The 72,089-nt window shown below is 40.8% G+C and overlaps 1 long non-coding RNA gene across 2 annotated transcripts; it reads right to left on the reverse strand.

Moving 5' to 3' along the window:
* Nucleotides 1-15,643: 15,643 nt before the first annotated feature.
* On the reverse strand, nt 15,644-50,836 carry LOC140479473 (uncharacterized). Of its 2 annotated transcripts, none has more exons than XR_011961053.1 (3): nt 50,729-50,836; nt 50,513-50,588; nt 15,644-16,573 (listed from the first exon to the last, which is right to left on the reverse strand). It is a non-coding gene; the product is annotated as an uncharacterized lncRNA (long non-coding RNA). The 2 variants fall into 2 exon arrangements; XR_011961054.1 differs by having other exon boundaries at nt 50,513-50,591.
* Between the last annotated feature and the right edge of the window lie 21,253 nt (nt 50,837-72,089).

Genomic DNA, 72,089 nt, shown 5'->3' on the forward strand with positions numbered 1-72,089 from the left:
TAAAAAGATGTCCAATGTACTTTGGGGCTCTGGTGCATAGATGCCAAATGTAAGACTGTCCTTTAATGTGTTTGATTGCCCCACAAATGTGCAGTAGGATACACAAATCCATTAAAAAAATGAACAGACCAATTGCAACCCCAATAAGTTTAAGTGTTGCAATCTTGGCCATTAGCAGATTTTGAGAGTCAGCACCTTTCAGTTAACTTCACATGCATGCATTAAATGTGAGGTTTCAAAACTCACCATTTTAATGGCGATAGACCTCAGGAGCAACTTTTCTGCCTTGACATTTAATCTATAAATATAAATCACTTTGTGGTGCTATTATTTCTTAATTACCATGCAGATTCAGGTACATTAAATGACTGCTCATCCATGATGAATGTTTGATGGAAGTGATCTGGGGTTACTCACAATCATCTATTAATATATTTAAGTTTGCATTTTAATACTCATTAAAATTCCAGTTATTTACTGTACTGCTTATAACTCATTAACTGCAAAGAAATGGCAAGTGGCATAATGACAGTGACACCGGTCCCAATCACAGCTGCTGCTTTCCCCTGCATTAACTCTTTCGATAACCAAGGAAGACAAACTCAGGCCTTAGAAAGACAATAGCCACCCGTTATTCTCTGTGAGGAATACTAACAATGTCCCAGTGTAGCTATTGGTCAGAGGTAAATTCTTGACAACGTTTTAAGAATCAATCTATAAACATAACATGCCAAGGAATGTTGTGATCAAATCTTGAGATTATTTATAAAATATTTTAACTGTTTGTATTGTTGCTTCTGCAATTTAGTAGTTGATGATTTAACTAAATCCAGCTGATTTCATCAATTTATTTGAGATAATTTCCCAATGCCTCTGTTCTTACAATCACTGGAGAGCAGGTAACAATAGAACTAAGATAATTACAGCACAAAAACAAACTCTTTGGCCCACTAAACCTGCACCATCACATGATGCCTTTCTAAACTAAAAGCCCCTTGCCTCTACACAGTTCGTACCCCTCTGTTCATCTGTCTATCAAGATGTCTCTTAAACATTGCTATTTTACCTGTCTCCTCTGGCAGTGCATTCCTGATACTTATCACCTCTGTGTAAAAAGCTTGCCTCTCAAATATCCTTGAAACTTACCCCCTTTTACATTAAACCTATGTCCCCGTCCTGGGGACATTTCCACCCTGGGAAAAAAATTCCAACTGTTCATTCTATCCATGCCTCTCATAATTTTATAAACTTCTAATGCATAGTCCTTCAGCATCTGACATTCAATCTCTCCTCATCACTGAAGCCTCCAAACTAGGCAATCTTGGTAAACCATTTCTGTATCCTCTCCCAAGTTTCTACATCCTTCTGATGGTATGGTGACTGGAACTGCGCACAGTAATAGTAATACAGTTTTTAGGAACCAACCAGAAACAGTTAGCAATTATCTTGGGGATGGTATCAACAAACTTGAAAAGAAGAATCGAAAACAGAAATTGCTGGAAAAGTTCAGCAGGTCTGACAGCATCTGTGGAGAGAAATCAGAGTTAACATTTTGGGTCAGGTGACCCTTCTTCAGAACAGATGGTAAGTAGAAAAATGTTTTTTATGGAGACACTAGGATGTGGGGAAGGGGTAAGGAATAAATGATAAGTGGAGATCGAGTCCAACGAGAGAGAAAAAAGGTTGGATACAGAGAGGAATGGATAACGGTCAGCATAGGTGAATGAATAGCTACTAATGGGTGGCCAACCATGGGTTGCATGTAATAGCATATCATGTGATAACAAGGCCTGGCAGAAGGACATGGGAGAAGGTGCCTCCAGCCATAAAATTGTTGAACCCGATATTGAATCCAGAAGGCTATAAATGAGGTGCTGTTCTTCCAGCTTGCGCTGAGCTTTGCTTCGCTGGAACACTGTAGCAAGCCTGAGACAGAGATGTTGGCCAGGGAACAATGTGTTGAATTGTATTGAAAAGAAGAAGTTTTAGAAGAATAATTTTGAAGATTTTTGGAATTAATTAGCCATAAAAAAATGTTAATTTATAGATGGACCAACTACCTCTGAACTACCACAAGGTCCCAGCTGCACAAAGTTCACTTATGCTTAACATCGCCTTGTAGCATTCTCTAAGATGAATACTGATTTTCCTCTAATGACCATGAATCGAGCACTACAAGTCCAAGTTTACAGATGAATGTTTAATCAAAAGGTCTCGTAAATTGAAAAGCAAAAACATTGGTAAAAAAGGGCATGCTCAGCAGTTTAATACAATAAAATGAAAATGAATAAGTATCTTTGAATTTAAAAATTCCAATATAAATAAGAAAGCACTTAGTGGCAGATTAATAGAAGGATGAGTGGGTGAATGATAGACTGGTGCAAAAATACCCACTTATATGATCCAAATTTTGCAAAAATGTAATGTTTGGTTTCAGAAAAAATAAATTTGTAAAAATACAAGGGGATTGAAACTCTGGAATTTAAAACATACCAGATCGCCTAAACTACATACACATCATGTGTACTTACAAGGTCAGATTAACAAGAATGAGAGGCATAATAATGGCATGGTGATTTGATTTAGCTTTAGAACTGAAGACAGTACATCTGAGAAAAATTGCATTGCTTTGTTAGGAATATAACTAATTCTCCAGATCAAACAAAGATTTTATAAGCATATGGTGAACAAGGCAAGTTCTTAAAGTATCTGTATGGTTTTCAGATAAAAGAAGAAGCTTGAAAATTGTGAATGATTCATGGAAATCTCTTTTTGGGGCATCTGTCACATTGCCAGTAGGATAGATGGCACATTTTTATTTGAGGTTCTCTGTGTGTTTTATCACAGAAGGAAACAGTCAGCCTGGAATCCTTGAGAAGGCAGTTGTGTGTCTGCCAGCTGTCAGAACAGAGAGCATGGAGCTCATAAGGACCAAGGGCGTTCCTGAATTGGAGTCACTAAGCAGGAATTGCAAGGAGCCAGCAGGTCTTGCAGTTTTGGCAGCTCCCAGTCCCAGTAGCAGCAAGAACTCAGGAGTGAGCATTGCTGGGACTGGAGGAAGGATACAAAGGGGGGCCAGTTGACCCCAGGAGTGAAGTGAGTTGAAGGTAGTGAGTGGCCAACTGAGGAATGAGACAAAGAGGGCAAATGGGAAATAAGAATATAGAGTCCTATTTTTGGGAGAGGTACCCAGCTAGGCACTCCTCCCCTATCAATTTTACTCTGTTCAAATCACACTTAGGGTGATCCTATAAAATCCAGCCATTACTAGTGCTACCTATATTGTTTAATTCTTGTACAGCAGAAGTTTATGTTTAAGATATATTCTTTCATGTATTAACTGGGCGTATGAAAACCTCCTTTTGAAAGCTAACAATCTCGTTCAAGATCATAATGACGTAAGTCATTAAAGGACAGACTGCAGGTACAAAAATGATAAATAGAGTCATAAAGATATACTGCATAGAAATAGACCCTTCGGTTCAACTCGTCCAAGCCAACCAGATATCCTAAATTAATCTAGTCCCATTTGCCAGCACTTGGCTCATATACTTCTAGGCAAAAGTGAGGACTGCAGATGTTGGAGATTAGAATTGAGAGTGTGGTGCTGGAAAATATGGCTAATCATGTTAGTAAAGAGCTGAGAAAATTGACAGAGTGTGTAGGAGCTAGATTCTTAGTCAATGGCAGATTTGGGAACAAAGGTGGTGCATCTCTGACTGACTTATTCCCAATTCCCTTCTGCTCTTGGGGGAGAAGGTTTGCAGGGCAATTCCCCAGCAGGTTATGAGTAGCCAATTAAGCTTGTTAAAAACCTATTAGATGATGTTGTTAACAAAAGCTGTCTCTCGATAGCACCCTTCACTTTTGATGGTTTGCATTGCCCTTTAGAGCAGTAAATATCCAGTCAGCTGTACGGGTGTTGTACTGGTGGTGATGAGTGTTTGAAAAGGAAAACAAAATAATCAAGAAGAGTCATGGTGATTTTGGTGGTGGAAAAGTCACTCAGTTGTGTGTCAGTAGAAAAAGAAGAAACGAAGACTGGCTGGGATTTCTCAATTTGCCTCCAGATCCCAGCAGACAGCAGGGGAACAATACTGCTTTCTGAGACTGGTACCTCAGTGGCAGTTATAAGGAGCCAGGATTGCAGGCAAGCTAGCTTGTGCTGAGGAATTGTTTTCCATCTCCACCACTACTATCACAGAGGTTGCCATGCTACAAATGCCATGCTTTATCTAAAATATGTAAAGGTTGAAGACAGTGCGTGTGCCTTCTCTGTCACTTACCTACAACATCCCATTGTTACTTTCAAACTGTTGCACTAATGAATGCCCTCCAGTTTCGAGAGCCTGTCCATCATCCTTAACTGGATAGTAAACTGACCTCTGGCTACTAACTGGTACATTGAGGAACAGTGGATCTCTTCACTCACTCACTCCCCTTCCTCTGGCTTGTGAACCCTATCCAGCTTGTCATCAACAGTAGTACCGGGGGTGTCATGCTGGAAAAGCACAACAGCTAAGGCAACATCTGAGGAACAGGAGAATCGATGTTTCGGGCATAAGCAATTCATCATGATTCCTAATGAAGGGCTTATGCCCGAAATATCAATTCTCTTGTTCCTCGGATGCTGCCTGAACAGCTGTGCTTTTCCAGCACTACACTCTTGACTCTGACCTCCATCGTCTGCAGTCCTCACTTTCTGCTAATCAAAAGTAGTGCATTTGGTAATAACTTGGAAATGGAAACTGGAATAATGCATAGGATATGATATACAGATTACATGCGCAAGGCTTTAGTGTTATTTAGGAATAAGAGACTCTGTATGGTAAGCCCACTAAAATATGACTTTATCAGAATGGGGCAGTTTACCTCTGTGTTACCTCAACTTTTCTGATGCTGTAGCTATAAACCCTGGTCATGTAGATTTTTTAGTTGTACCTATGTAAGCTCTGCTTACTAGAGATTTCAAAAGGGAGACTGAGCTTAGTGTGTTGGTCATAGCCAGCTTAGCACCCTTCCACTTTCGCCAGAAAGCAATGCAATAGCTACAGGGGCAACAAATTGCTTCAGGGTCTCAGCAGCATGGATTTATAAAGCACTGACAGATACTGTCCCCATTGCTCATTACTATCCATGAAGCACATTAGTGCACACATATTATATTCTCTTGTACACATGTTTCTATTTTTTAATGCAAAGCTCAATCACATAAAAATAAAAGGAGTATATCATAAAAACTTGACTGAACCATGTAGTGGTTTGGACCTCACACAGTCATGGAACAAGTTTCAACGCTCTTGGCCTTCTGGCCTATGAATCACATTCAATTCTAAATGCCAGATCGAGTTTTTGACATTTAATTTCAGTCAGGTAACAGAGTATTTGAGAATAACTCTGAACCTCTCCACAAGAAAGTTCATCTATTGGAGTAGCTAGTCTTGAAAGATTCCTCCCTAGTTGATATAGTGCATTTATATTTTCATAACAGGATTGCCTATTTTAAGGTAGATTAAGAGCTAGCAAATATGGTCTGTTTCTAGCTATATCCAGTCAAATCCAATGAATGCATGAGTCATCTCCTAGATAAGATTAATTGACAGGTGGATAGGCTGTGCATCTGTCAACACGATCAAATTAAAACACTGACATACTGCCCATGGCAAGAGAAGAGACTGTTCAGACTATTCCAGAAAGCTAGTATAAATTAATAATTTTCAGTATTATTCTCACCTTTTTATATATTTTTAATAAAATTATCAATAGTTCAATTGCTTGAACATTGCTTGATGGAAATTATCATCTCGATTTTAACCCTCAATGGGAACTAGGGGTAAGAGAGCAAAAATGGTTGATAACTTGGCCCCAACCACGTGTACACCCAAATCCTGCAGAGTGGGAGGCCAGAGATTTTTATCTCATGTACCTGTATCAAGGCTGTCACTCCAACCTGTAGTCAATAGGAATTACACAGGGACAGTGGTGGAGGGGGTGGATAATAGGGATGAGGAGGGCCCTCAGAGGCCATTACTGGGTACCAGAAGTGATCCCTCGACACTATGCCCATTATTGAGAGGGTGGATTAGTTCATAGAAGGAGATTGCCTCTTCCCCCCTCCCCTCTCAAGAAATCTTTAAAAAGTAAAATAACGCATCAGTCTCCAGCAGCCTGGATCCTGCCCGCTTGATGCAAAGTTAGAGTCTGCGCAGATCTTAATTGATATAGCTGTTGAAATGGCATTTCTTATTCATAGCATTCGGATATGACTTTATGACTTGATTTCGTTCTGCAGGTCTTTGTGAGTTTAAGATTTATTGACCCCCTCACTCAATTTCTCCTCTCATGTCTTGTGTGAAAACATGGCAAGAAAATAAATTTACAAAAAATAGGTTACATTAATACGGCATCTTTAATACAGTACTAGGTGCTTTATTAATGCCTAGTCACAGAAAGCAATGTTAGGCCCTAACCTCTTGGTGGAAGGAGAAACAGGAGGAGTGAAGTGTTGTAGCCAGAAAACACCTTTCCAAGCCTCAATTCAAGCAAATGGAGTTGGCAAAACACAGTGAAGAGGCTCCTGCCATCAAAGCTCCCGACTTGCATCTTATCTACCACATCAGGTGGATAAACTTTAACCATACAACAAGGCCAGACACAAAAAGACACTGTCTACAATATCAGATTTTATTTATGTGTCTATCTGGTAACATTGGCACAATCAATGGCAGCCTTCCTATGGTCTGAATATTTAAGCAGTCAGCGCTGCACCTTTCTCAAGAGGTCATAGCGTAAAAGTAACGAGCCAAGAAAGTTCTGATTCCAAAGAATGGCAATAATCCAACTGAGCTTATAGAGGGTACTAAAGCTTTCAATTTCTGAAATAAACAAGTCCTGGGCAGTGAGATTGCACTTTGGAAGTTCAACACACTGTGCCAATGATTGTTTGAACACAGATGCTTGATTATAATTTCCAACACTGATTATTTCCTGCCTCAGCTGCACCACAATGAATCTTCAATCAGGGGACAAATGAATCCCCTAATCGAAAGACAGGCAGATAACTTGGAGAACCAAAATACGTGGGTTTGTGACCAAAATCAATACTTTAACACTCCTTGGAGCCGGTTGAATGGCTTTGCTCTCAGCCAGTTGATGCATAGCATAACACAGCAAAGAAAATACATCCAATACCCCAACTTCAGTGTTTGCAAGCTCAACTTCAATTTCATTCTGCAGGTCTTTGTGAATTTGAGATTGATTAACCCCTTCACTCAATTTCTCCCCTCATGCCATCTGAAAGCATAGGAAGAATTTACATTTATAAACAACAGGTTGTATTAATGTAACACCTCTAATGTAGTACTAGGTGCTTTGCAGAAGCAAACTTTAATGCCAAGTCACAGAGTGAGATATTAAGCAGAATCTTGTAGTGCTCCTGGCAGCAGGAGGCAAGGCAATTGGGGGAGCTTAATTATACAATAGGTCGCAGATCAAGTTCCTGTTGAAGGGCTCAGAGTTTACAACTAAGTCCTCAGAAGATGGGTTGTTTCCCAACAGCAAGCTTCAGGATCCTTTTTCCATGTCACATATGTTCATTGATAAGCCAGCTCGTCAAACGTAAGTTCCCCATCTCAATTTAGTCATGCATGAGCAAACAATATGCAGTTTTGGATTCTTCACCACATATAGGAAGTACACATCAGACAAAGTGGATAACTTGCTATACCTTAGAGTGAGCACCTGCTGTTTTATTCTTAGTGGGGAATCATCTGTCTCTGCCAGACAGACCATGATTGTGATCAGATGGCAGTCACCAACATTTGTGAACATGGGGGATGACCAAGAGAAGGAGGCTGCAATGTAATGGGGAAGCCGATCAAGGTCGCAGGTTTACCTGGCCAAGAGTGGAAGTCTCTCTGAGGATGAAAGGCAGGTTGACCAGGGAAAGTGCAAAAGGACCAGAATTCTCTAGCTTCAAGCATCTTCTTCAAAAGCCTGAGGGATGTCCCTGTTCTGCAGGAAATGAATGCCTCTCTGGGTGCCCTTGAAACATGTGCAAGGATCTTTGGTCCAGTGAGGTAAAGGTGGGGTGTTAACCTCCTGCCTGCCCCAAAATAGAAGAGCTACTCACATCCATGCTCACCTCCAAATTGGTGCTGAAGAACATAAGATTTTGCATATCAATGCAGACATGTCAGAAGGCTGTCAAGTCGAGGATGTAGAGATAGGAAGTGACTCCATGGAGGTATTTGAAAACAGAGATGAAAATGTTTAAGAATGAGGGGTTACTGAACCAAGAACTATGATAAGCTAGTGAGCACAGAGCTAGAGGGTGAAGAGAGACCATGTGAGCTAGGATGTACATGGTAGAGGTTTAGACAAGATCAAAATTATGAAGGGTAGGAAATGAAAGATGGGCAAGTGTGCATTACAATTGTCAAGTCTAGTATTAACAAAGTCCTCTGGATATCTATCTTATGGCATTTTCATGGCATTTTACATCCAAGAATAGTTACTGTTTTATTAGAGGAATTGTGACAGTCAATTTGTCCAGAGCGAAGCTCTAATGTAGGACTGGTCACAATGACACTGTGACCAGAATCCGCTTGCATATTCTCCATTTGGTTATTCTTTATGTGTTAGCTGGACAATGAGTGTCGATGTATTATTTGGGAACAGAAAGCCAAGTCTGGTTCCATCCCCATCGATGTCCACGCATGCACACCTACTGATAAAAGTGCTTTGCAGTGCTTAGGGGTGGAAATTTGAATGTTTTGTTGCTGCTCCAGCTGGGATTCTCAGAACCAACTTTCAAGCACCTACTGTGAGGAAAGCACAGAAGAACGATAGCAGTGTTAATTATAATATGAACAGCGGATTTTCAGTGCTCAGAATGTTGCGTTACTATAGAGCCAACAGCATGTTTGAAAATGGTTGAGCAGGTGCTTGAATCTCAGAAATGTCTGACATGATAAGAGAATGTTGACCACACGATGAAACTTATTTCCCACTAATCCCGTCCAGGACCAGGTTCATTGTGTGAGGTTGTGAACTGTGTGGACGAATAATAAATAAATTGCTGCTTCATAAATGCACATGCAGTGGAAGCCAACCATCTGAGTGTTCTACACTAACACAAATCTTACATTTTGGGAGGATACTTATGTAACAGCTTTTTGCTAACCTTAGAAGCTGAACTGTATAAAGATAGGTCAAACCAAGAAACTGCTGGATTGCTAAGAAGTTTAAGGACACTCCAGTGAGTGGTCAGAGGGTTTACATCAAAGTTCATCTAAGTTAGTTACATGAGAATAATGATGATGGATCAGAACCCTAAGACACCCCATGGTAGACCAGCAAGAGGCTAGAAGAACACAACAAGCCATGTATCATCAGGAGATGGAGAAATTAACGTTTTGGGTATAACCCTTCTTCAGGAATGGTGCTGGGTTTAAGGGGACCCGAAGATAAAGGGGGTGGGGTTGGTTGGGGGAGGGGCAGGGTGATGAGGTAGGGATAGGTGAACACAGGTATAGAGTATGACCTGGTTGGTCGATGGGAGGACTCAATTCGATTGGTAGCTGGAAAGAAGGGTCGATCAGAGGAATGGAAGAGAGGGGGAGGGGCTGGGAAGGGAAGCTATTTGAAATTGGAGAACTCAATCGTGAGTCCTCTGGGTTGTAGGCTGCCCAGGCAGAAGATGAGGTATTGTTTCTCCAATTTACAATTTGATTCACTGTGACAATGGAGGAAGCCAAGGATGGTCATGTTGGAAAGGGAGTGGGAAGGGGAATTGAAACGGGTGGTGACTGGGAGAATTGGGTTGGCCTCTGTGGATCCGCCTGAGATGCTTGGCAAAACGTGCCCTGAGTTTATGTTTGGTCTCCCAGATGTAGAGAAGACCACGTTGGAGGCACCAGATAGAGTAAACAAAATTAGAGGAGAGGCAGGTGAACCTCTGATCACCTGAAAGAACTGTTTGGGGCCCTGAATGGAGGTGAGGGGAGTGGTGTGCTAGCAGGTTTTGCATCTTTCCCAGTTGCAGGAGAAAGTGCCTGGGGTTTGAGGATTAGTGGGAAGAGTGGTGTAAACCAATGACTGTCAAAGGGAATGGTCCTTATGGAAGGAATAGAGGGATGGGGAGGGGAAGATGCGTGAACCAAGAATTGGTGAAGGGAATGGTCATTCCTAAGATACCATGGGCATTGTTAGCTTTTCAGTCCAAAATGTTTTTTTTAAAGAAATCAGCTGCAGCCAAAAAAAATGACTGCAGGTGTAAACTCAGCCACTGTTTGGAAAGGTCCTGAATGGGGCCCATGGAATGTCATACTTGAGGCTCTTGGTTTTATTTTCAGAGTGTGAATACTTGGTGTTAGAAGCCATCAAACGTCTGGAATGGAGAGGGCTGTTTTTACCCTGAAGTGAAAAGCACCTCAGGGCTGAAGATGGTTAATTTATTCCACTTTCTCAGTTGCTGTAAGTTGTAATTTCAAATCAAGAACTAGGAGATCTTGTTAAGTGTGCATCAGTCACCCTGTCCCTCTTGCAAACAGGGGAAAGTACCTGGAGAAGGAAGATTGAGGAGCAGCAAGCCCTGACAAACCAAAAGGATAATTCCATTGAACCCTGGGGATACAGACCATTGAACTGTCTTCCCAGTCTTTCCCTGTACTAATAAAACCCTCTTTTCTTTTCTGTATAAGTAGATATAGGAGATTTTTGGGCAATTAAGGATAGCTTAGCCAGTGAAGCCTGTATCCCATGAATTAAAAAGAAACAAAAAGTTACCTCTCAAACATAAATACCCATTCTAACTTGATGAAAGGAAATAAACTACAGAAGAGACCACAATAAAATACATCTTAAGCATCACAGTGAATGTGCTCCAATCTAATTAAATTATTGGGCAATAAATAAGTATTACACACTAACGAGCTCCAATTGTCAGAATCAACATATATAATGAGCAGCAACTCAGATTAATAGATACATGAATAAAATCAACTGAATATTTGTGTCCTTCATGGGTCAAATATATAATTTAATAGTTCATAGACTACAATAGCTTCAATGATGACAACAATAATGTGGAAGAAAACAATACAACCTAAACAATTTTTTTTCTATTTTAACTGCCAATTAAACAAGTCAAATTCATCATTTTATTTGTTGGAACATTAAAGTGGTGCGAATGACAATTTAACAAAACTCTTTAAGACTAGTGCTCCCCATTTCTTTTCCCAGTGGGAATGTTGTCAATTTCAAGTCTTTTTCATGAACTCAAAATTAGCTGACTGGTCAGCAACTGTTTCAGAATGATTTAGAAGTACTATCCTCAGCAAATGGATTACTGCAATAAAACTAGCAGCAATTTATTTTAAGTCACATGAATAAAAATGCAATTAAGCAAGTTGTTAATGTGTAATTTCATTAGTGCCATGCATCTGCAATGCAAAACGTGATAATGAAGAGAGTATTAGCATACAGTAGTTCCATTTATATTGCTATTATTTATTAATTTATAACACATTAGTAATTGCAGAACTACAAAAAGACTATGAATTAGTACTGTAGTTTTATATACATTATTTGTTAATTCCATCATAAAGTTTTAGCTTAGAATTTCAGAAAGGGTCTTTTTGTATTGATTATAGCTATATCATCCCATGCACAATCCTGAAACAGGGATTGGATTTAAATACAGTTCCTCTATCCCTGCCATAGATATTCAAGCTCATACTGATGGCATTAGGGTTTCTCTCCCTATTAGATATCCTGATTGAAATTAAGTCAAACTAGTTTAGGATGTGTCAACCTGATACATAAAAACAAACTGCCTATAGCCCAGTAGAAGGAGAAAGCGAGGATTGCAGGTGCTGGAGATCAGAGTCGAGTGTGGTGCTAGAAAAGCATAGCAGGTCAGGCAGCATCTGAGGAGCAGGAAAATCGACATTTCGGGCATAAGCCCTTCATCAGGAATTAGGCTTGTGGGCCGGGGAGCTGAGATATAAATGGGAGCAGGTTGGGGCTTGGGGGCAAGGTAGCTGAGAATGTGATAGGCAGATAAAGTTGGGGGCGGGGGGGAGAGAGGTGATAGGTTGGAGAGGAGGGCGGAACGGATAGGTGGAAAGGAAGATGGAAAGGTCAAGACGGCGATGCTGTGTTGGATGCTTGGGACTGGGATAGGGTGGGGGGAGGGGAAATGAGGATGCTAGTCCAGTATAAGTCTACTCAGCTGGCAACACTTTCACAAAATGATGTTGAATCCAAATTACCTTGAAGAAATTTTTCGACAATGTCCCAATGCTCTCCAGGGCATAGGTTTCCTATTGGAAAAAGTGAGGACTGCGGATGCTGGAGATCAGAGCTGAAAATGTGTTGCTGAAAAAACGCAGCAGGTCGGGCAGCATCCAAGGAGCAGGAGAATCGACGTTTCGGGCATGAGCCCTTCTTCAGGAATGAGGAAAGTGTGCCAAGCAGGCTAAGATAAAAGGTAGGGAGGAGGGACTTGGGGGAGGGGTTTTGGAAATGCGATAGGTAGAAGGAGGGTGAGGGTGGGGGGGAGTTGGGGGCGGAGAGGTCAGGAAGAAGATTGCAGGTTAGGAAGGTGGTGCTGAGTTCGAGGGTTGGAACTGAGACAAGGTGGGGGGAGGGGAAATGAGGAAACTGGAGAAGTCTGAGTTCATCCCTTGTGGTTGGAGGGTTCCTAGGCAGAAGATGAGGCGCTCTTCCTCCAGCCGTCGTGTTGCTATGGTCTGGTGATGGAGGAGTCCAAGGACCTGCATGTCCTTGGTGGAGTGGGAGGGAGAGTTGAAATGTTGAGCCGCGGGGATTTCCTATTCTTGACATCAGTTTAACTCAAAGATTATTAAAGGATTGGACATTCTGGAGGCAGGAAACATGTTTCCGCTGATGGGTGAGTGCCGAACCAGAGGACACAGCTTAAAAATACGGGGTAGACCATTTAGGACAGAGATGAGGAGAAACTTCTTCACCCAGAGAGGTGGCTGTGTGGAATGCTCTGCCCCAGAGGGCAGTGGAGGCCTAGTCTCTGGATTCATTTAAGAAAGAGTTGGATAGAGCTCTCAAGGATAGTGGAATCAAGGGTTATGGAGATAAGGCAGGAACAGGATACTGATTAAGGATGATCAGCCATGATCATATTGAATGGTGGTGCAGGCTCAAAGGGTAGAATGGCCTACTCCTGCACCTATTGTCTATTGTCTATTGTCAAAGATCTCTATCTATCCAGCAGCAGTGATAAGCAAATTAAGCAGACAATAATATTGAGGTATCCTCACAGACAGCAAAACAAGAACTGAAACCAGTGATTAGAATTTATTTTAATATTTAAAATTTCAGTTGTACTATGACAATCCTAAATTATCATGAACAAAACATAATTTTGAAAAAATGAGGATTTGCTTTTATACTAAGAGAAATTTGAGATTCCCCAAATAGATTATTTGCTTTTCAGATGCAATGAGGTTGGACAGGAGTAATTATAAAGATAAATAATGTACATAAATGTTCAAAATATATGGGGGTGGAAGGGTGTGGTTGATGATAGAAAAATTCAACCTCAAAAGTAAAAAAAAACCATGGGGTGACCAATCAGAAAAAAAAGTCATACACATAGGTAGAATCTGTGAGGAGCTGATCCACTGATCAGAGACTTGTATAGGCTCATGTTGGATCCATCAGCAGCAAATGCAGAAGAGAAGTAACTTATAACTAGAGAAGCAGCAAGGCCAGAATTAGTGCAAGTTGTGGGGATCAAAAAGCAAAGCTTGCGAAGTTAAAACCCTGGGAGTGAGACTCCTGGGTAAGGAGGAGCGAGGCTGGAGGTTAGAGGAAGGATAGGAAGTGAAACTGACTGAGGTTACGAATGGGGAGCCAGGAACGCAAGCTTGGAGGAAGCAAGACTGAGGATCGCGGGTCTGGGAGAACGTGAAGATGCAAAGTGGGCAGGAGCTGAAAAGTGGGAGAGGAGAAGAACATTTTTAATCTTTTCACCAAAGGAATACTCAGCTAAGTGGAAACATGAAACTGACAATGAATTCCTTGCAAATGAATGTGGAGTCACTGTGTTAAAGCTATAGGAGTTCAAGACCTACTGTAAGGGCAATAAATGTTGTGGATGATATTGTAATGAGTAATGTTTCAATTTGATAATTTAATATTGAAGTTTTATTTAATAAAGATTTACATTTATGTGCTATACCTTAAAACATCTCATCTACTGTAGATAACATGAGGTGCAGTGACTGTGTTAGGTATAAAAATGACTTCACCAGTGCTTGAAAAGATATTGAGGCAAATAGATTTTTTTGTATAGAAGTCCATGTCAGTTATATTTTTGTTTTTAAAAGCATTAGTTTTTATCCTCTGCCAGTTTTTAATGCCAATTTAACTGCTATGGCATGAAGGAAAGTTACATTTTCCTTGTATGATGAGACTATATGTTTAATGAAATGGTGATGATTATTAAAGAAATTGATTAATTATGTTAGTTATGTTTCTGAGAAAATCCAAATCCCCCATATATTGACAAAAATACGGAAGGTATTACCATTATGTGATTGCATCATCTAAAGAAGCAGTTAATGAAAATGGAAAAAGAACGCCTAAAAACCTAAAAGTAGCTTCCAAACATCAAAAATTAGCCATCAAGAAAACCTCAGCAGGAACTCTATGAAAAAAGTGACTCTGCTAATGCATCATTCAAAACGCAATAGTATTTCATTCAACAAGATGCAAATTTTTGAAGGATTTTCACAACAAGTGAAGTACCACAGAAATGACATACTTATCAATTTACTGAATGGTTGGGGGACCTCAACAGTAAATCTGCTGCTAAAGTATAGAACCACTGACAACAATTGTCAATTTCTGAATTGTTTTGCATGAATGCAATCGTTAGATGTTGCTTTCAGTTTGAGAGGAGTGACGTTGAGGAATGCTAACAATTTTCACTGTTGTTAGTACTGTAAAATCTACATCAATCTAATATGACACTTCAGTACAGTACTGGGACAGTGCTATATTTTGGTAACTGCTAACATCCTGGATTGAGTTGAGAATTAACTGCCTTTGGAGTGGATGTAAAATACCTCAAAAATGTTATGGCCTGTTGAATGAGGTTAATTAGATTTTTAACAGTGTACTAATGTCATAATTACCCCTGGACAGCCTAACTGCCCAGTAAATCTGACCTTTGTACAATGTCAACTTTTTCCACTATGATAAAAACAGTCACACTTCTCAATTATTTTAAAATTTGTTGATGATATTTTACCTACTTTAATTATATTATGTATGTTCAAAACATTTATATGTGTTATGATTGGAAAAGTCAGATCACACAATGAAACTCGGCTAGACATCTCATATACTTTTTATTGCAATCTTTCGTATGGCGGTTAGTCACTGAAACATATTCTTTCAAGACTTGAAATGTTTGTTAACAACAGAACATGCATTTACTACACAAAAAAGTTCTGCATATATATGTATATACATACATATAATATATACTAGTTAGAAAGGTCTTAACACAAATATCCATACAGTTTCAACTTGCTTCTCAGTACTATTTATTACAGAGATTCAAGTCCATAAAAAATTATAACTGTATCTTGACACTAAGTTTCTACCTACCTGACATAATCTAGTTTCTTTTTCAATGATTACTGAAACAATTTCTTGATTCCATTCTGAGTCTGCTGACATTATGCTTTCACAATTCTGAGGCCCAGAAAAGTTTCAGTTCTAACTACTGGAAGAGTTCTATACAAACCTTCTTGTCTCAGAAACTCCACAGTCTAGAAAATACTTCTGCTGTCATGTCTGGCTTCCCTAACCTTAACTATACTCTCGTTTTTTTTCTGAAGTGAACTAATAAATTATTCTTGTGCTCTGAAGTCAAAATAAAATTGATGACTTTATTTTTATACCCTGACTATCATAAACCAAACAATTTAAACAAGCTATCCCTTAAAATCACAGAGTCTTCTGGGCATTTGGCTGAAGTCATCTGCTTTCATAGAAATGATATATTTAGGCCACTGTTCCAGAATGGTTTTCTAACCTTTTTTAAAAGGACTTTCACAGAACTGGCCGACATTCCTCTTCCTCTGTTTTAAATTACAACTTCTAAAAATAATAACAATCTATATAATACATATATCATTTTGCAAACTATTATTAAACCTTAAAAAAAAACAATTTTTACTTCCCAGTATATTTCTCTGAGATCATTTCAATGTGATTACTTGTTTACACAGCTGGATGCCTGGAGATCTCCTTTGGGTGGTGCTGGATTCAAATTGACACCACAGAGATCGCTGGGTCTTTTTAGGTAGATTCCTCAGAGGTCTTGGAATGCAAAATATCATGAGTTCGGACCATTTTGAATACATCAAATAGGAAAATTATCCAAGTCTCAGCAACAACTTCACAAAAATTGACAATTCAAAAACTGCCCCAGGATGTGAATATAGATAGGTCACAACTGTTTTGAAATACATTTTCTTCATTAATATTGGAAAAAAAGTAATGAAGCCATGGACACCTGAAGAGAAAATCCAAACATTTAATTATAAATTGGCATTACATTTATAAAGGATGATCTGGAGAATTTATAGCATTTCTATGACAATAATAAATGGTAAATCTAAGATTCCATTTTACAATCAATGACTAAAATCTAAAAATGGAAAAAGAAAGTTTAATTTTTGCCAGTCATTAAGAACAATAAATTCCCCAATAATTATCTCAAATTTATTTCTCCTACATTCAATCCTCCCACCTCTTTCCACCACAGTTGAGAGGTTTGTATTTGTAGCGCATAAATGATGCAGTCACTGCTTCCTGCTACAGATCTATACAGCATTTCTAAAGCAATAAAACATCTTTAGGCACTTCACAGGAAACAAAGCATGGTACCTAGTCACTGAAGGAGATATTGAGAAAAAGAACCCTGCAGATTAAATCCAAAATAATGCAAGGGTCAGGACCTAAGCTGGTAAATAACTATTCATTTTTAGCTGTCTATCAGCCTGCTTCCACCAGACAGGTAGGGTTAAAAATCGATCCCCATCATGTCAAAGTAAATTAAAACAGCAATGACTTACAAAGAACACAAATTATTCTGGATGTCAGAGAGTATTAACTTCAGGCAGCCATTTCCCCGGGTACATGGAGTGAAAATTCATAGTTTGGAACCACCCAGAGGACAAAGATGCATTTCTTAACAGTTTTACACATGTTCTGGGAATAGTGTGTATTTACAAAACTTACTTATTCAAAACAAACAGTAATTCAAAACTTTGACACCAAGCATAATCTGATTTATGAAAGACAATTATACCACTAGCTCATCCAGAAAGTGAGAACATGTTCTGAATTATTTGTCCAAAATATCAATGAACTAGCCAAATGTGGTGAATTTGGATCACCATAAAATGAGCACACTCAGAATAGAATTGTGATTGAGTTTATGCCAAAGGTTCGCCACAGAATCTGCAAATTAATTTCAAGTTTGCACTTGATACAGCAGTCTGAATAGTCTGTCACTCAGAACTGATAAAATGCCAAGTTGCAGGTCAGAAGCCAACTAAAGAGTTGGAAGAGGTTGCATTGAAGTCATTGTTTAAAAGTGGAGAAGAAAAGGAACTGAATAATTTGAAGAATGAGAAGCCTCCACTGAGACACAGTATACCTGAACCTTGTGCATGTTGTAATCACAGACACAGTTGAGAAGAAGACTTTACAGTGCACATCTGAAGGTGCAGGAAATGTGATAAACTGATACATTTTTAAATGATCTGCCACACAAAGGTTGTTAAAGCAGTGATCTCTAATAATAACTCATCATAAGAAATGGTGAACCGAGTCAGCTTGTGCGATGATGACAGACAAATAGTGGCGGATCATAGATGGCAACACTACACATTTAAGATTGATAATTGTACACGCATTGTTGTAGTAGAATTGAAAGTCTTGCGAGCAATACAGCCAGAGAATTGCAACATTCTAGCCTCTCAACATTTAAACCCAGGGGGGACATCGGATAGCAAAAGACAAATTACTGCATTACACTCAAAAGAACAAAAGAAAGTGCACTGCAACTTCTCAGAAAAATAAAACCAATAAAATATGTTGGCACGATTAAGGAAAATAATTTATAGATTAGCACAAGCTAATTGCATGTTGAAAAATCTGTCTATTCTCTGAAGGAAGAAATCATTGTGCATCAGTTTAGTGCAACTCTAAACATGCTTGCCTCCAAGTTAAAATGTTAAAGGTTAAAGTTAGCTACTAGACTGAAGCATCTAGGTTGGTTAAAAATCTAGGTTGACAGTACTAAGGGCTATTGCACTGGCAAAGATGCTGTTTTGCAGAACAGCAGTTAAAGCTGTAAATTGACATAGAAAAAAAACTATTGCAGTATATGGAAAGAGCAAACATTTATATTCCAACCAACAATCCTTGCTCTACAAACAAGTGAAATGAATTGTATTCATCCACTGTCTGCGAACAAGTTAATTACTGTGTTTGTATGCATAACTAAGGTTATTGCGCTTCAAAACCAAAGTTATGATTGGATGTAAAGCACTTTTGTAGCATCCAAGAAAAGTATTCTAGTTTCATTCTAGTTTCTTTTGTTGGTAATAGAAATAATATTCTTTTCCATTCTTTTAATTTTTGAAAAAGAAATTAATAGTGAGATTATATAAGTGGAATACAAAAGGAAATTCACATCTCGAGAGGAGAAATTTGCAGAACAATAGAGAAAGGAAGACTGTTGGACTAACTGATGAGCTCTTTCATGACCACAGTTTGTGAAAGCTTCTGTATGTATAGAAAAAAGACAAAGTTAGATTGAGATATAGTGGAAAATAAGGAAGTGACTGACATCAAACAAATACTTTTGACTTTTATTGGGTGACTTAGGACAGAGTCAGAGCCAATGATTATGGAGAGGGTTGTGAGAGTCATAAATACAGTGCGGACACATTCAGTTGGAAACCCATTTCCAGATTATTCGAGCAGCACGAAATTCAGATGACAGACATTGGGCATGGACATGTTGACTTTTTAATTAAGGTAACTAAATGGCAATTTTACCACACTTTCCTAAATTGTATCAGTGACACACGGAATCCCTAGGGCCGCTGGTTAAAAGGAGGGGCATGAAAAGTTCAGTTCTGTCCCTGCCTGCCAGCCATCCTGAGGGCCTGTGACTAGAACAGGAATGACTGAGAGGGTGTGTGGCAAGGAGTACAAAAGGATAGTGGCACTTGTTCACAAGGAACTAGCCAGACCGACATGTATGGAGAGGTTGGCTGAATAAGCCAGGCAGAATCAGGAGAATGCCCTGTTGGGTGTCTATCCTCATATCCATTAATGGTCCTGAGAAACCCCTGGGGAGACAAACCAGAGCAGAACGCAAAAAGTATCGATACCATCAGACATATCAGGAGCAGGAAGAGAGCATCCAAGTGAAGTGTGTGGTTCTTGTGCAACAAAAAGCCCATTTCCAACAAGAGCTTTCAAACATCTGAGAAACATCCCTGTTTCTCTGAGATGCACAAGGCTTGGAGAAGATGCTACTTTGATCCCCTATAATTTCTCCACAGCTGCATAGAGATCCTGGACAAGCTAAAGGAATGCAGGCTTCTGGAAATCTCCAGCATTCATTGTCTGGTTTGCTGGAGATTCTCCATAACTCTCCATGAACATCACCAACTTTCAATGAAGATAGCCATGTTTGCACAAACCTGTGGAAGCATTCATGGCCTGATGGACTCATTAATCATGATCCCTGTCCTCAGCTTAGAGCATAGCATGGACCTGGCCTTCAATAGTTCTCCAACAGTCAGTGAAATCATAACCTTTCCCACTGCTCAGATATGTCTGTGTTGTACTCACCAGCTATGACCCTGAGTCCAATCCTGAGTATAAACACAATGAGGTGGAAATATCTGCACTGCTGAAGGGTGCCAGGAAATAGCGTGGTACTTTTGCCCCTAAAAAACCTGCAAATTGCTTGTGAAACTCAATGAAGGGGTGACCAATCATAGAAAAGTTGAGAATCATAGATCTCCACAATGCAGAAAGAGGCTATTCAGCCCATAGAGTCACCACAAAATGGCCAAAAAACCATTCCACCAAGACACCCCCCCCCCTACATTTACCATGGCTAATCCACCTAATCTGCACATCCCTGGATATTATGGAGCAACTTACCATGGCCAATCTGCCTAACCTGCACATCCTTAGACTATGGGAGGAAACCAGAGCACTTGCCAGAAACCCACACAGACATGGGGAGGATGTGCAAACTCCACATAGTCATCCAAGGCTGGAACCAACACCAGGTCCTGGTGCTGTGAGATAGCAGTACCAACCACTGAGAAACTGTGCTGCCCAGTTGTGAGATCCTGAAAGTCTGGTGTCTGAGTCTTGATTAGATACAATCTATATTGTGACAGTTGCATCATCTGTTAAAGTAATTTAGCATTGGATCCTGTATTATTTTTTAAAAAGATAAAACTAAAATAATGGACAAAATGTGGTAATTTCTGTTTGTGATTTCTGAACAGTAGCAGAGACTTACTGCTCCACATGAGGGTGTTAGTCTTCAGAGAGGTAAAAACAATAACTGCAGATGCTGAAAATCAAATACTGGATTGGTGGTGCTGGAAAAGCACAGCAGTTCGCTGCTCCTTGGATGCTGCCTGAACTGCTGTGCTCTTCCAGAACCACTAATCCAGTGTTAGTCTTCAGAGGCAATCAACTCTGACTCCACCAGTGGGAAAATTCATTGGATCAAATTCCAATCAACCACTGAACAGTTGACCTGAAGTTTCTCAATGAATCATAAGACTCAACAGTGAAGTTCCAGCCAGCACAAAGCTGTCAGCCATCTAGGATCTATGGATTGACACCAGATGACTACAGTTCAGGAGATTTAGCAGCAAGAAGGTAGCTCACTTTCCTTTCTTTCTTGTGATGTGGGCCTCATAGAAAGGCAGTGGTCAGAGGCAAGAGCAGGGGGTCAACTGTCCCCCACATTGAAGACAAATGGAGACACTTGCCTGAACCCAGCAGCAAGTCATCCTTGTTTCCCTTTTAAGCAGGAAATTAGGCCAATGGCTGGTTAAGGGCCTCAGCGGATAGGCCATTAATTGATTATTTAGAGCCCCTAAATGATCTCCTTACCCAGTACTTTATTACTGAGTTGGTGAGAAAGGGGCAAATTTCTCTCCAAGACCAATTACCCAATTATTTGTTCTTCTCACCATCTTCCCCATCATGTCCAATGAGAGAATACTTACTGACACAACATCCTGGAAGTTACTTAAAAATGCAAATTGCTTTTCCAATTGTAAATTTACCATCCTCATCAGGCTAATGAAAGTGATTTAACTGAATTGAACCACACCTGTTGGAGCCATGATGCAATATCAAATAAGATCTTCCCGTGAGCTAATCCTGACTGGTCTGTTGATGGGTTATCAGTGATTTTTGTGTTGAGTAACAATCTCTTTTGCTTCAACCCATCATGTGGACAATAGGTGACAATGGATCGTGCCATCACTAGCAGGAGGTCAAGACCTTATTCCTGTACAGATGAACATAAGAAGTCAATCTAGAAATCTAGACCACCCAGGAATAAAATTCTTCTTTACCCTGAGTAGTATCAACATACAGAGGAATCTAGGCATACGTGTTCACAATTCTCTGAAAGTGGCATCACTAGTGAAGTAGGTAGTCAAAAGAGCATATGCTCACCTTGGACAAATTTGATTTGTTTTCACTTGGATGTCGAAGGATGAGGGGTAACCTGATAGAAGTTTACAGAATTATGAGGGGCATAGATAGAATGGATAGTCAGAGTCTTTTTCGCAGGGTAGAAATATCAATTAGTAGAGGACATAGGTTAAAAGTAAAAAGGGGTAAGGTTAAAGGAGATGTAAGGCGCAAGTGTTTTACACAGACGATGTTATGTATCTGGATTGCCCTGCCAGAGGAGATAATACAATACCAAAGTTAAAGAGGCATTTTGACAGATATACAAATAGGTAGAGAATTGGGGGATATGCACTTCATAATTTAGAAAGGCATGTGTCAGTATAGTCTTGGTGGGAGAAAGTGAAGCCTGCAAATGCTGGAGAGCTGAGCTGAAAATGTGTCGCTGGAAAAGTGCAGCAGGTCAGGCAGCATCCAAGGAGCAGGAGAATCGACATTTCGGGCATGAGCCCTGAAGAAGGGCATTCCTGAAGAAGGGCTCATGCTCGAAACGTCGATTCTCCTGCTCCTTGGATGCTGCCTGACCTGCTGCGCTTTTCCAGCAACTCATTTTCAGCTATAGTCTTGGTGGGCCCAAGGGCCTGCTCCTATGCTGTACTGTTCTTTGTACTCTTTGCATTCATACTCAACAGGGTGATAGAGGCCATTCCTCCAGCAAGAGACAACCAATTAACCCGGGCACAGCAACAGAGCACAAGAGGCTGATTTGTCCTCACCAACAAAAGGCAGCCTTCCACTGAAACCTATTCATGATTTTGTCAGAAGACCCAAAGGTTTTGAGCTCCATTCATCCAAAGAACAAGAGAAACTCCATCTAAGCATGCAGCACATGTGTCTTAAAGGACTGAATTTTGAACATCTGATTAACTTTTATTTCTGCCAATGATCCAAACACATGCTCTGTCTCGAGAATCCATCTTTGCATGTGACTGTGTGTATGAGGCAATGACTCAATTTCTTCACTGTTATATTTACATACAATATCACCCCCTGATCTATCACATATTTCTTATGGCTCCCACCCCTCACAAAACACCACTTAATATGCCTCTAGTAATATTATGATTTGGTAGACAACATTGTTCAGTGATTTGTTACTTATTCTATTCATCCTGATTCTAATTATGCTGATGTTAAGCAATAGTCCTTTATATCATCAGACTGGTTTCTCTGGCACACTGGAATATAATGCACCTTAAAAACATCAATTAAATCAACTGGTTTTATAACAATTGCAATCACAATGAAATGTGCTGCAGTAATAAAAGAAGCAATATTCTTTTAACAACATTTACAGCCAATTATTCAAAGCTATCAAAATATATGTAATGCTACAAAATAAATCAGTGAAGAAAATTTCAAGAATTTTACAGGTTTCCTCAGAATTAAAAGTTAGTTTTCATGCTGAGTGAGCTACTTGAAGTTCCATTTATTTAGAATTAAACCCTAGAATCCTGATCAGTGAATGGAGACAAATGAAGAGAACTTAAACAAAAACAGAATGATGGAAAACTCAACGTCAGTAGAGAGAAAGAAACAGACTTTATTTCGAGTTTGATGTGAATTTTCCTCAGACGTCCTGTCAGCCTATCAGCTGTTGAAACAGAAAAGATATATTAATGTAGCAGGTGGAAAATATTGATCACAGTTTAGCACATTTGCACAGTAGGTACTGTGTAGACTTGCCAGAATGTAATGTGCAGAGATGAGGAATACAAGTATTCTAATTTGTTTCACAAACAGATTTTAAATTGCTGAGAAGTCTTGGAATGCTCACTTCAGTTAATCAGGCTAGAGCAGGGGTAAACCTGCTGCTCATGGTCTATATGTGGCACATTGAGGACTTACCAACAGGAGTATGGGAATCCTTTGGTGACCTGATCATCTTCTGTCAGTGCAGTGTCCATCGTCTATAAGGCACAAGTCAGGAGTATAACAGAATACTCTTCACTTGCCTGAAAGTGTGCAGCTCCAACAAGACTCAAGAATATTTACACCATCGAGAACAAAGCAGCCCACTTTATTGGCATCACATCCACCATCCCCAACATTCCCTCCCTCAACATCAATGTACAGTGGCCATGATTTGTATCATCTGCAAGACTCACTACTGTAATTTACCAAGGGTCCTACAAAATGCATCTTCCAACTCCATGACCTCAACCAAACAGAAGGATCAGGGCAGCAGGTGCATGGGAACACCACTTCCTGACTTGCAATTTTAGATCATAGAACTGTACAGTGCAGGAATGGGCCCTTCGGCCCGTGATGTTGTGCCAAACATGATGCCAAATCCAACTGATCCCTTCTGCCTGCCTTTGGTCCATATCCCTCCATTCCTTGCATATGCATATGCTTATCTAAAAGTCCTTTCAAAGCCACTATCATATCTGTCTCCACCACCATCCCTGGCAGTGAATTCCAGACTCCTAACACTCTATGTGCAAAAACCCTGCCCCTCACATCTCCTTTGAACTTTCCCCCATCTCACCTTAAATGCATACCCCAAGGATTGCAGGAATTGAAAAAAAAAACAGTTCAGCACCACCTTCTCCAGGACAATTAGGAGTGGGAAATAACTGCTGCCCTAATAAGTGACGCCAACATCCCATAAATGAATGATAAGAAGAAAAAGTAAACATTTGCAACTGGATAGAAGGCACTTAGAAACAGAATCAGGCCATTCAGCCCATCAATTCTGCTTCACCATTCTATCACGGCTGATATGTTTATGAATCCCAATAAGCCCTCTCCCAATAACCCATGATCCCCTTTCTGATCCAGAACCTATCTATCTCTGTCATAAATATGTTCAATGACTTGGCCTCTCCAACACTCTGAAGCAATGAGTTCCACAAATTAACCATCCTCTGGCTGAAGAAATTCCTCCTTATCTCAGTTTGAAAGGGTCATCCCTTCACTTTGAGACTGTGCCCTCAGAATCTTGCAGGAGCCTAAACAGTGGGGGTTATGGCCTGGAAGTCGGTAAATCACATGAGAATGTGAGGTTTTTCTCAACATCAGGAGCAACTTGTTGCACTTTCAGACTTCTGGGTATCGAGACAAACTATTGACTGGTGAGATGCTGAGAAATGAGGTGTATTTGTTTCAAAAACATAAATTGCCAGAAAATCTCAGCAGGTCTGGCACTATCTGCGGAGAGAAATTAGGGTTAATGTTTCGGGTCCAGTGACCCTCCTACAGAACTGATGGCAGTGATGAGAAAGCTGGAAAAAAAGATGGTTTGCTTGTTTTAGCAAATTACTGCAGATGTTGGAATCTGAACTGAAAATAAAAATTCCAGAGGTCACAATGGATCAGGCACCATCCATGGAGAGAAAGCAAGCTAATGTTTAACTTTTCATCAGAGCTGAAGAAGGGTCTGATAAAGAGTCATCTAAACTCGAAATGTTAGCTTGCTTTCTCTCCATGGGTGCTGCCTGACCCGTTGTGCTCTCCAGCATCTGCAGTAACCACTTGGCGATCCTCTAGGCTGCCATCTTGAATACCTGGAAACAACGTCTCAGGGCAAATTCCAGGGTTCCTATTCTTCTCACTGCCATGTCCTCAGATGCTGGCATCTGACACTGTCTAGGCTCAGAACCCTCATCGCACCTTCCCAATCAAATCTCAGGGTGTTTCTGTGCTTCAAACATACACTTCGGAGCACACCAACAATAACAGTGAAATTCTGCAGCAAGAATACTTTGCACCCAGGAACACACAGTCAGCTCATGGACTGGACCAGGCTGCACTTCATTATTCACTTGCTTTCTGAGAGCTCACTCACCTTGGGCCTTTCTAGATGCTCACAGCATCCCCTTTGTCTTGCCACATCTTGCCTTTTTGAGTTTTGCCTCCACACCTAGAATTATGGAATCATAGGATCCCTACAGAGTGGAAGTTGGCCAATCAGCCCATCGAGTCCACACCGACCATCTGAACAACATCCCACCCAGACCCAGCCGCCTACCCTATCCCTTTAACCCTGTTTTTTTCTATGGCTAATCCACCTGGACTGCACATCCCCAGACACAGTGGGCAATTTAGCATGGCTAATACACCTAACCCACACATCTTTGAACTGTGGGAGGAAACCAGAGAACCCAGTGGAAACCCATGCAAACACAGGGAGAATGTGAAAACTTCACACAGCCTGAGGTTGGAATCGAATCCAGGTCCCTGACACTGTGAGGCAGCAGTGCTACCCACATGCCACCCATGTTACTTGGTTCATGCTACTTCTGATTTGCCTTGTGATTTAACGCAGAATGCTTGTCATGATCAGCAGTCCTCAAGCAAGTTAAGGAAGACAGCCTTCAGTCAGGATGTCCTGGCCAGTATGGCCTGTATTGTGACATGCATTAGGGTTGTCATTGTCAGATAAGAATGCCTCCTGCTGCGATGTCTAGAAAGAGCAGATCCAACCTTTCCTGAATGGCTGACAGTATAATCGCAAAGCTAGTTTCTATTTGTTGCAAGAGTTCCCCAGGTTGAATGGTAGGGGAGAGACAACCAGAAGCTGATTGAGTCCCCTGACTTGCAATGAATGAATGCAAGTTTGGGTAGCCCCTAAATAAGGCAACTGGATCTTTGAACTTGGAATTGCCAGAAGGGCAGGACATTTCTATTCAGCCCTACCCAACATGATTCATTGTTACAATCATGCAGAACTTGCGCAGAAATGTAATGAACTGAAAGCCCTTTGATCCTGGAAGAAATTCCAACTCATATGCAATGGGAAACTAACACTTCTGGATCTAGACTCCAAAATAGAAAATTCCAGTTGCAGCCATTATGTGAGTTGTCAGCTTCTTAGCACTGGAATGAAGAGAACATCTTCACACAAAAGGTAAAGAATCTTCAGAATGTTTTTGTTCCAAGGAGCAGTCGATATCCAACCACTGAGAACATTCAAAATGGAGGTTCATAGATTTTTGAGTACAATGGGCCAGGAGCAGGCATGTGGGATATGTTTGGGATTATGTTCAGCATGGACTGGTTGGGCTGAAGGGGCTATTTCCATGCTTTGACTCTATGACTCTATGGGTTAGAGAGATCTGCGGGATATGCATCAAGAATTCTTACAGAGGTTTATTATTCTTGCCACTCCACTGTGATGAGTGGGTAAGCCTCACTCACAATTTTAATTATCCATTTACCCAGTTTCCATTGAACAGAAATTGGCCTTTAAGAACTTGCAATTGGCTGAAGTTGGCCTTAAAGAACCAGCAACTCGCAAACCATTCCCCAACCCACAGTGAGCCGCCGTGTATCTCCGGAGGGAACAATCCAAAGGGGCATCAAATCTGTTTTCAGTACTCAGACTGGGATCATCCTTCTTGCCTTTGGCAGTTGTAGCTCAGTTGGTATGTGGGTTAAATCCCCACCCCATCGCTCAAGCATTAAAAGAAGTACAAACGCTTCATCACGGACTGAGGGAGTGGTGTACTGCCAGAGGTGCTGTTTTCTGGATTTAGTTTTAAAGCAAGTCTTTGTCTGCCCTCTTACGAAAGCATGAGGACATCCCATAGTGCTATTTTGAAGAGGAACAAGGGAGTTATCCCATTTGGTCTCAATCAACCTAACACAACTAGATCATCATATACTGCTTCTGTATAAAAATGGTTGTCATGTTTCTGACATTACAACAATGACTACAGTTCAAAAAGAATTAATTGATTTAGAGGTGCTTTGAAATGTCCACTGGTCGTAAAGGCACTATATGCATGGTCAGGACAATGGAACATAACCTTGGATCACCTGTAAATACATTAACTTTTAATTACAACATGATTGTGTTGTTTTTAATTAAAAAGGATAAACAGTCAGATTATTAAATTTGTAAGTCCTCAATAATATTAATCGGTAATTGTTTGGAAGGCCTGTGTCGATAGTCCTGTGAGGGAATGTCGAGGAATCCAACATGGGCACTGGTTGGGATTTGGATAGGGTAGGAGTGTGTCAGCATGACCTAGAATGAGAAGCGGGGGTGTGGGAGAAGAATATTAAGATGACGGGGCAAACAGTGTCAGGATAGATTCAGGATTAGGATGGAGAAAATCCAGGAAGGAATAGAGTACCAAATCATTGTTAGAGGTGAGTGAGAATGTACACTGGCTGAGATGAGGGGGAATTGAGACAGATGGGTGTAGTGTGGTGTTTGGAATGGTTAAAGCTTCCTTTGGTCTGGACCTAGTGTAGGCCAAATAGTTCCTCCAGTAGAGTTACTTTTACAGAAACAAAGTAACATGGAAAATAGGAGCAGGATTAGGCCTTTTTGAAATCATACAATGTTTGCCCTCAACTACTTTCCATGCTAGTGAATTCCACAGGCTCACCACGCTCTGGGTGAAGAAATTTCTTCTCATCTCAGTCCTAAGTGGTTTATCCTGTATTCTTAGACTGTGACCCCTGGTTCTGGACTCTCCTGCCATCAGAAACATCTTTCCTTCATCTACCCTGTCTCGTCCAACATTCCTCTGCAGAATCTCTCTGGCGTGCTTTAAAGGACAATTTATTTCAATTGATCTACTTTATGAAATTATTCTGCAAACATCACATCATCTTGTAAATTGTTGTGCAACTGCATTCAAGCAAACAAAATCCTGTATTTCTGTATAATTGCATTCTGATGAAAGGTCATTGACCTGAAACTCGAATTCTACTTCTCTCTCCACATATGCTGCCAGATCTCTTGAGTATATCCAGCATTTTCAGCTTCTGTTTCATATTTCCAGCTTTTGCATTATTTTTGCATTTACATGTTATCCAGGTTGCCTGTGTAAGCATTACTACCTTGCTACTGGAAAGACTGGAGGAGCTGACCTTATCCTGAGGGGCAAATTTATCACCAGGGTTATTCCCCCAAGGCAGGCTGGTTAGAGACACGAGTGCTGCCTCATTATCTTTCTGATAAACAGCACACATCAGATGTATGTGAAGTCTTTCAGGGGAAATCTTGAGGGCAGCGAAGTCAGGAGCCATGGTACATTGGTTATGACTCACTAACACCCACCTTTTGACTGCATACGGTCTTTTCAGACACTGACTGATGATATCTCTGAAATTAGTTTGTCCTCCATTTTCAAAACCACTTATTTAGGTACAACAGTATCAGTCCGGTGAACAGATCAATATTTCCTTTGGGCATCCAGCTATGACAACAAGTGAAGCACAACTTCCATGTTATTGTTGAGTTTCAAAATATAAGTGCCTTGGAATCTGTAAGCATCCACTTTCATAATTGAAAAAGAGAAATTTGTAGAACTTTGGAGAAAGTGAAACTATTTGGATATCTCCAAAGAGCCAGCATAGATATGATGGACCAAATAACTTCCTTCTGTACTGTAAGATTCTGTGAATCTCTTAGAAAACAAACCAAGTGTAACTGGTTATAATTTCAGATACAGATTAGCACAGCAATAGTGGAAAAATACACATGCATATTACACTACATGGCAATGATCTGCCTGAAAAGTACACAAGACAACACTCTTCACTGTACCTTGGTACACGTGACAGTAATAAATCAAATCAAATCAATGGTCCAGTTTTAGCTGGGATGCCAGGAACAGATTTACACAGTGCATCATAGTTCCCCTAACTGGAGAAATGTCAGAGGAAGAATTAATTGCCCCTCGACCCTGACACTTGCAAGTGAGTGAATGTACAGGGGTAATAATATTTTAAAACAGGCTCTGCACGCAATCTCTCTATAATCTACTGCTCAGCAAAATTTCAAAGAAGACTCGAAGTTTAATATTTTATTTCCAAAATAAAACAAATGTGGTTTTGTTACATAAACAGTTTATGGGTGTAGTTTGGTTATATTTCATCTACTTGGGTTTTGACTCTTATTTTGATCTTATTTCCAAGACAAATATGCTAAGATATTAATTTTAGTAAATCATTACTAGATTGCCAGTAGCAAAAATTATTCTTCTGCATGTACATAGTTAACATTTAATTTAACTTTTTTTATTGCAGATATCTATCAACAGCTGAAGCCAAACCAATAAAAATAATCACTGTTTATTGTTGCAAAATTGCCCATTTTTATTTTATGTGCCAACCTCACAAGCAAGATATATTCTTTGTCAATTAATATATATCAGAGGGTATATTGTGAAATATATTCATATTCACAGGCAGAGCATCAGTTAGGAGGAGGTTTACCAATTCTTTCTTACATTCTCAAGCTCGTAAACAGATCCATAGGGATCTACAATTCTCCAGCATCTCTTCAAGATCAACATTTTTCTCGCAAAAGTCCAGACAATGATTGCCATTGGAGACACAGGCAGAGCCTTTAACCTTGTACATATATCTTACTTAACTAGGTTAACGTATTTCTGCAAGTATAATATATTTGAACTTTAAATGTAAGTTCAATGTGAATGTTCCTGGTAAATATCAAGAAACTGGCAAACCACACAGCTGTAAGGTAATTACAGTTCAAAAGCTAACTTCCAAATATTGGATATGGTCACGTCCGAAAAGGTGGCATGAATAAAATGACAATTGGGCTGACTTAACTGAAGAACTGGAGACATGATGTGTGAAGCTGAAGATATAAGCTTTTTGTGCAGTTTCCCAGGAGTAAGGTAGGTTTTGGAATGAAAAGACAGTTAATTTACATTTCTACCTGGGAACAGGACATATTTGTCACATTGCCATGAAGATAGGTGGAGCTTAGTCTGATTCTTTGTCCTGAGATTATCTCCATCAATTCAATTAAGGCATAGCCAGCAGGCAAAACTGGTTGAGAGAGGCAGCTAAGGAGACTGTGTCAGATGTGATGACAACAGATCGTAACTGTGGATTACTGTCGAACTTTAATTCGAACATAGGTTTTCTAAGAGAAGATTGAAGCAGCCAAATGAACAACAAATGTAAATTCAGTGGCTATCTGGAGAGAAAGACCCTGAATGGCACACTTGACAAGGTGTTAAGGAAGCTTCAATTGAATGGACTTAAAAGGGAGGAACAACAAATTGAACGATAATCTCATGGAGTCATCTCAGACTGTGAACATGGGAGAAAAGCCAGCAGTCTGGTCAAAAGAGATATTTCTTGCTTTCTCCTTTCAAGACTACACAAGACATGGTTTTAAAGACAGTTCAACCCTGGTCTGTGCGTCCCAATGGAGAAACGTGTGCGAGTGAACCAAGATACTCATGTATTGGGTTTAAGTGTAAAGGTGCTGAAAAGGTCACAGTTAAAGAACCATCCACCAGTCACCCCTGCAGTGTATCCTCTCATTCTGAGTGTTAGAAACCACTTAGGCAATCAAAAGGCAACAGGACAAAAAGAAGACTGTCTTGCTATATGTGATACCAACTGTCAAAAGGAAATAGAGCAAAAGGATTTCAATTAACCTGAAAGCTAAGAAATCTGAAATTGACTGTTCAACTAAAATGTTCCATTATCTACTCTTCATGATTGACCCACAGATACTGATCCTTAAATCTTTGAACTGTTGGGACTGTTCCCAGGCATGAGATACAACCTTATGTTCTCTCTAATCTGCCTGGCTAATCTCTAAATTGATTCAAGAAGGAAACTTCTTAAAGGAAATTAGAGATGTAATAAATATGTGCCTACTATCAACATCTACATCCTGTGAGTGAATAAGAAAACAAAACTTGGTCACTGAGGAAGATGGCTGTCCTCCAACAACTGCCATCCCTTGCATTCCAATGCTATTTTCAGCTTCCAAAACCCTCGCCAACCTACTCTTGAAGGCCAAATAAAATTTATGTCATTGAATCACAAAAGAAGTGAAAATAAAGTACAATACCTGAGCTATTTATATTTAGCACAATTTGAAAGATTTCATAGTCATGAATATTATAGCACATAAAGAGGCTCTTCAGATCCATTGTGCCAATCAGCAACCCACATCTATCCTAGTTCTAATTTCCAGAATATGGCCTGCAGCCTTGTTATAGTGTTTCAAGTGTTCATCTAAATTAAGTGTTGGATGGTTCCCACCTTTATCACTTCTTTAGTCAGTGAGTCATGATACCAATGGTGAAAAACAATTCTTAAATCCCCTCTAAAGTTCCTGCTCTTTACCTTAAATCGATAACCCTTGGTTATGAATTCCTCTAATAAGAGTAAAAAAAACTCTTTCTATCTATTTTATCTATGTCGTACATAAAGTTGTTAACTTCAATCAGGGTTCTTCCTCAGCTTACTCTTCTCCAAGAAAAACTTCCCAGCCTACCCAGTCTTTCTTCATACCTGAAACACCCATCACAAGTGACATCTTGGTGAATCTCCTCTGTACCTTTTCAAGTGCAATTACATTCTTCCCACAGTATGGCAACCAGAACTGCGCACAGTACTCCAGCTGTGGCCTTCAGCTCCATTCATAACCTCCCTTATCCTGACTAATAAAGGCAAATATCTTATATTCCTTCTTAACTACCATATTCACATGTACTGTTAGCTTCAAGAATCTTTGAACGTGCAAAGGATCCAAGGTCCTTTTGATCTTCTTAGAGTCCTACCATTCACATAATCCCTCACCTTGATAGGTCTCCTAAAATACATACCCAATACTTTTCCTGACTAAATGTCATTTACCACTGTTCTGTCCATCCTATAGTCTAAGGCTTTCCTCCTTGCTATTTATTAAATCACCAAATTTTATGGCATTTGCCAACTTACTGATCAGTGTTCATCTGCTTCATCACTGACCTTCCCTCCACCATAAAGTCAGAAGTACAAATGTTCGTCAATGATTGACAATGTTCAGCATCATTCACGACTCTTCAGACACTGAAGCAGTCCATATCCAAATGCAACAAGATCTGGACAATATCCCAGACTTGGGCTGACAAGTAACATTTGCACCACACAAATGCCAGGCTATGAATATCACCAAGCACAGACAATCTAACCACCACGCCTCGACATTCAATGGTTTTATCGTTACTGAATTCCTCTACTCCCTGGGAGTTATCATTGATCAGAAACTCACCACATAAATGCAGTGGCTGCAAGAGCAGGTCAGAGGCTAGGAACACTGTGGTGAATAACTCATCTCCTGACTCTCGAAAACCTGTCCATCATCTACAAGGCACAAGTCAGGAGTGCAATAGAACATTTACCACTTACCTGGATGACAGCAGTCCTAACAACACTAAAGAAGCTGAACACTGAACAATCCAGGACAAAGCAGCTTGCTTTATTAGCACTGCATTCACAAGCATCCATTCCCTCCACCACTGATGCTCAGTAGAAGCAGTGTGTACTATCTACAAGACCACTGCAGAAATTCACCAAAGATCATCAGACAGCTCCTTCCAAACCCATGACCACTTCCATTTAGAAGGACAAGGCAATCAGAGATATGGGAACATCACCAACTTCAAGTTCCCTTCCAAGCCACTCACCATCCTGACTTGGAAATATGTCTCTGTTCCTTCACTGTCTCTGGATCAAAATCATGGAATTCCCTCCCTAAGGGCATTGTGTGCTAACCCAGAGCAGTGGACTGCAGCAGTTCAGGAAGGCAGCTCACTACCACCTTTTCAATGGCAACTAGGGACAGACAATATAACTCTGAAGACAGAGTGACAATCCAAAATAAGACTAATGATACTTAAACTTAATATTTCATATATCTTCCATATTCCCCCTTCTTTCATAAAACAAAAACATGTTTAATCAGTGATTTTTTTTCTCATCACTTTTCTAACATTCTTATGACTCGCCAGGCATCCACTTTCAAGGTTCTCGAATTTCATTGAGCAAGCAATTTTTTTGTGAAACAGTCTGACAACTGGTGACTTGCATCAATCCACTTTAGTTTGGAAATCTCTTTCTAACAACTAAAATTAATGTACTTGAGCCCAATGTCTCACAAGAGGCCATCATGTAGCCTTCTGTCACCATCAATGAGAGTCTTGATCTCATACCTACTCTGTCCCAAAATTTTAAATTGACCCACAGCCGGAAAAATCTAGCCTGACAGAAAATTAGCCAAATTATATACAACATTATATAGCCGCTATCAGCTACTGAGAACGTGGAAACCAAAGAAGTCACAAAGGTTCAAGGGGAAACCATTTATAACCAGCCTGATGGTTGTATATTTGAGCAATATCAATCAGGCTTCCAGCAAATGTCTGAGAATGTGCATTTTACACCTCCCTGAAGGCAACAGTGAAGGGTGTTGGTGCAATCCCATTGGATGATTTGAACACAGTGTATAACCCCATTGTCCAAAGGCCAGATTACATTCAGGAAGGTTCCAGGGCAAGGAGGGATAGATACACACACCTGGAAGCACCCCCTCAAGGAGGAGTGACTGCCACACTTATGAGGTGAGCTAAGAAGATCCAGGAGAAGATCTGCCCTTACCTGTGAGACCCACATTCATGGAATAGAGCTAACCCTATGTCAGAGAGGAGGAGAGTCCAATAGCCCAGTTCAAAAGCATGAATTGTTGCAGGTAATATCCTTTCTCAGACAGATAGACCGAGGTAGAAAGTAAATATTGTGGGAATTTGGGAAATGCTCACATGTAATAATAACTATTTTGTTAACAAAATTGAGTTGAACCACAAACTGAACTCTGTGTCCCTTTGTCCATCTCACCAGCAAGAGAGCTTGGGTAAAGTGTTTTTAATACAGAAACTGTTTGAAGTGTCAACAACTCACAAAAACAACCCTTGACCATCATCCTCTACTTCTTGCCATTAAGGCAGTTATGGATCCAATTTGCTAAATCACCTTGGATCCCATGGACTCTTACCTACTTGACCAGTCTCACATGGACACTTCATTTGTAGCTTTGCTGGGATCCATGTAGACTACATCAAAAGCATTACCCTCATCTACACACCTAATCATCTTCTCATAAAACTCAATCAAGTGTGTCAGACTTGATATCTTCTGGCAATACCATGCTTACTATCCATGATTAATTCTTGACTTTTCAAGTGGAAATGTATTCTGCTCCTCAAAATGTTTTCCAAAAGCTTCCCTACCACTGATGTTAAACTCCTTGGCTTATAGTTCCCTGGTTTATCCCAACCACCAATTTTGAAAAGTGATACTATATTACCTGTCCACCTGTCAGCTGGCACGTCTTTTGTGGACAGAGAGAATTTGAAAATTAACAACAGATCCCGACAATCTCCTCCCTCACCTCCATCAGCCTGGGTTATATCTCACCTCGGCCTAAATGCGTCCTACTCAATAGTGAATATCAATGCAAAGTACTCATTCATAATCTCAACTTCATCTTCCACCTCCACAAACAGTTTGACACTTTGGACCCTATTCTTGCCCACCTTTTCTTCTTGGCCCTACTTAACATACAACTACCTTTGGATTTTCTTTTATTTTACCCACAGGTGATTTTTTTCATGCACCCTCTTTGTTTTCCTAATTTTTCCTTGAGTAACCTACTGCATTTTCTATACAACGTCAGGCATTTTGAGCCCTGGTCATCTACCAGTAGCTTTTCTCCTCCATATCCAATCCTGTACCTTCCTCAACATCTAGGGTTCTCTTCACTATTCGGTTCTACCCTTCACCCTGAAGGGAACATGTTGAGCCTGAAGTCTCACTATTCCCCTTTTGAAATGTTCCCATTGCTCTGAAATAGATTTTCCTACAAGTAGATGCTACCAGTCCATTTTGACAGATCCTTTCTTATCATATTTAAATTGGCACATCAGACAATTTCTTTACAATTCATCTTTTTCCTTTTCTATGATGACTTAAATCTTGCTGATGGTTATGACTATGACTACCAATGCTATCTCACTGACACTTCTACCACTCTCCTGGCTTTGTTCCTGAAAATTAGTTCCAGCACCATCTTTGTAGGTGCTGGAGCTAAGTTTGGGGAAAAATGCTAGGAAAGTGTTTGAAGTATGCAAGTTTAAAGAAACACACCCAGATACATTTTACAAATTCTGCCTGCACTTGATCTATCCAGGTTGCCAGGAATGGAAGGTTTGAATTATAAGGATTGGCTGGGATATTTTTCACTGGAACGTATTGAGGGGTGGCCTTATAGAGGTTTTTAAAATCACAAGGGGTACAGGTAAAGTGAATGGCAGGTGTCTTTTTCCTAAGGTGAGGGATTTCAAAGGTGAGAGGAGAAAGATTTAAAAAGGACACGAGGGGCAACATTTTTGAGTGGTTTGTGTGTAGAATGAACTTCCAGAGGAAGTGGTGGATGTGGGTATAGTTACAACATTTAAAAGACATTTGGATAAATACATGAACAGGAAAGATTTGGAGGGATATGGGTCAAGTGCAGGTAGGTGGGACTAGTTTAGTTTGGGATTATGGTCAGCACAGACTGGTTGAACCAAAGGGTCTATTTCCATGCGGTATAACCCTTCAACTCTAAATTCAAATCTCCCACTATTATTATTCTTTTTTTAAAAAAATACTGAGATTTGCATATATATCTGTTCTTCTATCTCTCACTGACTGTTTGAATGTCCATAGTACATTCTCAACAAAGTGATGGCCTCATTTTTTTTAGTTCTACCCATATGGCCTCAATTGAAGAACCTACCAAAATATCATTGCTCCTTATGGCAGTAATTAATTCCTTGATCAATATCATGACACTACCTTCACTTTCACATCCCTCCCTGTCTTACCTGAAGACACTATACCTCAGAATCTTGAGTTGCTAAACCTGTCCCTCTCTCAAGTGCATCTCTATGATAGCAATGATATCATTTGCTGTAATCAACACTGTTAACTCATCTACTGTACTCACAAGATACTTTTCATTAAACTAAAGGCCTTACAGTCTTGCTATGCTTCCTAGTTGTGTAATTTGACTGTGCAGACTCTGCCTTCCAAACTGATTTAGCTTCTCTTCTTTATTTGTCTATGCACCATCTCCTACCGTACCTCCACCTCCCATTCTGCTGCCAAATTAGTTTAATCTTTCACCAAACCTCTTCCCACCCCCTTCCCCAAACACACAACGATGTTAGTCCCAGTCTTGAGAGCTTGCTGGCTTCTTCCAGGAATCACACATTGAGCTTAGACTTTCTCAGTTTCAAATTATCCTCTCCTAGTTCTAAACCAAACACTTCTGATATGAAACTTTCAAACTAAAATCCTCATCCTGAGATAACCTATTTCTTAACAGTTCTAAACTATCCCCTTTCTTCAGGTGAAACTGTTTCACACATCTAACTTCTACTCGGACCTCTGCAAACTGAAAACAAGAGCTGTGGCTTTTTCCCTTAAACTGTGAAGAAATGCCTGATATTTCAAATTGAAAACTTGTTAATGTTACTCAGTTTACTCAGTCTGCTTGTGAAACTCTAGCAAAGCAAATAAATTCTGAGGAACTCCTTTCCTCAAACAAGGTGTTTTTTTAAAAAGTGTCTCCCGAACTACTGACAATTATAAGATCCTCCACCCCCTCCCTACCCCATTCATAAAGATTAAAACCCACATGTCAAATTCTGAACTCTAAAGGAAATAGTATTAAAATTTATGTAAATAACACACTTTGTGTAACAACAGGTATTTTAACATTGTAGATTTTCATAATTACTGTAGTGTGGTTTCAGTAGTTAACTTTGTTTTTAGTTAGCTTCTCAATTTTCTAAGATCAATTTTTTTTATGGCAATCGCTGTCTCTCTTCAGGGATGAAGAATGATACAGGGAAGTCATAGAAAAGCAAAAGATGTAACAGAACCACTTTACAAGAATTCAAAATAGTTTGATGGAGGAGGGAACAGCAAGAAAATAGAAAAATAAACAACAGCCCGGTTATACATACCTTGTGAGTCTAGTATTTGAAGAAATGTCTGTAAATATCAGAATTATTTAAGGGTAGGGGGTGTGATCAAAAATAAACACAACCTCAGTCATCCCTGTTCCCAATGAGGAGCCACATTTGACTATAATACCATTTACTAGTCATGGATCCTTCCAGCATGGGTGCACTCTAGAGAAACAGGGTTAATTGATGTTTCTCACAATCCTTCTCCATCAAATGATTCACACTTTAGGATCATTGTACAAGAATTTATGACAAGACCAGAAGATCAGAGTCATTGAAAAGGAGCCAAATTTGTGAGAGATGCACCTCAGGTTCTGAATTTTCTCTTCCACCCAGGAAGAAGTTTGGGTGAAATCTTAAAAGGACATAGTCAAGGTAAAAAGAGAAAGATGGAAAATGACGAGGCTCAATCAGCAGGGACTGACACTGCAAGGTATGGTGAGAGCCTAGGGACTGATCCAACAGAAATATGAACATTTGAGGTATAAGAACTAGTAGCTTTGCTATTGGTAGTATATTCAGTACACAAGATGACTATGTCTACTGACAGAAAACTCAGACATAGAAAAATATCAAAATAGCTTTATATTTTATTCTGCAATGATTGTATCTATCTACTGGAGTTCCTGTTGTAAATTCTTTGTCTAAGCCTTCAGGCCAGATGAATTCAGATGAATAAATATTTTTAATGTTCTCATGTCATTACATATTTTAAAAACATGTATTGCTTCGTAATATAATGTGTGTTAATACAGTAAAACAGCTATTACTACTCCAGACACACAGGAAATCAGTAGTGTGTCTCATCCTTTTAACATCTTAACACCAGATACAGGCCTTTCATTGAAAATATTCAAGACCTTGAAACTAAATTAGCGAAAGCGTACTCAGTAACCAAGAGTAAGGGAAATCTCCACATTATCAGATTCCATCCTACTAAACAGGCCATTTTAAAACCATCCAACCACACAACAAAGCCCCAGGTATATTTGTCCATCAGTAAAATCACAACATGGCTTCTCTGTCCCTCAAGTGTATAGCAAGTGTTATTTTTGTTGGTAACTATGTAAGCAAGATTGTTTTTACTCTCTGCAATTTAAATTATTAATATTATTTTTAATTTAATATTTCATCACATATTTCACCTCGGTTCTCTTCTGTTTTCATTTGATTTATGAGCACTACATTCTACTCACAACACAAACTAGCAACTATCTGCAATGTGTCAAGGGTATCTTCAGCCTGATTACAATTAAGTAGGTATGAAAAGACTCATACTCATGGATGTTTACAGCTCAGAAGGAGCTAATATGCCCACCTCCAACACACTGCATCCACCTGGACACCCTGCGCTGGCCTATTACCTGCCCTCGACCTCTTCATTTCCAACTGCCGCCGGGACATTAACCACCTCAACCTGTCTACCTCCCTCCCCCACTCCAACCTCTCACCCTCACAACGCGCAGCCCTCCAATCCCTCTGCTCCAATCCCAACCTCACCATCAAGCCAGCGGATAAAGGGGGTGCAGTGGGAGTCTGGCGCACTGACCTATAAACCGCTGAAGCCAAATGTCAACTCGAGGACACCTCTTCCTACTGCCCCCTCGACCATGACCTAACCCCCCATCACCAAACCATCATCTCCCAGACCATACAGAACCTCATCACCTCAGGAGATCTCCCACCCACAGCTTCCAACCTCATAGTCCGGGAACCCCGTACTGCCCGGTTCTACCTCCTTCCCAATGTCCACAAGCCTGACCACCCTGGCCGACCTATTGTCTCAGCATGCTTCTGCCCCACTGAACTCATCTCTATCTACCTTGACACTGTCCTATCCCCCCTAGTCCAGGAACTCCCCACATACGTTCGAGACACCACCCACACCCTCCACCTCCTCCAAGACTTCAGTTTCCCCGGCCCCCAACGCCTCATCTTCACCATGGATATCCAATCCCACTATACCTCCATTCGCCATGACCAGGGCCTCCAAGCCCTCCGTTTTTTTCCTCTCCAGACGTCCCCAACAGTACCCTTCCACCGACACTCTCATTCGTTTGGCCAAACTGGTCCTCACCCTTAACAATTTCTCCTTTGAATCCTCCCACTTCCTCCAGACCAAAGGTGTAGCCATGGGCAGACGTATGGGCCCCAGCTATGCCTGTCTCTTTGTTGGCTATGTAGAACAGTTGATCTTCCATAATTACACCAGCACCACTCCCCACCTCTTCCTCCGCTACATTGATGACTGCATTAGCGCCACCTCGTGCTCCCGCGAGGCGGTTGAGCAATTCATCAACTTCACCAACACATTCCACCCTGACCTTAAATTTACCTGCACCATCTCTGACACCTCGCTCCCCTTCCTGGACCTCTCCATCTCCATTAATGACGACCGACTTGACACTGACATTTTTTACAAACCCACCGACTCCACAGCTACCTGGATTACACCTCTTCCCACCCTATCTCTTGCAAAAATGCCATCCCGTATTCCCAATTTCTCCACCTCTGCCGTATCTGCTCCCAGGAGGACCAGTTCCACCATAGAACACACCAGATGGCCTCCTTCTTTAGAGACCGCAATTTCCCTTCGCACGTGGTTAAAGATGCCCTCGTCCACATCTCGCACCTCCGCCCTCAGACCCCACCCCTCCAACCATAACAAGGACAGAACACCCCTGGTGCTCACCTTCCACCCTACAAACCTTCGCATAAACCAAATCATCCGCCGACATTTCCGCCACCTCCAAAAAGACCCCACCACCAGGGATATATTTCCTTCCCCACCCCTTTCCGCCTTCCGCAAAGACCGTTCCCTCCGTGACTACCTGGTCAGGTCCACACCCCCCTACAACCCACCCTCCCATTCTGGCACTTTCCCCTGCCACCGCAGGAACTGTAAAACCTGCAGCCACACCTCCTCCCTCACCTCCATCCAAGGCCCTAAAGGAGCCTTCCACATCCATCAAAGTTTTACTTGCACATCCACTAATATCATTTATTGTATCCGTTGCTCCCGATGTGGTCTCCTCTACATTGGGGAGACTGGGCACCTCCTAGCAGAGCGCTTTAGGGAATATCTCCGGGACACCCGCACCAACCAACCAAACCGCCCCATGACCCAACATTTCAACTCCCCCTCCCACTCTGCCGAGGACATGGAGGTCCTGGGCCTCCTTCACCGCCACTCCCTCACCACCAGACGCCTGGAGGAAGAACGCCTCATCTTCCGCCTCGGAACACTTCAACCCCAGGGCATCAATGTGGACTTCAACAGCTTCCTCATTTCCCCTTCCACCACCTCATCCTAGTTTCAAACTTCCAGCTCAGCACTGTCTCCTTGACTTGTCCGACCTGCCTATCTTCTTTTCCACCTATCCACGCCACCCTCTCCTCCTTGACCTATCACCTTCATCTCCTCCCCCACTCACCCATTGTACTCTATGCTACTCTCTCCCCACCCCCACCCTCCTCTAGCTTATCTCTCCACGCTTCAGGCTCACTGCCTTTATTCCTGATGAAGGGCTTTTGCCCGAAACGTCGATTTTGCTGCTCGTTGGATGCTGCCTGAACTGCTGTGCTCTTCCAGCACCACTAATCCAGTATTTGGTTTTCAGCATCTGCAGTCATTGTTTTTACCTCATCATGTCTGTGTCAGTCAAAAAAAAATCTGACTACACTAATCCCCTTTTCTGTTTATGGCATATCGGCCTGGAGGCTATGGCAACACAAGCCAATGTATTATTTGAATGTTACAAGAGTTTCTGACTCAGTCACCCATTCAGGCAGTGAGCTGGAGACTCTTACCACCCTCATGTCTCCTTTGAGCCTTCTATCTCTTACCTTAAATCTATGCTCCCTATTATTGATCCCTCTACTTCTGAAAAAAGCTTATCCACTCTCCTCATAATATTATACATTTCCATCAGGGTCTTTCTAAATCTTTGCTGCTCCAAGGAAAACAATCCCAAGCTATCCAATATTCCCTCATAGCTCAGGCCCTCTAGCCCAGGCAACCTTCCTTGTAAATCTCCTCTGCACTCTCTCTGGAGCAATCACTTCCTTCCTATAACATAGTGACCAGGACTGCATACAGAATATTTTCAGTGGAAGGCCATATCTGGTGTCTTATGATGTTAAAAAGATGAGGCACAATACTGATTTCCTGTGTGTCTGGAGTAGTGATATATTAACACACGTTAATAGAATAATATGAAGCAATATATGTTATTAAAATATGTAATGACATGAGAACATTTATACAGTTCTGGCATCACCTGCTCTTGTATTCTATGCCTTGATTGTAAACGCAAGTATCCTATACAGCTTCTTAATGACTTATTAACCACGTGCCTTGCTATCTTCAGAGATCTGTGGAAACACACACCAAAGCCCCTCTAATATTCAATACTTTCCAAAGCCCTATCATTTATAGTGCAATCCTTTGCTTTGTTAGCCATCCCTAAATGATGTACCGCACTTCCCCCTGACCAGGTTGAATTCCATTTGCCATTGCTCTGCTCAGCTGACCGATCTATTGAAACCTTCCTGTATTTACTGCAATATTCCTCTCTACTTACCAACCTACCAACGTTTAAATCATCTGTGAACTTCTTCATCATACCCCCTACATTTGAATGCAAACCATTGATGTACAACACAGACTGCAAACATGACCTTCCCTTTACAGATCAATGCAGACTATGGAAACAGTGCTGACTATCCCTGGTTAATCTCTGCTTCTCCAAGTTCAGATGTATTCTGTCCTTTAGAATTCTTTCCAATAACTTCCACACCACTGAGAATTTACTGACTGGCCTGTAATTACTTGGTCTATTCCTTCGTCCTTTTTAAAAATGGAACATTAGCAGTCCTCTAGTCTTCTGGCACCTCATCTGTGGCCAGAGATGTTTTTAAAATTACTGCCAGGGCCCCTGACAGCTCCATGTAGCTCCATATCACAACAGCTTGGGATAATCTCATCCAGGCAGGCAGATTTGTCCACTTTTAAGGTTGCTTAGCCATCTGGTACCTCCTCTCTCTATAAAAAGGAAAAACAGAAATTGCTGGAGAAACTTGACAGGTGTGGCAGCATCCACGAAGAGAAAACGCCGTTAACATTTCACGTCCAATGACTCTTCTTTAGATCCTTCCTCTCTATAGATGTTAATTTCTTCTAATATTTCATAGTCTTCCACCCTAATGTCTGCAGATGGGTTGTCCTTTTCTACTGCAAAGGCCATTGCAACGTATTCATTAAGGACAGTGCTCTGGCCTTCTGGGTCCACACATCGATTAACTCAATCATCTCTATTGAGATCTACTCTTTTGCAGATTATTCTGTTTGTACATTCAAATAAACTTTCTGAGATTTCCTTTATCCTACCTCCCAATGCTTTCGCACGCATTCTCTTTCCTATCTTTTCAATTTTCCACTTGCACTTTAAATATCCCTAACCCTGACCCTCTAGGGACTGGTATTGAGAAACTTAATATGATTCATCCATCAATTGGCTTTTTTACCATGTTGGAAATGTTCTTCCTGAGTTCCATAATGGGTTCAAGAATTAGATTTCTTTATATAGGAAATGAAATAAAATCATCGTGGTTACAGCACAGCAGGAGGCCATCAGCCTGTTGAGTCAGTGCTGACACTCTCCCAAAAGAGTGTCTGGTGGCTCTGCTTTCTTTTTGTTTTCTCCAGATAATTATTCAATTTCCTTTTGAAAGCCACAAACAATTTGGCCACAACCACACTCTCAGGCTGTGAATCCAGATTGCAGCTACTTACTGTGTTGAAAAGATTGTTGACTTTGATTTTTCCACAACACTTTTTAAATTTATGCCCTCAAGTTCTCAAATCTTCCACCTACGGTATGTTTCTCCTCACTTACTCTGTCCATACCTCTCTTAATTTGAATACCTCTCCATCTTCTAATCTCTAAACAGAATATTCCCAGCTTCTCCAATCTAGCCACATTATTGAAGTCCCTGGAACAAATCTCAAATCTTTGTTGCAACTTTGACGAAGCCCTCACAGCCTTTCTAAGAAGAAAAGATAATTTTTTAAATTATCTAATCTTGTGTAAGGATTTGTGTCCTGACAGGTTCTAGTAATACATAAGACCCATGAAGATTCAATACTGGTTGAATGAACTCCCCAGATCCCTGAAAAACCCTGATGACAAGGGTTTAGAAAATATAATGAAAGAAGACCAAAAAGATGGGGTCAAAATGCATTTCAAGTGAATTCCTCAAGAAACAAATCTACCAAAATACAATAAGTTATTAGGGATGTAGAGAGGAAACTAATACTGGAAACAAAGAATGCTAGAGAAGAATGACAATTAACATTTAAAGGTAGCCAAAAAATCTTAAATTGTCATAGAACATTACAGTGCAGTACAGGCCTTTAATAGTTAGAAAGTATTGGGGTACAGGATTGGTCCCATTAGGAACTAAGGGATGTTATCTACTTCAGGATGTCGGATAAACTTTAAATACTTGATGAATACTTTGCACTGTTATTTACTAAGGAAGATAATGTCAAAAATGCCAATAGCAAAAAAGATGGCAGAGGTGCCAGATAGGGTGAGCACAAAAAAAAAATTTAAATTGACCCAGAAATACCTTGCAAATAATCTACTAAAAGTTTGTAATATTTTAGTATGACCATTGAACCACTTCAATTATAATGGCACAAATGCACAGCAGGAAGCAATCTTTCAACATGCTATCAGGCTATAGCAGCTGTCAGAATATACATTATTCTATTTCTACCCAGCTGGAGGTCACATTCATCTCAAATACTTCTATCCCCTTCGTTGAAGCACATTTGTGTAAAGGTTCCTGCAAGATTCATGCGATTGGCAAGTAATCTTCCAGAAGCTTTTTTTAAAATTCACTTGTGGGACATGGACATTGCCAACTTGGCCAGCGTTTATTATTTATCTCAGAAGTCAAAGAGAGCTGGATAATCAATGCCTCAGGTATCACCTAAAAGGACTGAAATACTAATCCAATACCAAATCCAATACCAAATCTGAAATACTAATCCAGTCACAATACCAAAGTACCTTTTAGAAAAAAAGCTTATACAATAGCATTGCAAGCTACCTCTATCCTGTAAGGCAGGGTTAATACCTTTTCATTTAACTAATTATCTATGGTCCAACTCAGAGGTTATCTTTCATGCAAGCCTTCGTCTACTTCATTCCTCCCTCCAACCACTGTCAGAGACTTCACCACATGACTCCCAGAATACTGAATCATGCTGTGATTTAACCATATAATTTTGAACTAGTGGCCACGCCAGGGCTCATCAATGCTCCTTACAACATTAAGTGATGATATCAAAACCTCCAACTCTGGGTGATAAAAAAAAAACTTAAAAAGCAGCCAACAACCTATATTTGTGCTCTCTACATGTAATCAACATTTCCTCTTCTCCATTATCCCCAGTCCCCAGCAGTCAAACAGAAACAATATTTCTTAGAAGACATTGAAGCAGATTCTTGAAGAAAATAAATTGTGCACATCTCCTGATTTGCTGCCTAGCCAGTCAGCCACCCTCACAAAGGAATTCCAGACTGTTAACTCCGACTTTGGAATCTTGGACTCTATGTTAAGAGCAAGGACATTGATCAATGGTATCCCTTGGCTATTCTGTACTTAAGTACTTAAAAAAACTATTTAATCCTTTTCAATTTTCTCTCTCCTGCCCTGTGTTCATAACCATGTTTCCCCACCTCCACGTTTAGGTGCATGTGAAACTTCATTTTTTCTTTTCCTTTTTTAAGATTGCCAACTTAATTCACTACTCAGAGCAAATGGGAGAGAGCACATCCTGAGTGACACACAGCCAGAATGAATATGTGTTTCCTGGAATTTGGAGCACAGTTGGAATTCAGTGCAGAGGCGGAGAGATATTTTTCCTTTTTGTTTTTATTTTGTAGTTTATAGTTTGCAAGGACTATATTTAATAGTGATGAGGAAAAGGGAATAAGGACCCTAAAGTCTTTGTAACTTAATGTGTGAAGCATTTGCATTAAAGGGAACGAATTAATCACACAAGTAAATGAAAATAGGGATGATAGAATCAGGATTATTGAGACATAGCTGTAGGGTGACAAGGAATAGGAGCAGAACATCCAAGAATATTCTTTATTTTGGAAGGACAGATAGAAATGAAAAAAGGTGGTGGAATTGCATTGCTGGTTAAAGAGGAAGTTAACACAATAGTGAGGAAGGAAATTGGGTCTGGTGATATGGAATCTGTAGAGGTAGAGCCAAGAAACACCAAGAGGACAAAAAAAATTGAGGTAAGTATGCAGAACCCTAACTATAGGGGTGAATTTGGGAAAGGTATTAACAGGAAATTAGAGATGCATGCAATAAAGGGATATCTGTAATTATGGGTGACTTTAAACTGTATATAAATCAGGCAAACCAAATTCATAACAATATTGCAGGGAAGATATTCCTAGGATGGTTTTGATCAGATTATATCCCCCTACAGTGTGGAAACAGGCCCTTTGGCCCAACTAGTCCACACTGACCCTCTGAAGAGTAGCCCAGACCCATTTCCCTCTGACTAATGCATTTAACTCTATGGGCAATTTAGCATGGCCAATTCACCTGACTTGCACATCTTTTGACTACGGGAGGAAACCGGAGCACCTGGAGGAAACCCACGCAGACACGGGGAGAACGTGCAAACTCCACACAGTCACCCGAGGCTGGAATTGACCCTGGGTCCCTGGCGCTGTGAGGCACCAGTGCTAACCACTGAGCCAACGTGCCGCCCCAAAGTAGATTAGAAATAAAGTCGATATAGGACAAGCCACAAAGAGTCAGACACCCCAGATGGGACTTGAACCCACAATCCCTGGCTTAGGAGCCCAGTGTCTTATCCATTCAGCCACTGGGGCCACACAAAACATGATACCCCAAAGCACTCAGCCCTCCCCGGTGGAGAATTGAACCCCGGTCTCCTGCGTGACAGGCAGGGAAACTCACCATTATACTACCGAACACAATTTCTGGACCAATATATTGAGGAGCCAAATAGGGAACATGCTATCCTAACTGGGTATTGTGTACTGAGAAAGAACTAATTAGCAATCTAGCTGTGCAAGTCTTCTTGAGGATGAGCAACTGTAACATGATCAAAGTCTTCATCAAGGTGAAGAGTGATATATGTGATTTTGTGACTAGGGTCCTGAATCTAAATAAAGGCATTTGGACAAATAAATGGATAGGAAAGGTTTAGAATGCTATGGGCCAAATGCAGGGAATTGGGGTTGACGTGGATGGACATTTTGTTCAGCATGGACCAGTTTGGACCAAATGGTGTGTCTCTGTGCTGTAGGACTCTATGACTCTACGATAATATGAGGCATGAGTTGGCTATGATAGACCGGGAATGTTTCTTAAAGGAATAATGGTGGAAAGGCAATGACAAACATTTAAAAAAACACATTGGTGAACATTGTTCATTCCTGTTTGATGTAAAAGTAAATGAGAAAGGTGGCCAAACCATGTTTACAAGGGGAGTTAGAGAAAACATTAGTTCCAGAGAAGAGACGTATAAATTGACAGAAAAAGCAACAGACCTGAGGAGTGGGAGCAGTTTAGAATTCAGCAACGGAGGACAAAGGGATTGATTAGGAAGAGACCAGGATTCGGGAAATCCAAGAAAGCATCCAGATCGAGGTCTAAAAAATTGCCACTAACAATTTTAAAATATGTTTATCAAGCACTTATGGGCCTATGTGAATGCTTGTGGGTTGGAACATCATGCATCAGTGATGGGCTTTTATGATGAGAACAATGTGTTTTCGCCTGGTAAGCCTAAGCCCTTTGTGAATTATGCTCAGGAGAAGACTCTTGGATTTCCTGGTGCAGAGGCAAACACCCGGCACATCATGAAATGGACAGAGATATGTAAGCATCCACTGCCTATATGATTCCTTTTCAGAGTTAGCACTCTGCAACTATACTCAACTACTTAAATCATATTTTGCATTTAAACAATTAAATGCATTAAATAATTATTAACAAATCCACCCAGTATTCAAAAAGATTCTGAATCTCGTAAATTAGTGGCTTTCCTGACAACCATGTGAAGACTAGAAACCTGAATATTAAGTATTTCATCAGATACTACAACTGAAATTAATTTACCCGTGTTAAATTGTCCTAATGTACTTTTTAAACATGAGACTAGTTACTACCAACTACCATCACAGTACGAAAACTGTATTGTGATATAATCTGGAAATGCTAACTTGACAGAAAAATTAATCCTTACTATTGATGTAAATCCATGACTAAAATATTGCATAGATCTGGAAACACTGAAAAATAAATTAGAAGCACCAATGAATGGCCTGGCTTTTAAGTTGAACAAAGAGCAAAATTTTTAGGAATCATTGTTTTATATATTTGAAGTTGACTGTAACTTGTGGGTGGCCAGACATACACAGAAAAACATGAAAATCTAGAAGTTGCTGTGATACCAAGTTTCTCCAGAGGCTATACTGCTGACAGACCTCCCAGGTTGCAATCAATTGAGTTCAGTTGAATTGATTAGAACTTCATGCTTATCCTTTAGTGTTGCAATCAAAATTGTTTTTATTCTCTGTCAATACACCCTTCCTACATGAGGAATATTCTTCCTAAGATAAGATACCAAACACCATGCATAATTCTCGATGGGTCAGCCCATGTCATGAAAAGCAAAAATATAAGTTCCTTAGGTTTGTGCTATTAGTCAGATAATGAAATTGAATAGCTTATTTGTTAGTTATGCTGCTAATCCATTGCACTAATGTTCTGATATGTGTCACTAGTACCTTGCTGCACACTAATTATTTCATAAATATCCACAATAAATTTCATCTGCCAATTTTTAGCTCAGTAACTGAAAACATCTGAATTCGAGAGCTCTTGTAATGGTAGAAACCTGAGATGCGTAATAACATCTCTGAGAAAATTGATTTTTAAAAAAAGTTAAATTTAAGAAATCTGTATTTTTGTAAATCTTGCTGTATTGCTTGATATTTCATGCCTTTCATTTCATACCATTTTGTAAACTTGGACACATGGCTTATTACATAAATTTGCACATATTCAAAAATCCTGCATGTACCACATGTCACCCTGTGAATTACACACGAGCTACAAAAAACAAGTAAGTAAAATAAAATGAGGTACTGTTTTTGGAACTTGTGGCCAAATGCGACCTCACCCACCTGGGAGAATCAGATGGAATCAAAATGGCTGCCAGATTCTGCTATTTTTCAGTGAAAAGTCAAAGTGGGTGGGGTGAAAAATGCACAGCTTATCTGATTCAGGTAAATTTTTATTGAGATGGCCATCAAGTTACGAACCATCATCTTATGAGATAGAAGGTTGTTTAAGAATGTCAGACAACTCTTCTCATTGGAAGGAGCTGTGCAATTGCAAATCTATAGACACAACCAACAGTGAGACTAATTAGTCTCCAAGTGATATTAAAGTTTTTCTATTGAGATGCGGGCCTCCATGTGGAAAGTATAAGTCAGTGGACTTTAAAGGAAGGCCAGGTTAGTTGCTTACTTTCACAACCACAGAATATCCACAATCAATGCTCTGCAAGAGCAGCTAGTACACACTGAGTGAATAGAAAGCACCCAAACAGATGTTTTCTATTCACTAAATTCAAAATGTGTTCTCTTCACTAAGTAAAAACTGAAAAAAAAACTGCAGATGCTGTAAATCAGAAACAAAAAACAGAATCCTGAGGAAGGGTCACTCAACCCGGAACATTAGCTCTGATTTCTCTCTACGGAAGCTGCCAGACCAACTGAGCTTTTCCAGCAGCTTCTGTTTCTGTTCAACTCACTATCTCTTTCCATCCTGAAAACATCATTTACATCTATTCTTGATTTTAAATAAACATGCAAACCAACAATGTATTTTACCTGATATTTTGTTACTCTTAATCCTAACTACTGGTAGGAAACCTAGACAAGTGGTTACTGTGGTTATTGACAACATTTCTACACACACATGTTGCTACCTTCACAAAGAGCAGGGGGATCAAGGGAGAAAATGGAAGATATAAGCAACGCTCACTTTGGCTTCAAATATAATGTGGAGAATGTGAAGAATAGGGAAGATGGAACAGAATCTGCCAATTAACTGCATATCGCACTGCTTCTAAACTAGTCAGAGTTCAAAGCTAGGTAATTACACACTGGTGTTAGTACAAATGAACCTAAATGATAAAGAGTGGCTGTTCTGTGTCTGCTATAATCTGTTCCAAGTTTATTGTGCACAGTAGCATAGCCAGCAGAGTTAACAGAAGCAATAAACTTCATATGTCAATAAAAATAGAGTGAGTGAGTCATACAGCACGGAAACAGACCCTTCAGTCCAACTTATCCATGCCGACCAAATTTCCCAATCTAAACTAGTCCCGTTTGCCTGCATTAGGCCCATATCCCTCCAAAACTTTCCTATTTATGTACCCGTCCAAACATCTTTTAAATGTTATACCTGTACCTGCATTTACCACTTCCTCTGGCAGTTCATTCCACAGATGAACCACCCTGTGTGAAAATGTTACCCATCAGGTCCCTTTTAAATGTTTCTCCTCTCACATTAAAAATATGCTCTCTAGTTTTGAACTCCCCACACCAGGGAAAAGACCTTTGCTATTCACCTTATTAATGCACCTCATGATATTATAAACCTCAATTTCCTACGCTCCAGTGAAAAAGTCCCAATCCATCCTGCCTCTCCTTATAACTATAATCCTCCAGTCCCAGAAACATCCTTGTAAATCTTTTCCGCACCCTTTCCAACTTAATAATATCCTTCCTATAGTAGGGTGACAAGAACTGTACACATACCTCAAAGGTGGCCTCACCAAGAAGAAGGGCTCATGCCCGAAACATCGATTCTCTTGCTCCTTGAATGCTGCCTGACCTGCTACCAAGGAGAGATGGAATCACATGACTATGGAAAGTCAACCAGTATAAAAAGCACAACTGCATTTCTCCAACCATCATTCTCCTCAAAACAAATTGCATGCATAATCATTTTTGATTGCACGTTACTCAACATACATGGTGACCAAGGAACTTATCATTCATTCATCAGTAAGACTGTATTAGTTATAGTCTCTGTGCATTCACGTTATTTATACATAATCTTTAAATCTTGCACATCTCCTAATAGTATAGGTTGACATTGTTCTTTGTGTCTGCTCGTTCCTGAGGTGATGTTCCCAGGGAATATCGTTCCCATGGCAAATGCTGTTGACATGGTAACTGCTACTGCAGATCCATTTCCTTTACAGGGGAATGGTGGACAGCTGGGAATAATGGTGTTCTGCAATCATTTCTCCCTGATTAATGAGTACAGCTTCTTCAGGTGTACATAGATGTCTGCCATTGAAATTATATATCTGATCATTCACATTCACCCAGACAATCAATGTGACAGCTACATAGCACAGGCCCCAAGTTAAAATGTTAGCTGATTCTTGTTGAGAGTATCAAATGCTTGCCCTCTGACAACTAACTCACCAGTTTTATTAAAGGGAATGATTTTGCAGTTTTATTACAGGGAAATTTAGCTGTCATTTCACCTTGATTTTGTAATTCATGTCATTGTCTACTTCTGGTTTGGGTGATTTCTGACATTGAACTTAGGACTGGACAACTTTTTGTGCCTTTATTCAGCATATTTCTCCACTAAGAATTGCCTTATAGTAGTATGTGACAGATTTACTCAACTCTTTTATGATCCCGTTGGCAATTTTTACTGCCATCTTAGCCTTTCCAGTTGACCAGGGATAGTGTGGAGAATTTCCCAAACCTTAGGAAATGGCTGAATTCATCTTTCATGAACTGAGTGCCGTTGTACCTTATCATAGTGTCCGGAATGACATAACAACTGAACAGTGCTTTCAGGCATTCTACAATATGACTGGTAGTCACTGAAAAAAAGAGGGTCTTACTGCTATTAGTCAAACTAGAACTTAACAGAGACTAAATAATCAGCTTCCATGCATGAGAATAGATGTTCTCCAAGTTGCATTGATGATCTATTTGGGTTATTATGCATTATAAATGACTCTTTAGCTATCTTAGTTTAGTATTTATTATAAGCACTTCACTCACTAATATCGTCCTTCATTTCATTGCTCATGTTTGGCTAGCAGAGCACTTCTCTTGACCTCTTCAGGCTAGATTAACTTTCTCAAAGACTTGCAAGAATACACTTTATCATTTCTTTTCCAATCACCTAAGGAATATTGACTCAAGTTATTTTCAATTTTCCTAATAGGGACTGCTGCTCCCAACAGCATGTCAGCAATGTCCATCTGTTTCCCTTGTTTGTATGTCAGCTCCAGCTCATGCTTGGCAATGGATAGGAATGTTTGAGGAAGACCTTTTAAGTGATTTTAAAAGTGGCTGTGGTCAGACTGAATAGTCATTTTATCTCTTCAAAACAAATATAAAATGCTTAGAAATAAAGACAATAGTGGGCATACTATCTCTATCTGAGCATAGGATAGTACAATTTGTATCAGTGCCCTCAAAGCAAATGTAACTGATTGTCTTTGTTACTGAAGCATTGCTGTCTTGCTAGTATTCTCATGCAACATGATTTCATTTTTGACATTGTAGGACTTCAGCATTGGAGTTGGTATCACAAGCTTCTTTCTAATGGAAGCTGCTTCCTGTTCTGTACTCCAAACCACTGCACATTCTTAACAATTAGCTTGCTTAGAGGTTTACACTCTGATGCCAAGTAAAGCAAGAACTCTTCTGGATGGTTCATAAATTCAACAAATCTTTGCACTTCTTTCACATATGTTGATTGCTGCCTCTCTGACCTGTTCCCAACTAGTCTGGATTCAGGCATAACCTTTCACTATCAGTGCATACCCTATGCACCCTTTGTGGGTGGCACGGTGGCACAGTGGTTAGCACTGCTGCCTCACAGCGCCAGAGACCCGGGTTCAATTCCCGCCTCAGGCGACTGTGTGGAGTTTGCACGTTCTCCCCATGTCTGTGCGGGTTTCCTCCGGGTGCTCCAGTTTCCTCCCACAGTCCAAAGATGTGCAGGCCAGGTGAATTGGCCATGCTAAATTGCCCGTAGTGTTTGGTAAGGGGTAAATGTAGGGTATGGGTGGGTTGCGCTTCGGCGGGTCAGTGTGGACTAGTTGGGCCGAAGGGCCTGTTTCCACACTGTAATGTAATGTAATCTAATCTAATAACGAATTTGAATGTACATCACTTCAGGCATCGTTAATTCGTAAGTTATCTCTAGCAGTCACACTAGATTTGGATTGTGATCCATGATAGCTTCTTCCATTGTGTTTCCATATCCATAGTCCAACAGATCATGCACAAAAGGTTCCACTCTGGGAAGAGCATTGATTATCTCAGGCAAAAGTGAGGACTGCAGATGCTGGAAACCAGTGTTTAAATTAGAGTGGTGTTGGAAACAGATCAGCAGCATCCAAGGAGCAGGAAAATTGACATTTTGGGCAAAAGCCCTTCATCAAGAATAGGGGCATTGATTATCTCATGCTACTCGAATTGATTTTCTTCTGGAGCAGTGGAAATGCCAAATGAAATGCAGAACCTGAATCTCGTGAATAGGATCCAGGATGTAATTGGAAAATTGTTGTTTTCATCCAACCTCTCTTGCCAGCAAGCACTGCTCGGGTCAAGGGTGGAAAAGACTTTTGCCTTGGCAAATTGTGGCAAAATATTTTCAATTGGTGGCATGAGATTTCATCAAACCTATCATACATTCCTCTGGAACTATGAATTTTCTCCAGATGATTGGATTGGATTGGATTGGATTGGATGGGATTGGATTTTTTGTCACGTGTACGAGGCACTGTGAAAAGCTTTGTCTTACGAGCAATACAGGCAGATCACAGAGTTAACTAGCATACGTAAGAAAATAATAGGTAAACAGCGGCAAAAACAAAAACACAGGTACAGGCGAGTGTTAAAAGTTTGTGAGTCCACTAAGTATTCTAATAACAGTACGGTAGAAACTGTTTCGAAACCAGTTGGTGCGTGTGTTCAAACTTCTGTACCTTCTTCCCAATGGTAGAGGTTTTAGAAAAACATTGCCAGAGTGGGTTGGATCTATGAGAATGCTGGCAGCCTTTCCTTGACAGTGGGCTTGGTAGATGGATTCCATAGATGGGAGGTTGGCCTTTGTGATTGCCCGGCTGAGTTCACCACTCTCTGTAACCGTCTCTGATCTTGAATGGTACAATTGCTATACCAGGTAGTGATACATCCAGACAGAATGCTCTCAATTGTGCACCCATAAAAATTGGCAAAGGTACTTGCTGTCATGCCAAATTTCCTCAGCTGCCTGAGGAAAAAGAGACATTGTTGGGCCTTTGTAACCAGTGTGTCGATATGAGGAGTCCAAGAAAGCTTGTTGTGGAGCTTGACACTCTCCACTGGTTCTACCTCTGTGCTATTAATGTGCAGGGGGGCATGAGTAACATCCTGCTGAAAGTCAATCAGTTCCTTGGTTTTGCCAGCATTGAGAGCTAGGTTGTTCTCAGTGCACTGTTTTTCCAGGTCTTCCACCTCCCGCCTGTAGTCTGTTTTGTCACCATTTGAGATTCGACTATGGTGGTGTCATCAGTGAATTTGTAAATGGCATTAGTCTGGTATTTGGCAATGCAGTCAGGGATATACAGTGAGTACAGTAGGGGGCTGAGTACGCACCCCTGAGGGGCTCCAGTGTTGAGTGTTAGTGAGTATTGCTAACTCAGTATGTACGATTTTCATGATAATCCCTTTCTTTTACTGTTCTTCTAGTTTGTCTTTCCAGCTGGACTTGAGGCAGCTGGAACTTCCCAAACCAGATGCTGAGATGGTAAAAAACATTTTGTAATCTTCTAGGATCTTTTCAACAATCATTTTTAGGGTTTCTTGTCCAAGTTTAAGACCTGCCTCATCTAAGATGAATGGATTTTGACTTGTACTATGTGGAACTCCAGACCTTCATTTGCTCTCGTTATATGATTATCCTTTCACCATGTGATTTCTTACTTTGAAGCCTTCACTTTTGTGTCATCTTCTTCAGCCACTTCACACAGATCTACAAAGTTTATAATATTGCATGAAGCACTTGTGTCTATCTGACAATTCTCAGTGCTTTGACACTATTCCTCCTGCAGTCATCATTTAACAGTCACACCCATTTATTACATATGGACTGCGTGACACCACCCTATTATAAGGTGTAAAAGAAATGTGGATGCTGGAAACAAAAACAGAAATTGCTGGAAAAACTCAACAGGTCTGGCAGCATCTGCAAACAGCAGAATTAATGTTTCAGGGCCAGTGACCCTTCTTCAGAATGGGTAGGTGTTATATGACATAATTTGATTTGTTCGAATCGTCGGTTGACATCTCTCCAGTAGCCACCTTTATCAGCATGATCTTTCTTCATTAGAGCTAAACATGTGCATGCAAAGTGACTTAGCTTCTTTCAGTGTTTTCTCCATGCTGGAAAGGCTTTCTATTGTATGATGCCCTTTGCAATATTTACATTCTGACCTCTGGTCTTGGTCTTTTTGCTAGTTCACTGCAAATATTCCTTCCCTTCTTCCATTATGTTGTTGCTGTTCAGCCTGAAATGAAAAGTCAGATGAATGAAAAGTCTTGTCTGTTTTCCCATTAATATGTTCCAGTTGACAATTGTCTACCTCAGTCCTTCTTCAAGTATCAATAAATTTCAACTCATTCAAATCTGCTTTCACAGCAAGATCTCTTAAGCTTAAGACAATCTTATATCTGATGATTTCAAAACTCACTGGATTCAGGAACTTGTATCACATAATGTTCAATAATCTCTCTCTCTCTCTGAACTCTGATGTTCAACATATACTATTCATAGCTAACATTAAGATGGGGTCAAAATGAGTCTTCAAAGCTTTCTAAATCTCTGCAGTCTGGCTCTTCTGTTCTTCATGAGATCGAGACTGCAAAACAGCTGGTAGTCTTCTTTCTCCAGCACTGATAGCAATGTTGTTCCTCTTACTTGCTCAGTTTTATTAATTAATTCTCTAGCTATTTATTGGTTTCATCACTGAGATTGAGAAAAAATCAATTTCTGCCCTCATATTTCACAGCAGCAGAGAGTGGAAAATGTATAGCTATTTTGACTCATCTAAGAACAACGTTAGAGTCATAGAGATGTACAGCACGGAAACAGGCCCTTCAGTCCAACCCGTCCATGCCAGCCAGATATCCCAACCCAATCTAGTCCCATCTGCCAGCAGCCGGCCAATATCCCTCCAAACTCTTCCTATTAATATGCCGATCCAAATGCCTTTTAAATGTTGCAATTCTACCAGCCTCCACCACTTCCTTTGGCAGCTCATTCCATACACATACCACCCTGGGCATGCAAAAGTTGCCCCTTAGGTCCCTTTTATATCTTTCCCCTCTCACCCTAAACCTATGCCCTCCAGTTCTGGACTCCCCCACCACAGGGAAAAGATTTTGTCTATTTATCCTATCCATGCCCCTCATAATTTTGTAAACCTCTATAAGGTCACCCCTCAGCCTCCAATGCTTCAGGCAAAACAGGCCCAGCCTGTTCAACCTCGCCCCATAGCTCAAATCCTTCAACCCTGGCAACATCCTTGTAAATCTTTTCTGAACCCTTTCAAGTTTCACAGCATCTTTCCGATCAGAAGGAGACCAGGATTGCACACAATATTCCAACAGTAGCCTTACCTATGTGCTGTACAGCTGCAACATGACCTCCCAACTCCTATACTCAATACTCTGACCAATAAAAGAAAGCATACCAACTTCTTCACTATCCTATCCATCTGCGACTCCACTTTCAAGGAGCTATGAACTTGCACTCCAAGGTCTCTTTGTTCAGCAACACACCCTCAGACCTTACCATTAAGTATACAAATCCTGCTAAGATTTGCTTTCCCAAAATGCAGCACCTCGCATTTATCTGAATTAAACTCCATCTGCCACTTCTCGGCCCATTGCCCATCTGATCAAGATCCTATTGTAATCTAAGGTAACCCTTTTCGCTGTCCACTACACCTCCAATTTTGGTGTCATCTGCAAACTTACTAACTGTACCTCTTATGCACGCACCCAAATCATTTATGTAAATGACAAAAAGTAGAGGACCCAGCACCGATCCTTGTGGTACTCCACTGGTCACAGGCCTCCAGTCTGAAAAACAACCCTCCACCACCACTCTGTCTTCTACCTTTGAGCCAGTTCTGTATCCAAATGGCGAGTTCCCCTGTATTCCATGAGATCTAACCTTTTTAATCAGTCTCCCATGGGGAACCTTGTTGAACGCCTTACTGAAGTCCATATAGATCACATCTATCACTCTACCCTCATCAATCCTCATTTCTTCTGGTAGCTTTTTTTTAAAGTTATTGTCATTTCTTCTGGTAGCTGGCTCTCTGAAATCCCACATGTTTTCAGATGCACCAATCTTGACACTATGTATCAAATAATGCATCTTTCCTGGCTACCACAGACTGCACACAAAGGTACTCCCAACAGAGGTAGAAGTCACATGATTGCAACAAGCAAGCCAGCCAGTACACTGCGAACAATTGCATTTTTCCAAACAACTAGTGCATGGAATGGTTTTAGTACCAACTTTCCATAATAGTCTGATCAAACTGTGAAGCAGTGTGTACTGGCACATTGAATCAAAGACTCAGAGCTGGCATAGAAAATAAAATGGTTTTAATATAGATATAAGGTCACCACATATACCTGCCAACCCTTTTACTACCACTTTAAATTTGGACAGGAGTATGTACTTAGCAGATGTAATAACAAACAACAAAGATTGGCAGGAAAGCAACCAAGCTGTAAATTTTGCTTGCCATTAGTCATTGGGTAACTTGATACATCAATAGTTAGCTCTCTGTTTTGGAAATCTGCTTTTGCTTCAAATATCTCTGTTCCATCCCCTTTCCTAATGTGAGGCCAATTTATCATCAAACTATAGTTAGAAAACCAGGACAAATTGCCAATTTGTGGCCAAGCTGGAATTACAATTGCACGGTTCACAAGTTTTCTGAATATAATTCCACCCCCCACCCCTCAACCAGCATAACTCAGTAGCTACCATCAGCTTCTGGGATAAATGAGTGATTTAAAAAGTGAGAGGGCACAAAAACATATCAGGTGTGCTGTTTTCAAGGAGTGAAAGAAAACAAACAATATCAGGTATTTTCTTATTTTCCTTTAACCTAAATGTGTGAATGCAATTCAAAGTGAGTTTGCCTTGGCAGACCTTGCTGAGGCATTGGGCAACAAGCCTAAGCTATATAGAGATCAAAAGTTTCAGCCCTAAAAAAAATATAATGCGGCAAGTTTGATTGATTAGAGAGTAAAATAAATAAAAACCTATAGTTCATTGCATTATCGGTCAAATTTATATAGCGTTAGAAATTAATTCCAATTCCAAGTATAATGTTATGCAATAATTTTCTCTTAAAGGGGTAGCAACACATCGATAATAGAATCAAAATATAAAGACTACGCACTCGGAGATTAGCATATATAACAAATGCTGAACAGCAAATTCACTGGAACATCATATACAATGCCACTACTAGACCAAGCCATCCCAGAAACTGAACTAGATCTTAAACTTTTCCACTGAGGCAATGATATCACTTTAAGTGAATGATTGCATGTCGCACTTGTACCTACACTGACACGATATGAACTGTCATCAGTTGTACAACATTGTAATTGCAAATCTTTCTCCCTCGTCTCGGGTCTTACTCAGGCCTAGTTGGTAACAGATTGTTTTGGTAATTGAGGGAGAGTTGTCTTAGACAAAGCAGACATTAAAAGTCCCTAAAGCTTCCAGCAAAATTAATCAGAATTGTTTTTTAACCATTAGCATTAAATGATCCTTCTCAACATTGTGTTGATATACAGTGAAACAAAGGTGCCTAATCAATCTGCTCAGAGTTGCTATCACATCTCTGAAGCAGGTGGGACTTGAACTCAGGTCTCCTGACTTAGAGGTAGGAGCATTACCACTATACCACAATAGCCTTCTTAGACAGATGAACATAGAACATAACACAGAACATAGAACATAGAACATTACAGCGCAATACAGGCCTTTCTGCCTTCAATGTTACGCCAACCTGTCATACCAATCTGAAAGGAGAAAGTGAGGACTGCAGATGCTGGAGATCAGAGCTGAAAATGTGTTGCTGGAAAAGCGCAGCAGGTCAGGCAGCATCCAAGGAGCAGGAGAATCGACGTTTCAGGCATGAGCCCTTCTTCAGGAATGAGGAAAGTGTGTCCAGCAGGCTAAGATTAAAATGTAGGGAGGAGGGACTTGGGGGAGGGGCGTTGGAAATGCGATAGGTGGAAGGAGGTTAAGGTGAGGGTGATAGGCCGGAGTGGGGGTGGGGGCGGAGAGGTCCCACACCGCCCGTTTCTACCTCCTGCCCAAAATCCACAAACCTGACTGCCCCGGCTGACCCATTGTCTCAGCCTGCTTCTGCCCCACCGAACTCATCTCTGCATACCTCAACATGGTCCTGTCCCCCTTAATCTAAGAACTCCCCATCTACATTTGGGCCACCAGCCATGCCCTCCACCTTCTCCATGATTTTTGCTTCCCTGGTCCCCAACGCCTTATCTTCACCATGGACATCCAGCCTCCAACCATAAGGGATGAACTCAGATTTCTCCAGTTTCCTCATTTCCCCTCCCCCACCTTGTCTCAGTCCCAACCCTCGAACTCAGCACCACCTTCCTAACCTGCAATCTTCTTCCTGACCTCTCCGCCTCCACCCCCACTCCTGCTATCACCTTCTCTTAACCTCCTTCCACCTATCGCATTTCCAACGCCCCTCCCCCAAGTCCCTCCTCCCTATCTTTTATCTTAGCCTGCTGGACACACTTTCCTCATTCCTGAAGAAGGGCTCATGCCTGAAACGTCGATTCTCCTGCTCCTTGGATGCTGCCTGACCTGCTGCGCTTTTCCAGCAACACATTTTTATACCAATCTGAAGCCCATCTAACCTACACTATTCCATGTACATCCATATGCTTGTCCAATGACGACTTAAATGTACTTAAAGTTGGTGAATCTACTACCGTTACAGGCAAAGCATTCCATACCCTTACTACTCTCTGAGTAAAGAAACTAGCTTTGACATCTGTCCTACGTCTATCACCCCTCAATTTAAAGCTATGCCCACTCGTGCTCGCTGTCACCATTCTTGGAAAAAGGCTCGCCCTGTCCACCCTATCTAACCCTCTGATTATCTTATATGTCTCTATTAAGTCACCTCTCAACCTTCTTCTCTCTAATGAAAACAGCCTCAAGTCCCTCAGCCTTTCCTCATAAGACCTTCCTTCCATACCAGGCAACATCCTAGTAAATCTCCTCTACACCCTTTCCAAAGCTTGCACATCCTTCTTATAATGCGGTGACCAGAACTGTACACAATACCCCAAGTGCGACTGCACCAGAGTTTTGTACAGCTGTAGCATAACCTCATGGTTCCAGAACTCAATCCCTCTATTAATAAAAGCTAAAACACTGTATGCCTTCTTAAAAACCCTCGAGGAGAAAGTGAGGACTGCAGATGATGGAGATCAGAGCTGAAAATGTATTGCTGGAAAAGCACAGCAGGTCAGGCAGCATCCAAGGAGCCGGAGAATCGACGTTTTGGGCATTTTCAGCTCTGAAGGGCTCATGCCCGAAATGTCGATTCTTAAAAACCCTGTCAACCTGGCTGGCAACTTACAAGGAACTGTGTACCTGGACACCGAGATCTCTCTGCTCATCTACACTACCAAAAATCTTACCATTAGCCCAGTACTTTGCATTCTGGTTACTCTGACCAAAGTGAATCACCTCACACTTGTCCGCATTAAACTCCATTTGCCACCTCTCAGCCCAGCTCTGCAGCTTATCTATGTCCCTCTGTAACCTACAACATCCTTCGTCACTATCCACAACTCCACCAACCTTAGTGTCATCTGCAAATTTACTAACCCACCCTTCTATGCCCTCATCCAGGTCATTTATAAAAATGATGAACAGCAGTGGACCCAACACCGACCCTTGCGGTACACCATTGGTAACTGGACTCCAGGATGAACATTTCCCATCAACCACCACCCTCTGTCTTCTTTCAGCAAGCCAATTACTGATCCAAACTGTTATATCTCCCACAATCCCATTCCTCCGCATTTTGTACAATAGCCTACTGTGGGGAACCTTATCGAACGCTTTGCTGAAATCCATATACACCACATCAACCAGTTTACTCTCATCTACCTGTTTAGTCACCTTCTCAAAGAACTCAATAAGGTTTGTGAGGCACGATCTACCCTTCACAAAACCGTGCTGACTATCCCTAATCAAATTATTCTTTTCTAGATGATTATAAATCCTATCTCTTATAACCTTTTCCAACACTTTAGCAACAACTGAAGTAAGACTCACTGGTATATAATTACCAGGATTGTTTCTACTCCCCTTGAACAGGGGAACCACATTTGCTATCCTCCAGTCTTCTGGCACTATTCCTGTAGACAATGACGACTTAAAGAACAATGCCAAAGGCTCGGCAATCTCCTCCCTGGCTTCCCAAAGGATCCTAGGATAAATCCCATTCGGCCCAGGGGACTTATCTATTTTCACACTCATGAGATATTTTCTAAACTATCTGTTCAGAGATGTTATTTAATTTCTCTGGAGCAGAGACGACTTGAATTTGGGCCAAAGGGTGTGGCACTGGAAAAGTACAGCTGGTCAAGCAGCATCCGAGGAGCAGGAGGGTCAATGTTTTGAGCATAAGCTCTTCATCAGGAATCTGGGCCTCCTGGCACAGAGGTAGAGGCAATACCACTGTGCCACAATACAGTGACATTCCTAAATCTAGTTACTCCTTTACTGCATGTAGTCTCTGTTTTATTTTCTCTATCAAAGAATACATTTCATTATTTGATCAAAACACTGCAATCAATGTTTAAGGTCATATGCCATATGCATAAATTAATGCAATAAATCTCTGCTGAAAGTCAAATCTCAAGAGGTCTGGTTTCTGTATTCCTTTAAGTTGTTATTGTGTGCCAATTTGGCCTAAAGTATACTTCATGTGAACCTATAAGCTATTGTTATTAAGGTTGTGAAGCAGTAAAGCAATTAGCAACAACTCATCTGAAAGGCCATAAACCACGTGTTCTTGAAAAACTGACCTGACCCCACTAAAATTGTGGCGAGCATGGGGATATGAGAAAGTCAGGCTTTCAACAGGACTGGCCAGGTTGGTTGTGTAAGATCACTACCCACTCCCTTATTATATGCTCGCAAAAATTGCCAGCACTAGGAATGAAGGTGGGAGTCCTGGAGTCATATCCTGCACCCTACCCAGTTGGACAATCGGTCCAACTTTGTGAAAAGCACAGGAGAAAGGGCATAGAGCAACAGGGGCTGGAGAGAACCTTGGAAGGTGAATGTGAGTGGAATGGGGGTTTGTAAGTTCTGGAGGTAAGGAGTGAAAGGGAATGAATGTTAAGGGTTAGTAAGTCTAATAGCCTTTATCATAAAGTCCCAACTCAATGTCCCAAAAAAACTGAGGTAGGCTTTCCAACCTTGTGTCGGTACACACCTGTCTCTGTGGTCACATCCAGAATGCTGCTGAGATTGACAGGCTGATAGTACACATTGGGATTGACAGCCCTAATATGATCCGATAGTACACACTGGGGCCATTTACATGGTGACTACTTTGCAGTGTTGGAAAATTTAGCACCTGAAGCTTCCCATTTCAATGACGGACATTCAGCCATCAATTCTGTTCCTCTCCACAGATTCTGCCTGAACTGCAGAATATTTACAGAACCTTTTGGTTTCATTTCAAATTTTCAGCATACCAGCCGTACTTCACATTTCACAGAGTTCCATAGCCAAATGCCTGAAAAGAGTAGAATTTTCTCTTTAGTTTATCCATCTCATAGAAAATGATTGAGGGAGACAGAAGCTCTGGATGTCCATGCCAGCATAACAGCCAGGAATATATTTTTTGCCACTGAAGCGAGATGGAATTTGCATTGAGTACTAACTCTCTCATCCCCAGGATTGTCAACAAGGCTTACAAGAAGTTCAATGATTATACAATGGAAAACAAGATAATATTCAGCATCGTATAAATAACCCTTTCTGAACATTGAAGTTATGAAGATCACAACAGTCTGTAATTATTTGTGAATTGCAGTTTGAATGTCTTGCATCATCTTCAAGCTTTCATACAAAGCAAAACATACCTTTAGAAATCTTAAGTTCCTCTCTTGATGGTTGTTCTTGAGCAGTCATGTGCTTCATTGTAGTATAGTTTGACTGCTCTTCCTATACTAGGATTCATGAGCAATCAAGGAACAGCGCTCCAAAAGCTTGTAATGTCAAATAAACCTGTTAGACTTTAACCTGGTGTCATGTGACTTCTGACCTTGTCCTCTCCAGTCCAACACTGGCACCTCCACAACAGGATTCATGAGAGTACATGAATAAGTTTTGTAGCCCAGAAACTATCAAATAATCTAATTTTACTCCATGAATAAGTCAAAAAGGCCTAAATTTTGCATTATAAAGGAATTCTGACTACATCTAGCATTTTGGATGCTGAGGAAGATGATACCTGCAAGCTGTCCAACAAAGTTTATACACTTAGAACCTTAGAACAAGTGCCTTACTTTTAAGATAGTTAGGAGGTTGTTCTGAAGGAGCCCACAAAGCAACATTGGCACCACCAATTCTGCTTTAGTGCTTGATAAGGTTAGAAATGTAATAGAAAGTGGATGATTCAGTTTTATTTCTGCATTTTGGTGATGGAAGGATGGTGAATTTCACTTCAGCAAAAAACAGAAATGGCTGGAGAAGGAGAGCAGGTTTAGCAGCAGCTGTGGAGAGAAAGAAGAGTTAAGACCCTCTGAAGAAAGGTCACAGGACTGTTTTTCTCTCTACAGATGCCACCAGACCTGCTGAGTTTCTTCAGCATTTTCTGTGTTTGTTTCAAATTTTTAACATCTGTAATGTTTTGCTTTTTTTATTAGGCCTTGCTTCACCAACAGCTGGAGTTTTGTGTACGGTTCCTTTAATCACATAACAGGAAAGATATAATTGCTTTTGAGACAGTACAGAGGATATTTACAAGGATGTCCAAATTTTGTAAATCACAGCTGAGGAAAGGTTGGATAAGCTAAGTTATTTTCCTTTGAACAACAGAGGCTGAGGAGTTTTGAACTGAAGTGTACAAAATAACAAGGAGTTTGAATAGAGTAGACGGGGAAGACCTGTTTAACCTAATGGACACGTTAATTACCAGGGGAAACAGATTGAAGGTGATATAGAGTCATAGAGATGTACAGCATGGAAACAGACCCTATGGTCCAACTCGTCCATGCTGACCAAATATCCCAACCCAATCTAGTCCCACCTGCCCCATATCCCTCCAAACCCTTCCTATTCATATACCCATCCAAATGCCTCTTAAATGTTGCAATTGTACCAGCCTCCATCACTTCCTCTGGCAGCTCATTCCATACACGTACCACCCTCTGCATGCAAAAATTGCCCCTTAGGTCTTTTTCATATCTTTCCCCTCTCACCCTAAACCTATGCCCTCTAGTTCTGGACTCCCCCACCCCAGGGAAGAGTCTATTTATCCTATCCATGCCCCTCATGATTTTATAAACCTCTATAACATAACCCCTCAGCCTCCGATGCGTCAGAGAAAACAGCCCCAGCCTATGCAACCTCTCCCTATAGCCCAACACCACTCTAATCTAGAATCTGGTTTCCAGCATCTGCAGTCCTTGTTTTTAACTTCAAATCCTCCAACCCTGGCAACGTCCTTGTAACTCTTTTCTGAACCCTTTCAAGTTTCACAACATCCTTGCAATAGGAAGGAGACCAGAATTGCACGCAATATTCAAACAGTGGTCTAACCAATGTCCTGTACAGCCGCAACATGACGTCCCAACTCCTATACTCAATTCTCTGACCAATAAAGGAAAGCATACCAAAAGCCTTCTTCACTGTCCTATCTCCCTGCGATTTCACTTTCAAGGAGCTATAAACCTGCACTCCAAGGTTTGTTCAGCAACACTCCCTAGGACCTTACCATTTAGTGTATAAGTCCTGCTAAGATTTGCTTTTCCAAAATGTAGCACCTCGCATTTATCGAAATTAAACTCCATCTGCCACTTCTCAGCCCATTGGCCCATCTGATCAAGATCCCGTTGTAATCTGAGGTAACCTTCTTCATTGTCCACTACACCTCCAATTTTGGTGTCATCTGCAAACTTACTAACTATGCCTCCTATGCTCACATCCAAATCATTTATATAAATGATGAAAATTAGTGGACCCAGCACCATTCACTCTTATAATTTTGTCTGTCGTTGCTTCTAACAGTCCCACCTATCTTTAATCTCTTTGCTTTTTACATACCTCCTGAAGCTGAGGAAACATGAGGAAACATTTTTTTCCTCACCCAGGGTGTTAGGTATGTAGTGGGCAGGAATTCATTGCCTGGTTTGGTGGTTGAGATGGAAACCCTCAACTCATTTCAAAGGAATCTGGGTCTGAGCTGTAAGGATGCAATCAGGTACTGGAACATGGAAGCAAAATGGGCAGCTAAGTTTCTTCAGTTGGAGCAGACACCATTAGCTGAATAGTCTTTTTCTGTGGCTATCTTCACTATTGCTTACAGTGGGTTAGGTTTGCTGTCACCAGCCTCTCTTCAGGCAGAGATCTACAGTGCAACCTTAATTTGGCGTGGTAAGGGAAAATCACTCGTTAGTCCATTGAGAAGAAGTTCTTGTCTGAAACAAGATGTTGTTTATTACATGTTAGCAACTAAATGCAAGCTGCACTGATAAGATAGACATTGATGAATCTATCAGGAAAACCTGGTTGGTAAGTCTTACACCGAAGAGACCCTGAACTATTCTCCCAAAAAAATCTGTATGACTACATCATAGTGGGCGGTGCTTAAAGCAGTCCTCCGCATTAACCCTTTCCCTCTTACACAATTCCTTGTCCACTCTAATTTTTAATTTCATATTTAACTCTCTGAGGCATCTCCACACTGTGGCATTATATCAAACCCTGAGCTGCCTCAGCAGCACCCACCACTCCCGGAGCCGCTGACAGCCTCTGATTGGGATGGAACAGCCTGAACAAGTTGCCCAGAGACAACCAGTAAGTGAAACTTGGAAATCCCATTTCATCCCAATGTCAGGAACCCTAAAGCCCATGTTGAATTCCACCTCGATATTGTCTTCTGATTATCAATATTATTAAAGTCAAAAAGCAAAAGAGATGGAATTCAGGCTGGCAATTTTGCATCATCGCACAAGGTCAAAATTTACCCCTTTGTACGTTTATTTCAAACTTTCAACATAATACATACAATCCTCATTGAGTGGAAGCAGGCTATTTGGCTCATCAAGTCGAGAGTGGGGTGCTGGAAAAACACTGCAGGTCAGGCAGCATTCCAGATGAAGGACTCTTGCCAGAAACGTCGACTCTCCTGCTCCTCGGATGCTGCCCAATCTGCTGTGCCTTTCCAGCACCACACTCTCAATTCTGATCTCCAGCACCTACAGTCCTGACTTTGGCCCATCGAGTCAACACTGACCCTCCGAAAAGCATCCTACCGTGACCCACACCCCATGCCCTATCCCTGTAACCATGCATTTCCCATGGCTAATCCACCTAGCCAGCACATCCTTGGATGCTATGGGTAATTTATCATGCTCAATCCACCTAACAGACATATTATTGGAATATGGGAGGAAACCCACCCAGACACAGGGAGACTGTGCAAACTCCACACAGACAGTCACCTGAAGGTGGAATCAATCTCAGATCCCTGTTGCTGTGAGGGAGCAGTGCTAAGCACTGAGCCAGCTCTCCTGTCCTCCCAATATAGAAACTCATTATTCAGTTGTCATTGACTTACTGAACTGTTCACTGAGCAGGTGTTCACTACGGTGTTACCATTGCATGTCTGTACTTTGTTAATGCCAGAAAAGATAGTAAGCACACAGAAAGTTAAACAGAGTCAGAATGGGGAAAAGAATAGAGAGAATAAAGGGCTCCATATAGTGGTGAAGAACATGATACAGAATCGGTAATACCTTGGAACGCTAGCATGTTGTATTATCTCTCTGCTATTATGAATTAATTCTCCACAGTATTGGAAGATGCAGCTGCTGTTAGGTGCTATAATGAAATTGTGGCCACTTGGGTTTTCATACAGTTGATTCCTTAATGAGGTTTACCTTCCTACATTTTTGCTGAGCTCTGAATGTCCCAAGGGTACTTATGAATAAGTTATACTCTGCTGGTGCATATTCACTATAATTTAGTAAAAGGTTTACACAGCACTTAGCGACCACGAAGTCTCTGCTTTTCTTCTCCTGCTATTGATTTAATAACATGGAATAAAACTATATTTAGGAGCGAAGGAAATCTGCCTGGCCATTCCAAAACCAATGGCACCATTAAATTATTTTATGTTCCTGTTCAGTTATTGATTTTTGCTTGCCAATTTTCTCCTACTCACTTCCCTGTTGGAGTATCATTCCGTATGCACCAGCACCCTGTAATAAAACAACCAAATTTGCTAGTTATATGGTTACAACCAGTCCTAGATTGGAAAGTTCCAATTGTCCAGCTCGCACATGAGCGGGGGGCAGGGGATGTGGGGGCAGCGAAGATGAATTGGCTTCCCTTTTCATTTAACTCCTCCCCCAAGGTTAATTTGAAAAGGATCCCTTCCCAGACTAAATGAATTTAAAGGAGCCAATTCAAGCAGGGCTCTCTTCAGTTCACTATGATAGGGTGTGGCCACAGAGTTTCTCTTCCCCTTGTGTATTTTCAATTTCTGACATGATGGAAGGTGATAGTGAAGGCTCTTCAGCAAGTGGTTTCCAACTCTGCCTCTGTATGTTAACATCCATTCATTTGGAAACTGGAGAAAAGACACTGTCAAATCACAATGCAGTTTGGTGGGACAAAAACCAGAGAGGTGAAATTGATAAGGAAAAAGATGCAAAAGGTGCTCAAATCCACGTACCTTGTTCCATGTGGTTCAGACAATTCTTTGAATTAACTTCACAGCACATAGCCAAATGCATTTTAGATAAGCAATTTGAAACTCACTCCTGATAATTATATTCATATTTTCACAGCTTCTGGTCCAATAGGAGAGTTCTAAAACATATCTTTTATTTTATCTGCTGACCCAAGTGAAGCAGGACTGCTTCTCTAGGCCTTGCAAGGATACATGCAGATCTCTCACGACAATGTGACCACTCATATGCCACTTCCCTCCCCTAGCAACACCTACCTGATTCCAGATTCTGCAGACCCATCAACTATGATGGAATTTTACAATAACTTCAAGTGAATTCAGCAGAAACCGATTTATTCACCTCAGACATTGAATGTTTGAATATTCTCAATCTGTTGTGAAGCACTTGCCTGAAGGCTCAAACTATAATTTATGGTTTCCCGTAGCTTCTGTTGTTAACAGATAGATGTAACACATTCTAATCATTTAGAACACTGAAATATATCAGTGAGCAGAAGATGTCAATTTATTGACAATATATTAGGAATTATAGGTAGTGGCCACCAGGTCTGTTATTTCACATTAAAGTATAGTTTTCCATTAGCTTTGTTTCTTAAAATGTGATATGTTCAAGGAGAAATTAATATTCAAAGAATGCTAACACTAGGAATAAATATATCACTGCCTCTCAATGGGCGGCACGGTGGCAGAGTGGTTAGCACTGCTGCCTCACAGCGTCAGAGACCCGGGTTCAATTCCCGCCTCAGGCGACTGACTGTGTGGAGTTTGCACGTTCTCCCTGTGTCTGCATGGGTTTCCTCTGGGTGCTCCGGTTTCCTCCCACAGTCCAAAGATGTGCAGGTCAGGTGAATTGGCCATGCTAAATTGCCCGTAGTGTTAGGTAAGGGGTAGATGTAGGGGTATCGGTGGGTTACGCTTCGGCGGGGCGGTGTGGACTTGTTGGGCCGAAGGGCCTGTTTCCACACTGTAAGTAATCTAATCTAATCTAAAACCTTTCATTGCCTTGTTTTACACTTTGAAAGGATTAGCTTGAAAACATTGGTGTACAAACTCCATATGGTTTTCTGGAGAATTTAATTTTATAATTTGGACAATTAAATTTTCTTTGGCTGTTAAATGAGACACCATCCATTTCTACTCCAAAATAATTATCTTAAATTACTTTGTACTTGATGGCATTTCCTAATATCCACCAAAATCAAAATTGGCTCATATTGTAATGAGGCCCAATAATGATGTAGTTTCAAATGTATTAAATTTGCACCAGTAGGACAAGCTGCAATAATAATCAGAAATTATAGCTACTACCAGGTTCAGCCAAGGAAGCCTGAACAATGTGGAGACTTTCAATAGTGATTTCTGCCTCTTAGAATGATGTTTTGCAGATGTGTTTTGGTATTTGGCCTACAAAGGCCTACACTTCACTTAATTCTCACAACATCTCATTATGTGAGGCTATTTGTGGAGGTTTTCTCTCAGCCACTCCATTCATCTCAAAGTGAAAACGTTTCAGGACCAGGAATTGGCATTGTCTATTCACATATATGCAAGTAGCTCTTCTATAAATGTGATGATTGTGTTCTTGTACAACTCCACATTATAGAAAAATCACATTTTAGAAACAGCATTTAAAGTGTTGGCAATGTAATCGTGTTACAGCCAACACATGTTTTAAAAGTTTACACTTTAGAAACAGCGTCCCAATTTGTCCATCACATTACAGTGATTTCGCGTTAACAAAATGCATGCTATAGCAGAAAGACATGTATGCATTCGTACTGATGAGTGTTGGCAGCCTGCTGAGAATGTAACATTTAAATATAAGATCTTTCCATGCTAAAACATTTGTTTCTTCCTATAATAAAGGTTGGATTCTCTTGGAGAGCTTTGATAGGTTATCTAGATTAGGTCAAGGGTTACTGAATAGTAATTCAAAGGTCGGGGTGTGTTTAGTTCATAAAAGAGGAAGTAAGAGATGATGATGATCTATTCATTCAGTTTTACTATTATATTAACTTCTTAATATGAACCTTGAGAAATAGTTCTTACTGAGAACAAGTATCAGAAGATGTACTTACAGAGAAAGAAATATTTTACAGGCATTGCTATAGTCTGGGTTCAAACTTGTTGACTGACTGACTTTGCTAATGGATTAGAAAGTACAGCAGTAAATACTCAGGATAGAATTGATACTTTTACACAAGAATATCACATGCTTAATGTAGCATTAATTTATCATCACTTACCTCAGTTTAGAACATGTGTTCCAGCCTATCCTTATCCTTTCCAGTTACCATCCTGAGGCTAAATCATTTATGGTCACTATCTCCAAAATCCTCCTTTTAATAAACCTTCAATCTACCCAGGCTAATTTCTAAATATTAGGTACAGAACTGCCTGTTGAGCTTTCTATGTACTTGGTAGTTAGAGAAGTTGTCCTGGAAGCAATTTAAGAATTTTACTCTCTTCTGACTTTGCAGATTAAAACTCTCTCAGTTAATTTCTGGGTAGTTAAAATCCTCCCATTCTGCTGCCATATTATTCTTAGACTCAATTATGTTTATAACTTTGAATTCCAATTCAGCTTGTCTATGCACTGAACTACTTTTTAGGATTTCATCCCTCTGCTAATTTGGTTTAAGCCTGCCCCAACAGCATTAGCAAATCTCCATATGATGATGTTGGTTCCATTTATTTTCAGATATAACTCATCCAACTTGTGCATGTGTCAACTCCCCTGAATTGGTCCCATTGCCTCAGGAATCTAAAGCCCTCCATCTTGCAGCATCTCTCCAGCCACACATTAATCTACTCTCTGCTTCTATTCTTATAATCACTAATGTGTGGCACCACCAGTAACCTGGACCTTATTATCTTTGAAGTTATCCTTTTTAATTTCCTGCCTAACTTCTGGTGTTTACTTATAGGACTTCAAGTGTCTTTCTTTGCATGCTATTGGTCATGTGGACCATGACCTCTGGCCATTCACCGTCTTCTTCAGAATACCATGCAGCTGTTGCATGACGTCCTCTATTCTGGCACCTGAGAGGCAACATACCATCCTAGAGTCACACCTACAGCCACAAAAGTGCCTCTGTCTACTCCCTCACTACCAAATTCTTGACTAATGTTATTCTTTCATGCTTCTTCCTTCTCAAATTGAGGAGCTGGGCCAGCCACAGTGCCATAGGCTTTGCTCTGCCAGTCCTCATAGTTGAATTGCCACCTACACCATTTTCTAATGCCAGGACGATAAATGGGAGTGTTGCTGTGCAATGTAGAATGGCACTTACTCATTCTGCAGAACATGGGTTTCTCTGCATCCTGCAAAATGAATTTTGGTCTTCTCCTGTGAGGGCAAGGATTATCTTCTCATATGGGGTGAGGAGCCAAATGTTGGCAACTGCCAACTGACCAGCCTTGCTCTGCACTGCTGTGGGCTGTCTCCTCCTACAATGAGAGGATGAATGAGTGGGTTAACAGTGGGTGGCATGGCTATTAGCGCTGGTGCATATTGAGGGAGCAATGTGTTGAGATGTTCTGAGGTACTGAGGAGACAGCAGGGATTTGTGGTTCAAGAGTCTGGGGATGATCAAAGGCAAGTGAGAGAAGATGTTGCATGCAATTGTGATAATGGCAGAGGGTGAGCTTTGGTGGATAGTGGGTGTGTTACAACCTCACACTCAGTCTCTGTCTACCAGCCAGCAACGTGTGGCACTTCTTTGGCAGATCATTTACCTTCTCACTGCATTGCTAGTCATTTCCCCACCTCCTGAAGGCAGCATTGACAGAGCTGGCAATCTTGGGCCAGCCTGCTATGATCTGGTGGCAGAGGCCTCTCTACAGTCCTCCAGGAAGAGCATCTCTCTCTTCTGTACCATTCCATCAACCAGGACCTCCAGGTCCCTGTTCAAGTATCATGTTGCTATCATCCCCTTCTCAGCACACTCTCAAACTAGTAAGACAACTTTGAAATGGCAGTGTTCATCCAGGTACATGGCAGCCTTTAAGGTGGCATGAATGCAAGGCATTCTGGACCTTGGAGTGATATCCGCTGAGTGGTAAGTTATTCCATCAATGGTGGATGGGAAGGTGGGCCACAAGTTGGATGCAACAAAGGCCACAGGGGCAGGGTAAATGTGGCAGGTTTGGTAAGATATTAACTGCACAGTGGCTCAGTGGTTAGCACTGTTGCATCACAGTGCCAGGGACCTGGGTTCAATTACAGCATTCGGTGACTGTCTGTGTGGAGGTTGCACATTCTAACCCGTGTTTGC

This window comes from Chiloscyllium punctatum, chromosome 7, assembly GCF_047496795.1.
Source record: "Chiloscyllium punctatum isolate Juve2018m chromosome 7, sChiPun1.3, whole genome shotgun sequence".
Taxonomy (NCBI): Eukaryota; Metazoa; Chordata; class Chondrichthyes; order Orectolobiformes; family Hemiscylliidae; genus Chiloscyllium; species Chiloscyllium punctatum.